The following is a 72,089-nucleotide window of genomic DNA, read 5'->3' on the forward strand; positions in this document are numbered from 1 at the left end:
GAAATACATCAAGTATAGTTGTGAAACGTTCAAGGTGAGTGTCGAACGTTGGTGAGAAGACGATGACGTCGTCGAGGTAGCAGAGGCATGGGGACCATTTGAAACCTTGGAGCAAGGAGTCCATCATACGCTCAAACGTGGCAGGGGCGTTGCATAATCCAAACGGCATTACATTAAATTGGATAGGCCATCAGGTTTGATGAACGCGGTTTTTTCTCTGTCCATATCGTCAACAGCAATCTGCCAGTATCCCGAACGAAGTTCAATAGACGAGAAATAGCTGGAACCGTGCAGGCAGTCAAGGGCACCGTCTATACGTGGGAGCTGGTAGACGTCCTTCTTAGTAATGCTGTTCAGATGAATGTAGTCTACAAAGAAGCGCCACGTGCCGTCTTTCTTCTTAACCAACACCACAGGTGACGCCCAGGGACTCGAAGAAGGCTCAATGATGTTTTTATCTAGCATTTTGTTGACTTCATTGTGAATTACTCGGCGTTCCGACGCAGAAACTCGCTAGGGTCGTCTGTGAATAGGCGTAGCATTGCCAGTAAGAATCCGATGCTTGACCGCGGGCGTCTGGCCTAAAGGGCGATCGTCGATGTCGAAAATATCTCGGGGAGTGAGTGAATGAAGTAACTTTATTTGGGTCCAGAGAAGACGCAGGGCAGACCCCGCGCCACCCGGCTAGTCCCACGTAGGGACCGCCAAGCCGAGCTTGACGGCCCGATCGCGGGCACTCTGGACGGCCAGGGTTTGGTTGTTGAGTTCGGGGCTGCCCAAAAGCGCAGCCCATCTATCCTCTCTGAAGGAGGAGCCGGTGGCTTCACACTCCCACAACACATGGTCCAATGTTGCCCTTAGTCCACAGGCAGGGCAGTCCGCACTGGGATATCTTTGAGGGTATATGGCATGAAAATCCGCGAGGTGAGGGTATGCACGGGCTTGTAAATGTCGAAGGGTAACCGCCCGCGCCCTCCATAAGGCGGGGTGCGGGAGGGGGAATACCCGTCTTGACAGATAGTAGTGCATGGTGATTTCATTAAACGTAGGCAAGGGTTCCCCGTGGGGCTGGGGGACTGCTGAGGCGGCGCGGTGAGTGAGTCCTCGCGCGGCCTCGTGTGCGCCCTCGTTAGGGTTAGAGGGAGAACCCTCAATCGACCCCAAGTGAGCGGGACGATAATACGGTAGGACGATAATACTTGGCAAAGCTCTTCAGCCTGTGCAGAGGACAGGTCCGTCTCAACCATTTTCTTTATCTTAGGATCAGCACCCGAGGCTGGCGCGAGGGGCATGCTAAGCTCGCGAGAACCATCGGTCGATAACGCGGCCACGTGCTGGTCGCTGAGACAATCAACGGTGGCAAGGAAAGCACCTTGCGGTAGGATTTGCTTTGCCAATCCAAAGTTACAGTCAGGCATGCGAGTGCGGTTCCCAGGAATATTAAGTATGCTGTTAGGCACTGTAACGTCATACCTTATTGGAATGTCAGGCAGAGGAGTGACGAGGTACGCGCCATCAGGAACTGGTGGGAAAGACAACTGTTCAATGTAGGCTATGGACTTTGGGGGCAGGTGAAGAAAGCTGATGGAGCGTAAGCGGCAGTGGGGTGTGTCAGAACGTTCTGCGAGCATCGGCAACTCAAGGCGAAGGGTACTGGAAAAGCAGCCAATAAGAGCAGAATGTGCGGAGATAAAATCGAGGCCGAGAATGAGGTCGTGGGGGCAATGAGCAATTACGGTGAAGAGGACAGGAGTGTGGCGGCTGGCGATGCCGACACGTGCCGTACACATGCCGATGATAGGCACAGTACCGCCATCCGCAACGCGGACGACGCGTTCCGACGCTGGGGTGAGGAGCTTGTTCAGTCGTCGTCGGAAGGCAGCACTCATAACAGAAAGACGTGCTCCTGTATCGATGAGTGCCGTGACAGGATAGCCGTTAACGTCAACGTCAAGAAGGTTTCGGTTAGTAGGTAACGTGAGCAGAGGATTTGAGGGCAGGTTCGACAACGCAGCTTCACCTCCAGAATCTGCAGTGCCTAGTTTTCCGGCGGGGTCCGGGAGGCGATAGGCGGCGCAGAGAAGCGGCGGGGTTGGGGCGAACGAGACTGATGGCGTCGAGGTGAGGGCGAGCGGCTGTAGCGAAGGTTCGGAGCAGGAGCATCAGCGGCAGTGGATTCATGGCGGGTGGTATAGGAAAGGGAAGGTCCAAAGGCGCGTGAATAAGCGGCGGCGTATGTCCGAGGATGTGGTGGCCATCGGTTGCGGCAGTGACGAGCGACGTGGCCGATACGACAGCAGTGGAAGCAGATCGGCCGGTCGTCAGGGGTACGTCAATCTGATGGGTTTTGGCGAGATGTGGCGGAAAAGGAGTGCCGAGGAGGAGGAGGGCCGCTAGAGAACTAGGGAACGCTGGGTTGAGACGTGGAACACACGGAGTTCAGACCCATGTTCTCAAATTCCTATTGGACGACGGCCTGAATCATCGCAATGGTGGTTGGTGGCGGATCGGGAGGTGTCGTGGAGAAAGCTGGCGAACAGGCGGACTTGAGTTCGCGGCGAACAATGCGGGTGACGTCGTCACAGGTGGTGGTCTGGCGTGGTCGACCCTCACATGTCGACGTAGCAGCAGTGTTGGGTAGCCGCGTGATGTGGTGTGTGATACGGCGGCTCTTAGCTTGTTCAAAGCGACGGCATTCTTTGATGATGGCGTCGATAGTGGAGAGGTTGCCGAAAACAAGCAAATTGAAAGCGTCGTCGGTGATGCCTTTTAGACGATGTGACACTTTATCTACTTCGGACATAGCATTGTCAGCTTTGCGGTATAGAGCCAAGACGTCGAGGATGTAGGAAACGTACGGCTCCGTAGATGACTGAACACGAGACCCAAGAGCCTTTCTCGCGGCAGCCTTGCACCCAATCGGGTCGCCGAACAGTTTCCGTAGCTTCTCTTTGAAGCTGTCCCAACTGGTTATCTCGTCGTCATGCGTTTGGTGCCAGATGCGTGAAGTGCCGCCGAGATAAAAGATGACATTGGCGAGCATAATCGTTGGGTCCCACCTGTTATTGGCACTGGCGTGTTCATAGAGCTTGATCCAGTCGTCAACATCCTGTCCCTCCGGGCCAGAGAACACACCTGGGTCGCGATGTGGGGCGACCGTGACGATTGGAGCAGTGGGACAAGCCGAAGCCGTTGCAGAGGTGGGCGCGTCACCGGAAGGCATGGTGACAAGCTGGGTGTGCCGACCACTTCGAAGTTCCGTAGATAGGACGGGGATCGCTGACCTCAACCAGAATGTTCCGTGTGGAAAGACGCAACATTCTGGTGGAGGTCAGAACAGCTGGACAGAAGGTGGACAGAACAGGTGGCGAGAAGAGGCTATTTACAGGATATTTACACTGGAGCCAAGCAGCCAGGCCGACACTCGCTCGCGCCAAGCGCACCGACGAACTTCATCGTCGTTCTCGCGGCGGCTCGTCTCTTGAGCATCGCTCGATGATATCGTAATAATATGATCAGCAATCTTGGAGGTGCCCTAAAGCAGCGGAATAATTTTATACTGACTTGTACAGTACCCAGAGGAGCCCCGATACCTATATTCGAAGCAGCAATGAACAGGTGGCAGTGATTTCTATAACTAGCGATGAGGTTAGAAGGGCCTAGCATGACAAGAAGCGGGGAAAAGCGACAGAAGATAAAATAACAGTCGATTTAATCAAAGATGAAAGAGACATAATGCTTGAAAAACTGGGTGATCTTTATACGAAGTGTCTGTCGACTTCAAGGGTTTCAGAGAGCTGGAAGAATGCAAACATTATAATGATCCACAAAAAGGTAGACGTCAAATAATTGAAAAAATATAGGCTCATTAGCTTACTCCTAGTATTATATAAAATATTCACCCAATTATTTTCCAATAGAATAAGGACAACGCAATACTTTATTCAACCAAAGGAAGAGGCTGGCTTCAGGAAGGGGCACTCCATTATGGATCACATCCATGTCATTAATCAGGTAATCGAGAAATGCGCAGAGTACAAACAATCTCTCTATATGGCTTTCATAGTTTACGAAAAGGCATTTGATACAGCAGAGATATCATCAGTCATAGAGGCATTACGTAAGCAAGGAGTGCAGGACACTTACGTAAATATCTTGGAAAGTATCTGCAGAGATTCCACAGCTACCTTAATTCTCCACATGTAGGAAGATACCTATAATTTTTTTTGCGAAGATACGCTGAATGGGTTGCTAGATACCTAGAAGTTATCATTAATGCATCCTTGCAACAAAAACAGGTCCCAGACGACTGGCTTGTTGCGAAAGTTATCCCGATACACAAAACCGATGACAAGCAGAAAATTGAAAATTATCGACCAATTTCTTTAACCTGCGTCTGCTGCAAACTCCTCGAACATATAATATCGAAAGCAATATATAAGTACCTAGAAGATAAGAAAGCACTACATTCGAACAAACATGGCTTCTGGCAAAAACTGTCAACTATCACACAGCTGGTTGAAACCATCCACGACTTTTCAAAAGCAATAGATAACGGAAAACAGGTTGATGCAATATGCCTTGATTTCTCAGAAGCTTTTGACAGGGTCCCTCATAATGAATTAATTTTCAAATTGAAACAGCTTGGAATAAATAACAATATAGTGGAATGGGTCAGGTCATATTTATCAGGTAGGACGCAGTATGTGGACGTAAACGGCTACCAGTCCGATCGTTTATTTGTCACTTCAGGCGTTCCTCAAGGGTCTGTCCTTGGACCGATATTATTTCTCGCTTATATTAATGATATTTGTTCAGATATTAATGAAAACGTAACTGTGCGACTGTTCGCCGACGACTGTTTAATTTATCGAGAGATATGTAACCACAAGGATCAAAAAATGCTCAGCGAGGCACTGGCGTCTGTTGAAGAATGGTGTGAAACATGGAAAATGCAAGTAAATAAAGAAAAAACTGTTGTTTTACGTGTTACAAACAATGTTAAGCACGTCCTAAATTTTGATTATCAGCTAAGTTCCACTGTGCTAACTACCGTTAACAAATGTAAATACTTAGGAGTAACAATATCTGCAGACCTCAACTGGACTCAACATATCACTAATATTTGCTCGACCGCTGAAAAAAAGTTATGGTTCTTACGTCGCAAATTAAAACTCGCTCCAGCCCCCGTAAAGCTAACAGCGTATTTAACAATAGTAAGGCCTACACTGGAATATGCAAGCATCATATGGGACCCCTACCAAAAAGGATTAATTCATAAAATTGAGCAAGTGCAAAGAAGGGCGGCTAGATTTATTCTTTCACGGTACTCCTGTACTGATTCTGTGACAGAGATGTTGCAAGAACTAAATTTACCCCCCCCTCTTGGAACGCCGTCGCATAGCCAGACTTAAATTCTTGTTTTTGCTATCTCAAAAATTATTTAACTTTGATGCAGCGCAGTACCTAATTCCGCGACAAGTCCGGAGCCTACGAGGTGACCACCACAGCAACTTTCTAGTATGTCAATCTCGTGTGAATGAATACACATACTCTTTCTTCCCTAGAACCATAAGAGACTGGAATGATTTACCGAACGCCATATGTGATTCTCAAACTGTAGAACATCTTGAAACCGAAGTTACAAAATATTTTCTTAACGGATCCTCATGATCTAACATTTCTCGTGTAAGTTGTAGAATCTAAGATTGTTATATGTATAATGTTGCGATGTATGTGATGTAATATGTATCATGTAAGTTGAAGTATATAGTACGTGATGCATTTTTTGGCTACACATTGCTGCTTTGTTTCACATAACGGTTGTTAAGTCAGATTTTGTGTTATATTTATGTATAATGGCACGCTGTGATTAAGTATTAGCTATACAGTGCTGCTTTATGTAAGCCGTGATGCGTTTTGTGCCATATTTTTACCCCACCCCTGTAACGGCCCAATCGGCCAACAGTACCTGCAAATAAATAAATAAAAAAATAATTAAAGGGCTCAGACAAGGAGACACTATCTCTCCAATGCTTTTCACTGCGTGACGGGAAAAAGTATTCAAGCTACTAAACTGGGAAGGTTTTGAAGTAAGGATCAACGCTGGATATCTCAGGAGCCTTCGGTTTGTAGATAACTTTGTCCTATTCAGCAACACTGCAGACGAGCTACAACAAATGATTGAGGACCTTAAAAGAGAGAGTGTAAGAGTGTGATTGAAGATTATTGGGCGGATGACAAAGATAATGATGAATAGCAGGGTAAGAGAACAAGACTTCAGGATCGCAAGTGAGCCTGTATAGTCGGTGAAGGAATACATTTACCTAAGTTCACAGAGTACTCACAGAGAACTCTGATCATGAGAAGGAAATTCACAGAAGAATAAAAATGGGCTGGAGCGGCATACGACATTGTCAGCTCCTGACTGGAAGCTTAGCAGTATCATTGAAACGTAAGGTGTAAAATCAGTGCATTTTACCGGTGCTGACATATGGGGCAGAAACTTGGAGACTGACAAAGAAGCTTGGGAAGAAGTTAAGGACCACGCAAAGAGCGATGGAACGAAGATTGCTAGGCATAACGTTAAGAGACAGAAAGAGAGTGGTTTGGATCAGAGAACAAAGTGGTATAGACAATATTCTAATTGACATCAAGAGCAAAAATAGAACTGAGCAGGTCATGTAATGCGCCGGCTAGATAACCGTTGTATTATTAGGGTTGCAGAATGGGTACCAGGAGGAGGGAAACGTAGTCGAGGACGGCAGAAGACTAGGTGGAGCGATGAAATTAGGAAATTCGCGGGCGCTGGTTGGAATTGGCTGGCGCAGGACAGGTGTAATTAGTGGTAGCGGGGAGAGGCCTTCGCCCTGCAATGAACATAAAATAGGATGATAATGATAATAATAATAATAATATTTATTGCCACAAAATATACAAAACAACACCAGCAGGCCGGTCTAAGCCTCAGTTGGCTTGTAGGACCGTGCCTATGAATATGAGAGTCAAGGAAAAAAATATACATAAATTGATGAGACGTGTAGGTAAAAAATAAAAAGAAACGAATGGCGAAAAAATTGAAAAGATCAAGATAACATTTCGTTATCTACTTATAATAAAAGATGTTGAAGAGGTAAATATTGCGATGCAAGAATCTTCAAGACGTTAATTTTACCATAGCTGCTTTAAGAGGTGTTTGAGCGTGCTTTTTGATGTCGCGTTAAAAATTTCATCTGGTAATTTCTTAAATACGTCAGGCACATAAGCAAAACGTCTGGCCGCGCCATACCTTGTGGCTGAACGAGGAACTACATAACGGACATGTTTTCTAAGTTCTCTTGAGGCGTCACTTTTTTGTTTGAAAGGGGAATTTCAGAAATGTTTAACTGTTTCTATAAGTAATGAATGAAAATTGGGTAGACCAAGTTCATGGAAGATATTTGCAGATATTACTATTGGGGAATTGTATGCAACATTTTTAAGAATGCTTTTTTATAATCCGGTCTACTCTGCATCTCCAACGATCGGAACAGAAGCCAAAGACGTTAATGCCATATCTCAATGCACTGTAATCTAGTGCATATGCTACAATATTTTTTACAGACAAGGGTGCGATACTTTTGATATTAAACAACAGCCAAGCTACTGACCTCAGTATAGAACATGTAAGTGATAAGTGATGTTGCCACGATAAGCTACTATCGAAATAGATTCCGAGATATTTCACACAATCCACCTATGGAATAGGCGCACATTTACAATGAACACAGTCCGACTCATGTAAGTAGAGAGGCATGTTAATAGCAGTAGTCTTGAGTGCGGAGCGAAAACAATCAAGTTGTGTTTTTTGGGCATTAACAACAATTCAATTATTAGAGAACCAAAGCATTGCCTTGTACACGTCATTTTTCAACATTTCAGTGGACGTTTTATAAGAAAGGTGTTTCGCCGATAATACAGTGTCGTCAGCATACTGGAATACTGAACATTTTGAAATTGCCAAAGGGAAGTCGTTAACGAAGATATTAAACAACAATGGCGATGAAATGGACCCTTGTGGAACACCAGCTTTCACTGACAGCTCAGAACTAAAAACGCCCTTATCATCGGTAGCGACTACCTGAAATCTGTTGCTCAAATAATTTTCGAGAACTTTGTAAAAGTCCCACGAAATCCCAAGAAATGCAGTTTACTTAACAAGATTTGATGATTCAGGGTGTCAAACGCTTTCGCTCCATCTAAAAATAGCGCACATGTGAAAAGATTGTGATCGAATGCCGAGAACAGTTCATCTGCAAATTCCTCAAGCAGTGCCACAGTACCACGCCCTGAAACAAACGAAACAGTCGATTGGTCAGGATAGAAAATTTGATAAGAAAATAAAATATAATGTGAAAAAGAAATTTTTCTAAGACCTGAGCAATAACCGGCAATATAGAAATTCGCCGATAATTTTCAATACTATCTTTCTTCCCTGACTTGTTCAGTGGTACAACAACTGCAGTTTTTAAACATTCTGGAGTTTCGTCACCTTCCAAAAAACCATTCAGTATTGCACGATAATATCTGACAGCGCATTGAAATTCCTTCTGATGGTGTGTAAAGAAATTCCATCATATCCAGTGGGCTTGTTAGGACGGAAACTGAAAATGATTTCTTCCAAATCACCCTTCAAAATTCTCGGAAGAAAAGCCGACGCAGATACGGAATGCCCTAACGGCCGAGTGTTTGTGGATAGAGAGAGAGCCCTTCGGGACGCTTTAACAAAGTGCCTGTTGAAAGCATCAGCCACTTCTGTGGGAGGTTGCTGAAAAGCACCGAAAACAGACCGGTTACTGGAACTCACTCCTCTGAGATTACTTACCAAAGACCAAGTTTTGCTTACATTACTTGAAGATTGTTGGAATTTATTAAAAAAGTAACGGCGTTTAGCCCCACGCAGAAGAGCAACAACTCTATTTCTTGCCGACTTGTATTCTAATCGCAGTGCTAGGTTTCTGGGATTTCTTTTGTAGCGTTTCCACAAGTTGTCTCGATACGAAATGGAAGCAAAAATTTCCGTGTCCATCCAGCAGTGACTCTTTCTTATCGGCTTAGCTATCAGCCGTGTGCAACGTAATTCAAAATGTTTCATTTGCATACAGAACCTTTCATATACTTTGCCCGAAGAATCTTTGGTTAAGGATGCGCAGTCAAACGAAACGATAAGGTTATCAAGCTTGGATTGATTAACAGTAGGGACAAGGCATTTACGCTGTCCAGATCCAGTTTCCACCGATGACGTTCCAGACGCGTCTGGTAAAACAAGACGGCGTGCTACAAAATAATGGTCCGCCATCCGTCGTAGAATAGCACATGACCTAAATGAACAGCTGGGAGCTCTGACCGCTATGTGATCTAAACAAGATTGCACTAGGCTATTATTAACTAATTGCGCTCTAGTAGGAGCTGCAATTGTGCATTCCAGACCATAAGCGGACAACGTAGATAAACAATCACAAACTACGATGGTCACAAAGGATGATTACTATAATAATAATAATAATAATAATAATAATAATAATAATAATAAATAATAATAATAATAATAATAATAATAATAATAATAATAATAATAATAATAATATTTATTTATGCACCACAAGAAAAAAATACATAGTAAGCGGGCCTGTCGAAGCCTAAATGGCTTGTGTGACTAGGCCCGGCAGTGCCGGCAACAGCGATGAGGTCAGTATATGTACATACATGCGTAACCTTAGTGCCGACAAAATATTGTGCATAAATGAAAAAATAAATACATGTCAATACAATGTAGCGTGAACATATTTTCATGCTTATATAGATGAAAAACAGAAATTTTTGATACATGGTAGTCGAACATAGTGAACATTTTTTTTTATGCTTACATAGAACAAAAAACCAAAATTAAATACAAGTTATGGCAACGTAATGAACATTTTTGTAAGCTCATAAAGATATACAGGTTAATACAACCAAATTACTTCAAAAACATACCCATACATAAAAGAAAACTCAAATGGAAGATAACATCTTCTTTAAAACCTTTTTTGATTGAACCGAGAAAAATTCGTCAGGTAGATCATTAAAGATTTTGGGCACATAGACGCATCGCCGTGCCTCGCCATACCGAGTTGATGAACGAGGAACATTGAAACGAATGTTGTCCCTCAAAAGTCGAGGAGCTACATATTTTTCTCGGAATTGGTCGTTCCAGAAATGACGAAGAACAACAGTTTGCTTAAATAAGGACTGAAATTAAGGAAAACCTAACGCGGAAAATGAATTGAAAAATAATATTAATAATAATAATCTATCTATTATTATTATCTAATTTTTAACGCGACATCAAAAAGCACGCTCCAACACTTCTTAAAGCAGCTACAGTAAAATTAACCTCCTGTACATTTTTTTTTGCATCGCAATATTTACCTCTTCAACTTTTGTTATATGTAGATAACCAAATGTTATCTTGTTCTTTCCAATTTTTTGCCATTCGTTTTATTTTTTTATTTTTTTCATGTCTCATCAATTTATGTATATTTTTTTGCCTTGTCTATCATATTCATTGGCACGGTCCTACAAGCCAACTAAGGCTTAGACCGGCCTGCTTGTGTTGTTTTGTATATTGTTTGGCAATAAACATTATTATTATTATTATTATTATTATTATTATTATTATTATTATTATTATATTATTATTATTATATCATTATTATTATATTATTATTACTATATTATTATTATTAGGAATAACTGCCACCGCCAACATTAACATAGGGGTTGTTGAAATGAGGTACAAACTGAAGGTCGTACTGGTCTGGTCTACGCACCTACATCCAGTCATGATGACCAGCAAGTCGAAAGCTTCTATGAAGACGTGGAATCGGTGATGGGTAAAGTCAAAATGAAATACACTATACTGATGGGCGACTTCAATGCCACGGAAGGCAAGAAGCAGGCTGGAGATAAGTCAGTGGGGGAATATGGCATAGGTTCTAGGAATAGCAGGGGAGAGTAGTTTACAGAACGGAATAATTTGGGGATAATGAATACCTTCTTCCGCAAGGGGGACAACCGAAAGTGGGCGTGGAGGAGCACGAATGGCGAGACTAGAAATGAAATAGATTTTATACTTTGCGCTAACGCGGGCATCATACAAGATGTGGACGTGCACGGTCAGGTGCGCTGCAGTGACCCTAGGATGGTAAGATCTCAAGTTAGACTAGACCTGAGGAGGGAATAGAAGAAACTGGTACATAAGAAGCCGATCAATGAGTTAGCGGTAAGAGGGAAAATAGAGGAATTCCGGATCAAGCTACAGGACAGGTATTTGGCTTCGAATCAGGAAGAGGACCTTAGTGTTGAAGCAATGAACGACAATCTTATGGGCATCATTAAGGAGTGTGCAATAGAAGTGGGTGGTAACTTCGTTAGAGAGGATACCGGTCAGCTATCGCAGGAGACGAAAGATCTGTTTAAGAAACACCAATGTATGGAAGCCTCTAAGCCGACAGCTAAAATAGAGCTGGCAGAACTTTCCAAGATAATTGAACCAGCGCAAGATAGCTGACATAAGGAAGTATAATATGGTTATAATTGAGATTAAAGCACAGAAGAAGAAACTAGGAATAGGCAAGGATCAGAAGTATGCGTTAGGAGACAAAGCCGGCAATAGCATTGCAAATATGGATAAGATAGTTCAAGTGGCTGAGGAGTTCAATAGAGATTTATACAGTACCAGTAGCACCCACGAAAATAACGGAAGAGAGAATAGTCTAGAGGAATTCGACATCCCTCAAGTAACCCCAGAAGCAGTAAAGAATGCCTTCGGAGCTATGCAAAGGGGGAAGGCAGCTGGCGAGGATCAGGTAACAGCAGATCTGGGGAAGGATGGTGGGCAGATAATTCTAGAAAAACTGGCCACCCTGTATACGCAATGCCTCATGACCTCGAGCGTACTGGAATCTTGGAAGAACGCCAACATAATCTTAAACCATAAGTAAGGGGACCAATCAGCTTATTGTCCGTTGCCTACAAAGTATTTACTAAGGTAATGGCAAATAGAATCAGGAACACCTTAGACTTCGGTCAGCCGAAGGACCAGTCAGGATTTCGTAAAGGCTACTCAACAATAGACCATATTCATACTATCAATGAGGTGATAGAGAAATGTGCGGAATATAACTAACGCTTACATATAGCTTTTGTAGAAAAAGACGAATAAACGGGGCAGACGGGCACTGCAAGAGAGGAAGCAGTTGGAACAATGAGTAGCTCTTTGTCTCGTTTCTTCGTGTCTCGTTAGTTTTGTACATTTTGGTGCCGAAAGCCTCCGTGCGGACTCGTTACCTTCATCGCACGTCTCCAACGGCCTTGTACTCCACCGCTTCGCGCTGCGAGGGACGAGGAATGAATGAATGACGCATCTTTCATGATCGGCGTGGAGACCAGACATCTATCAAGAGCTAATCAGATGGATCGCCTCAAGACCAAGCGGTCGGCTCGACGAGCACAGAATACGAAGATTCTGCAGGAAGCACAGCTGCTACTTAGAGATCCTACCGTGGACCAGCCCAAGCTTTCAGGTATTTTTGACCGTCTATCTGCTAGCAACAACGGGCTCTCGAAGAGCCCATTGCCGACGATGAGCTCGAAGCAGAATACGTAACTGCTGCACAATATAAAGATCAAGCTATCAGCACGCTTGCCGAGATTCGGTGCAAGATCGACGCTCTGGGAAGCGTGGACAGTGCAGCGGAGTCTGCTCCTTAGAATGCAGCCCGACAGTTCCTGACGCTATGCCCGGAATTTGCCCAAGGCTACCGAATCTTGATATGCCGACATTTAAAGGCGACATTTATAAATGGGCACCTTTCTGGGAGCAGTTCGAGCAGACTGTTCATCTCAACAACGCTATATTGACAACAACGAAGTTTTTATATTTACGGCATTATCTTGCGGGGAAGCGTCTGTGGCCATTGCCGGTTTACCGACTTCTGAAGCTTGCTACTCAGATGCCATATAACTTCTCAAAGAACGTTTTGGTGATCGTAAAAGGATAGTGCAGTACCACCTGACAGCGCTTCGCCATGTACCTCATGTGAAGTCCGGAAGCAACGTACACGGCCTCAGGCAGCTGTATAATGCCGCGCAACTAAATATCCGCTGTCTGACTGCACTAAACATACCCACTATCAGTTTCTCTGCAATGCTGATAGCTATTCTACAGAAGGCATTGCCATACGAGATCATTGTTGCATATACGCGAGGAAAGCGGAGCCAGATTTTATGCCAACATGGGCCTGATACGAACCTCTTGGAGCCAGCACTGGCAGCTGCGACATCGGAAGCGGAGTTAAAAAGAGCTGCTCATGTTCATATGTGTTGAGTTAGAAAGCAGAGAGCAGTGCAACACATTGTCACAACGATCTGTCGATGATGGTGATGAGAGAACTCGAGGGAGCAGCACCGTTTCCATACTGCACAGTGCATCATACAGCGGGAGCGAGTGTTTTTTCTGCCGATCTAAGAAGCACGGTACACGCGCCTGCAACGCCAACCTATCTCTTAAAAAAAAAAGAAAAGCTAGCTAAGGATAACCGCTGTTATATATGTACATCACGAGGTCACCAGGCACGGTCTTGCCAAGTCAAACTCACGTGCTCAGCTTGTCACGGAAGACACGCCTCGAGTATGTGTGACCCAAAGTACAAAAAGAAAGATACTACAGCGGAAACTTCGAGACCAGCGGTGGCTTCAGGTAGCACAGCAGGGATAGTCTCGTCGCAATCAGTAATGCTTTGCGATAGATTCCACAAACACTTGCGCAATGACGGACAGAGAAGTGCACCTGCAGACTTTTCGCACATTTGTCATTAAAAATAACAGGTCCAGATACATCAGAGGGATTATGGATGGAGGTAGTCAGAGATAATTTATCACAGAAGATCTGGCTGTAAAACTACAACTGCAGGTACTGCGAGAAACAAGAATTTCATTCAACACGTTTGGCAACGCGTCCCCAAGTTCTGCTGAAATACAAAAGGTTGTTGAAGTACCATTACGTAGTCAGCGCTGTTCCGACATCCTCATTGTTCAAGCAATTAGAGTTCCAGTTATCTGTCACGACATTGCTGCACCGACAGCTGATAACAATTTCATTCGGAAGCTGCGATGTAAGGGCAAATTTCTTGCTGACAAGAATTTTCTTGAAGCAGATACTGAGAACGGCCTCAACTTGTTGATTGGAGCTGGCCATCTTTGGAAAATCATGGCGGGAAAAATTGCAAGGAGCATAGAAATTCCAGGACTGGTCGCAATCAACCCGGCATTCGGATGGACACTGCAAGGGCTGAGTCGGCAAAAAGCCTTTCTTGGACTGCGACGCGAACGTTATTGTCTGCGTTCTGCGAGTGGAAGCGATTACTGACGATGACACAACCTCGCAGATTCTACAGTCGTTCTAGCAGCTCGAAGAAATTGACATCACAGATTCTGGCGAACCTCCCTCTCCTGAGTCCATTGCATGGTTCCGAGGAACAATGCGCAAGAAAAATGGCAGATACACCGTGGCGCTGCCTTTGAAAGAAAATCAGAAACAGCTACTTGGGAGAAACCGTGATAACGCGCTCTCACGTCTACAAAAACTGGCAAAGAGACTATCAATGACTCAAGTATTACTGGAGCAATGCAACGCAGTCATCCGACAATACCTGGAGCTAGGACACGCAGAAGTGGTACCTAAGAGTGTTCCTATTGATCGGGCCACATCGGGAAGTTATACGAGAGGAATCGCTGACGACCAAGCGCCGGGTCGTGTTCGACGCATCGTCACAAGCTCAAGGCTTTCCATCACTCAACGACTGCCTGGATAAATGAGTGAACCTCAACCCAGAGTTACTACAAGTACTGCTCCGCTGTCGGTGGTTTCCGGTCGCCATCAACTCTGATATCGAGAAGGCATTCTTACAAATTGACACAAAGGAGACTGACCAATATGCATTCCGGTTCCTCTGGTTTGATGCCATTCCCGTCACCCAAAACAGTAACATTGTTGAATGGCGCATGACCCGGGTACCATTTGGATGAACATCAAGCCCTTCCTTGCTCATGGCGACTATTCATCACCACTTGGACAACGCTTGTGAAGACAAAGCGCTTGCTTCTATTTTGAAGAAGTCCTTTTAGGTAGACAATTTACTGGTGGGTGCAGAGACATTCGAAGATGGTCGGAGCATCTATGAGCGATCGAAGGCAACTATGCGAGATGCAGGCATGAGTCTCAGAAAATGGAAGACCAATAACCAGCAACTAGAGAATATTTTTGACAACCAGGAGAAGCAAGTGGAAGGTGCATCAAGGGAGTCAACTGCAGTTTTGGGAATGCAATGGGATGCCGAAACTGATTACATCAAATTTTCTTCCAAATCTATAGCCCAATACTTAGCCTCAGCTCAGCCGGAAACAAAACGTACACTTCTCAAGGCTGCTTCCCGAATTTTCGACCCTCTTGGTATTCTCTCTCTTTTCATCGTCACTGCAAAGCTTTTTGTTTCAACGCCTGTGGGTTTAGGCCACTCTTGGAATGACCAGTTACCAGAGGAGATCAAGACGACATGGACAGCATGGTGCGCAGACGTAATCCAGCTTGGCTTCATCAAGATTCCGCGCTGCGTGAGAGATGGGCTATATGGAGCGGTCGAGAAGGCAGAGCTGCATGTATTCGTCGACGCCAGCCTGAAGGCTTATGGAGCATGTGCTTAGTTGAGAATAGTTGATGACGGCGGAAATACAGCTATATCACAGATAGTAGCGAAGTCTAGAGTAGCACCTACCAAGATTTTAATACTGCCGAAGCTCGAGCTTATGCCTGTAGTAGTAGGAGCCAGATTATTAAAATACATCCGCTCATCGTGGGTTTCAACGTATTTTCCCTGCCTCATTTGGACAGACTCAATGATCATACTGAACTGGACCCTGTGTAACCGTAAGAAGTTGTGTCAGTTTGTAAAGCACAGAGTGACTGAAATCGCAGCATTAGCCGACTCACTGCTATGGCGTTACTGCCCAGGAGAAGGCAACCCGTCAGATATATTGACTAGGGGCGTATGTTTAAAGATTCTACGTAAATGTCGCAGCTGGTGGAGGGGACCTGGATGGTTATCCCAACCAAGATCAACCTTGCCTTCGGACTCGGACATGAGCACACCGACCTACGAAGAGTCAGAGTGTGACACGCAACATGTACTTCTTCAAGCGCCGAGAATAGTGGACACCATGATTGACTTAATGAAGTTTGGCAACCTACAGAAGCTCCTGCGCGTCACCACCTGGGTATTTCGATTTGTGCATTGGTGCCGTCGTATTGAAACGTCGCTCGGTGGAACTATTTTGACAGAGAAGCGAAACAAGGCTGAAATGTTCTGGATCTGTCGTGTCCAGTTCGAAGCATTCACGAATGACATTGAAGACCTTCGGCTTAGAGACACTGTCCAGAAACACTCCGTAGTGCGCGATCTCCACCCTTACCTTGATCACAGCGGGCAGATTCGACTTGGTGGCCGACTTGAAAGAATGAACGCTACGCATGACGAAAAGCACCCGGTTATTCTACCGCAAAGGCATCCCTTCACGGCCTTAGTGCTTACTGAGGCTCACTGTAGAGTTTTACGTGGTGGTGCGGCAAACACTACGATGCAGATTCGACAGTGTTACTAGGTTATAAGTGCTCGACAAGAAGTTAAACGGATCATCAATGCTTGCTTTCTCTGCAAAAAATACAAGGGCAACCCTGTAAAGGTGCAATTTACGCCAATGATTGAAGACAGGCTTCTCACATCACGGCCGTTTGAAGTCATGGCATTAGACTTTGCAGGCCCACTATATGTAAAGCAACATGAGACTGATGAAGTTGCGTACAAAGCTTATATTCTGTTGTTCACATGTGAGACCACGAGAGCTGTACACCTGGAATTGACGAGTGGAATCTCTAGAAGCTCCCTCTTACTAGCGTTCCGTAGGTTTTTGGCTCGTAGAGGAGTGCCCGCAACACTGTACTCCGATAATGCTCTCGCATTTAAGAGAACATCGCGAGACCTATGGAACATTTGGAACACCATGAGGAGCTCTCCTTTGCATCTTTGCTCTTGACGCAGCGCATAGAATGGAAATTTATTATGGCAGGTGTGCCTTGGTGGGGTGGCTGGTGGGAGAAACTTATCCGATCAATCAAGTCACCTTTATGCAAAATGCTGGGAAAGAGCAAGCTCAACGGCGAACAATTTGAGACTGTACTGTTGGAGGTAGAGGCGGTTATCAATTCGAGACCCCTAACTTGTACGTATACTGACGCTAAAGAGCCCTTTCCCCTATGTCCTGCTAATTTTCTGGTCGGGAGCTCATTTCTTGCCTCTCCAGAGCGAACCAACAGTGACGACGAAGCTCGAAGTGCACAGGCTACGCGACGTGACCTCAGCAAGAAGTTGCGATACCGCCAGAAGCTCGTGGACCACCTGTGGATCCGATGGAAGAAAGAATGCCTCCTCGAGCTACGGGCACTCAACCTCTACCCGTCGCCTCCTAGTAGCAGTCTACACGTAGATGATGTAGTACTCATCGAGGAACCTAACACGTCTAGAGGTATTTGGTCACTGGGACGAGTCGTGGCCGTCTTCCCTGGTCAAGATGGAATAATCTGAGCCTGCCGTGTGAAAGCTCAAGCTAGCAAGCTTATAAGAAGGCCAGTGCAGAAATTGTACAAGATTGAATTGGAGAACGCTACTGGTGGGCGGGAGTATGTAGAAAAAGACGAATAAACGGGGCAGGCGGGCCCTGCAAGAGAATAAGGAGTTGGAGCAATGAGTAGCTCTTTGTCTGGTTTCTTCGCGTCTCGTTAGTTTTATACAGCTTTCATTGATTACGAGAAAGCGTTTTATTCAGTCGCAACCTCAGCAGTCATGCAGGCATTACGGAATCAGGGCGTGGACGAGCCGCATGTAAAAATTCCGAGAGATATCTATAGTGGCTCCACAGCCACCGTAGTCCTCCATAATGAAAGCAACAAAATTCCAATAAAGAAGGGCGTCAGGCAGGGAGATACGATCTCTTCAATGCTATTCACAGGGTTGTTGCAGGAGGTATTCAGAGACCTGGTTTGGGAAGAACTGGAGATAAGGGTTAATGGAGAATACCTTAGTAACTTGCGATTCGCTGATGATATCGCCTTGCTTAGTAACTCAGGGGGACCAATTGCAATGCATGCTCACTGACCAGAACAGGCAAAGCAGAAAGGTGGTTCTAAGAATTAATCTGCAGAAAACTAAAGTAATGCTTAACAGTCTCGGAAGAGGACAGCAGTTTACTATTGGTAGCGAGGCACTGGAAATGGTAAGGGAATACAGCTACTTAGGGCAGGTAGTGACCACGGATCTGGATCACGAGACTGAAATAATCAGAAGAATAAGGATGGGTAGGGTGCGTTTGGCCGGCATTCTCAGATCATGAACAGCAGGTTGCCATTATCCCTCAAGAGAAAAGTGTATAACATCTGTGTCTTACCAGTACTCACGTACGGGGCAGAAACCTGCAGGCTTACGAAAAGGGTTCTACTTAAATTGAGGATGACGCAACGAGCTATGGAAAGAAGAATGACGGGTATAACGTTAAGAGATAAGAAGAGAGCAGATTGGGTGAGGGAACAAACTCGAGTTAATGACATCCTAGTTAAAATCATGAAAAAGGGATGGGCACGGGCAGGGCATGTAATGAAGAAGGAAGATAAGACATGGTCATTAAGGGCTAAGGACTGGATCCCAAGGGAAAGGAAGTGTAGCAGGGGGCGGCAGAAAGTTAGGTGGGCGGATGAGATCAAGAAGTTTACAGAAAGAACATGGCCACAAGTAGCACATGACCGCGGTAGCTGGAGAAGTACGGGAGAGCCCTTTGCCCTGCAGTAGGTGTAGGCAGGCTGATGACGGTTATGATGATGAGGATGACGATGATGTTGAAATTGCACACGATTTTATATGGTAAATTCTCCTTCCACCTAGGCAAAGCACAAAAGTAAAGCGTAGCCGAGGGGGTTGGTTTTCGTTAGTCATATTCATACAAAGCGGCAGATAATGAATCTAGAGAAAGCATAGGGGAAGTATGCCACATTGGAAGCTCCCACTAAAGCGAGGGCCTCAAACTTCGGAGCCTTGTTGCCATGATGTAATTAACGAGGGTTTATTGGCCAATTGCATGGTTCTGTGACCGCGGGATACGCGACACCTGCGAATAAAAAAACGTTACCTGTCCGCCGGCTAGACGTGAGCGACTCTGGCTCACACTTTCGCCGGCAGTCTTATACACAACTGCCAGATGAAGTGGTCAGGTGTATAGCGCGGCGGTCGCTTAACAGCTAAAGCACCGAACGCCTAATGCGAAGATAGTCGCTGCCGAGCTGCGGCAAAGTTATCATTTCGTTCGCATTCATTCTACTCTACCTCATTAATTCAGCATTTGAATCAAACGCAGGAATTAACTTGCCCGTGGGCTTTCTCTCGATTTATCATCTCGCGCTTCGTGTTATTGTGACTAGCAACTCGGGGCCGCTCGGTTGTTCCACTTCCTCTCGGGTCGACTTTCGGAGTGTTTCACATTGTTAAGCTTGTGTTACGTCAACGTAGCACTCAAACGAGCGCTTATCCCGAATGACTGTTTGTGATGACGCGACTGCTTGCTCTGCTTTGACCCCTGGAAAGGTGCCTCGTTCTCGCGCATCAGCGGTAGCCTGGCCGATTACGCGTATGCCTACGAGGGTTCGCTGCCGCTCAGCGTGTTCATCGGCTGCTGCAAGTACGACGAGCCACGCTTCCTCAAGGGCCACTTCGAGCAGACCCGTGGGCCCCTGCTCAAGCTTCTGCGAATGGCCGACAGGGGTAAGCAACTATAGAGGTCGGCCAAGGAGGTCTTCAATAATCATGGAATGGTAGCACCCGCTGATACCACGGGAGGTAGAGCCAGCGGTGTCCGCGATTTTACTCTTGAAATCTAACTGAACTAGATAGAGAGCATTCGCAGATTAAGTGCTCTTGCTGTGATATTATAAGCTGGAGACAAATTCAAAAATAAAAGCTGATTGTTCGGGGTCAAAATATTGCCATTCGCTGAAGAGTAATATCATGATTTTTCAGACGGGTTCACAAGATATTCAAATTTCTTCTGAAAACCACTGACAAAGACACATCCGGAAGCACGTATGAGGCCAAATGGGCTATGTGAAAAGCGATGGAATTGAGAATAAGGGACTTCCTGCCCTGCGCCACATGCTCATGTTAATCGATTCCACTAATAAGATGACGGCGCCTTGCTTCGCCTTGAGGACATCATCTCCATTAAAGTTTTCTTAAACCTCTTTGTGGGCGGCGGAACAAGCCAATGTTCACTCATACTCGCTCGCCAATATTTTCGCAAGCTATGTACCCACTCGCACTTGTCGGCACTGATTCCTGCTAGCGCCTAGTCACACCAACACTCATTCGCGTTCGCACTCACTGCCGCTCCCACTTACCTGCCACTCACGCACGCGTCCACTCATAATCCACGTCACTGACTTTCGTTCGTACTCACGTTCAGAAGGAAAGGTGACATGTGTGTTGGCCAACCTTCTGTAGTGAGAAAGAATAATAAATATCTTTCTAGAAATCTCAAAGCACCTAGTTTTCCCTTTGGATTTGTTGCTCTGGCCACAGCGATGATCCCTTCCTAACTTTCACTCATCTATTTTTCCATAATTTCATTGGTAAATACGCTAACGTTATTTTTTAAAATAAAAATTAGTTCAGAGTTCAGCGCATTCTTTTTTTGTACATAATTCAGTCCTCGTTTTAGTAGCGTGGCTGCAATGCAATACCACGTTACCCAGTTTCCTATTCTCATGAGGCGCTCACTACCGTTCAAACTCAAGTCTACTCCACGTCACCGATACTCACTCCCGTTCAGCTAACGTCCACTGACAGCCTTCATCATTAACAAAGGCTCCATCTCGCGTCTCTGAAATAAGTATGGCACGAGTGACTGTATTCGTCACAGAGCATGCCGTCCTATGAAAGCACATTATGGGGCGCTGCTGTGCTCGCGTGGCGTTTCTTTGTTGCCAACAGCTGATATCTCACTTTGATCAAGCTGGCTGAAACGGAGTATTTCCCGGCTGTTTCCCTTTTTAGCCTCATTAACTGTTCTAACGCTCGTCCACAGTTGCTGCTTACGGTATCAATAGATCAGCTTAGCATCTCCTTATCGCAGTGGTTGGTTATGCTATATCGATTACGGACAGAGTGAGGTGCTAACCCTTTTGCCCGTAACTACGTGATATGACCAGGTAAGTTCAAGCTGGGGAAATAACACACAAATCAACAAACACGAAACGTTAACCTTACTAAATTCTTTGTGTTAGGTGTCTAGTTTTATTTAAAAAAAAAAGAATAACTCAATACAATGAATTAGAAGCTGTGCAGGTGTTCCTACACAAATAAATAGACAAACGTTGATCATTCGACGCAATTTTTGGTAAGTATTCGGTGTATTTTCAATTACCTTTTGTCAGACGTAATTAGTAGAGATCTTTTTGTTCTGCTGTAACCACGTGCGCTTCAAAATGCGTGCGAAGGATGTTGTAAAATGTTTGTAAAAATAGTAAGAGGTGCTCGAAATGGTTCCTGTTGCGGCTGTTACAAACAGGAACTAAGGTCTGTAGCTGTAGCGGGGGCCTGGCGGTCTGGCACTCACCCACGAGAGAGAGGCCCAGGCAAACGCGCGAGACCGTTGATGTGACGCGTATCCAGAACGTTCGATTACATCGCTGCGGAGCGGCCAGCTCTACAAGCTTCGAGACAGAGAGTGACGCAAGCGCGCTAACGTTACGCAGATGGCTGAAGTACGTTGGTGGCGGTGACTATTATCGACCTTTTTCACGGCTGTCCCGTGGGCGCTGCCATGTTTGATCACGTGGTGACGCGTACATTGCTTGCCTCAGCTGCCTCCGTTGCCTCTGTGCTTACATTAAGTGTGCGTGACGCCGGCGCCACTCTGCAAACCACTGTTTCGGACGATATCGTAGGCGGTGACTTGGTAGACGACACGCGAAGCTTTGGCTACAGCTTCAAAGGACATGTAACTGCTTTAGTTGCTCATTACACTTTGTCCAGACGGTGCGAGCAGCGTATACGGTGATTGGAATAAAAGCGGTGCTACAAATATATTCCAAGCTATCTTAACTTCCGGCTTATTATTTGAGTCAGTATCAGTGTGTTTAGCTCTTTTTTCTTTATTTAGCAAATAATCTTAAGCAGCGCCTTGTCACGTTTCTCACTCAGTAAAGTTTCCCGGACCGTAACAATGCGAATGTTTATTTTCTGCTTGACCACTCGCGGGTATGCTCAGTTGCGATTGACTTGTTCTTGCTGGATGTAAAGCTTGTAACGCAGATGTTCCATACGTTGTAATAGCTTGTAGCAAATGCGTATTATCGCTAGTCATTCGCTTGCTGTGTCGACCGTTACGAAACGTTGAGCTTCGAACATTCGTGTGCTGTCGGTGCATTCTCCTTCACCCATGCTTCGGCGCACTGATTCAAGTATGCGTCCGTTAACTTATTTTTGATAAGTTGGCGATAGAATGAGCGTAAGGTTTCGTGCAAGCTGGGGTGGATGTGTGTAGGTAACATGCGATAAACTCAATATATGCCAACGAGCGGCGCTACTCCCTTCGTCACCGTATAACGAGCGGTATATGCTCGAGAAGACGTTCCAGGATTGAAGTCCTTTCCTTGGAGGTTAACGTGGGAGCACGGGCAAATCAGTGACTTTTTTATCCTCGAGGGAAGCCGTGCTTCGCGAAGAGCGCAAAACACAGGCAGTCCCTATGAAGAAGGGGTCCGTGAAATTTGACACACATATTAATCCATTCCTTAATATGCCACTCACAATTTTTGCAGGCAACTTCCGACTTCACTCCATCGTTCCATATTTTGCAGCATGAATGGAGCACAGTGCGTTGGCGAAAATCCAGTTGAATTTCCGACAGCTGATCGCACAGAAGCAGGCCAGAAGAGGTAAAGCTTAATTCGTGCGCTTTCACTGAGGCAACATGCGGTGCACCGCCGAAAGCGCCATCTCGTTTCTCTAAATAAAACTGCTTTGCGAAAAGGGTCAATAGGCTCTCGAGTACACCCTCGCCCAGGAGAAGGAGCTAGCGAGCGCTCCCCAGGCTTTCGGTTGCCGCTCGCTACATGGATGCCAGTTCAACGTATTTTCCAACCGTTACAGCGCAGAGAAAGACACTGACGTGCCCATAAACACACAGATACACCGCCGGTGTCCCCTGCGCCGAGGAGACGATGCGAATGTGCACACAAAGCTTAAACGTCTCACTTATTGAATGGACGTAGCACTGGTGCGCCACTGTCGGCGCGCTGCGGTCGGCATAATAAAAACAAAAAGAAAAGAAAAATGTTTGGGAGAGAAGGCGTCGCGCGGCTGCTGTTCCTGTTGCCATGACACCGTAAACAATCGTGTGCGCCACAATTTTGCTTCTGCATCACCCTGCTGTTAGGGCCGTAACTGAAGGGCACCTTGGCGCTAGCGTCGAAAGAGCGTCTGCTCGAAAACAGCCAATGGCAGACATGCGGAGATTCACCCCTATGTCTTCAGTGCGTAACAAGGAACACAAATCGAATGCGAGAGCAGACACACGTGCGGTCCCGTATTGCAGGTGTCCGAGGCACCATTACCAACCGACGTGGCGAGCCTGTGGCGGGTGCGCTGCTTGCTATCAACAACAGGACGGTAGGGTTCCGCAGCAACCAATTCGGCGAGTTCTGGAGGATGCTACTTCCTGGTTTCTATATGCTCCTGGTAAGTCGCTATAAGGGCGGGTTGGTACCCCTCATCGATCAAATGCCTAATTAAATTTAAGTAGGTCCACTTTATTTCCCAGATGGTCCTGGGTGGTTGCCGAAGCAAAAAAAAAAAAAAATCGCCAACGAGAACGATACTTCTTAATGCAAAATTTGAGCGCAGCTCTATATCTGCTTTACTTTCGCGATTTATTGGCTGGCGCGGACAATCTATCGCGTGCGGGACGTCGCAAACGCAGCGAAGTGTGGTGCGACTGCTTCGCTTATCGGGAGATCGCGAGAGGCAGCGTGTGGGTGACGCGCGGACGCGATTCACAGTGTCCGCCGCAGACAGACCTCTACTCATGCAGTGCTTTGTTTCCATATGTGGTATGGGTGGCCTCATCGGTGAACAAATCAAATCATATTTTTTCTTCAGCAAGTCGACGCGCAGCTACTTGGGCGCCATCTCGTAGCCATCGTCGCCGCAGAGTCCGTCTTGCGCAACATTACGATTTTCTTCTCACGCTTTCGCCATACCCGCCATTCCGCTTTCCGCCTCATGGTTCCAGTGCAGCCCCTGCTCCGCTTTGCTCCTCGCGCTCTCTTCGCTGTTGACGTATTGCATTCACCGACGCGCTCCGCGTTCGCTCTTTCATCCTTGGCTGTGCTTTTTCACGTGGTTAGGTCGAGGGACGCGGACACCCGCCAAAGGAACAAGTGCCTAAGAGTTACGCTTTAATAACTGTACAAACAGCTACCCGCTACAAAGCAGGATCAGCAAAGGAGCACGTCAGATGCAGAAGTCATACAAACATAAAGAAAATCTCAATAAAAAAGGGTCTATCAACCATCAGAAACATTAAAATAAATAAAATGGTCAGTTAAAACCTCCAAGAAGAAGAATAGCGACCTGCAGAATGTTTGTACGAAACTTAGCACCGGCAATGTAATTACCAGTGAACATTTTTGTAGCAATTACGTGCAATAAATAAACAAATAAAAATCAAGGAAGGAAGAACTGGTTATTTGTAAAAAAATTGTCTTTGTAGGTGAGATTTTCTTCAGTTGCATATGTTTCCATATTTGTTGCAAATTGAGGTCAGCTTCATTCTAATATCTGAACATTGCAAGCGGTGCGAAAATGATCCTGAAAAAAAAAAGACACTGAACTTCTCTGACGGGGCTCCTTTGGTAGTCGTAGCGAAACCAAGCCCTTTTTTCTGACATAGCACATTTATTTTGCTTATCTGAAGTAGCAATGTTCGTGGACGACATTTTATGGGGATCCGTAAAAATAGAAACGCAGAGTGGCTGTTATGCGCCGGGTTCGCTGAAGTACTTGGTGCAAGAAGACTGTGCAGTTAGCTGAATAACGATATGTAATCCAAGAGTGCTCCATACATATCTTCTTATAGATTACTGCTAACTTGCCCTCGATGTGAGAAAATACTGCTCAATAATGCTAAATCACTACAGAAACCAACAAAGCGTGTTGGACACGCTCTTCGAAGAGACGAGCAGAAAAGGAGTTTCTTTTCACAATACAGTAGATGAAGGCGCATAACAAAAGACTGCTAAAGATAGCCTGAAAACGCTTTATGACTGACAGTTTGTTTTTTAGATGCTTCTGTATCAAGTATAAAAATAAAATGTGTGGTGCCTGAGCTAGGCTTAGTAACAAGAACATAAGGAAATGAGCTTGTGTCTTATATTGTGCTTGACAAATCTCATCAAATACAAGTAACAATATTAAGGAGTATTGTTAGTATCATTTAATGTACAATACATGCTCCAAAATACGAAATTCCGAAATTATTGCAACTCCAGCTAGCACCATAACTCGAGGCTCACCAATTCAGACGTTATCTGTGGTACTGTAATAAAAGAATCTAGAATTTTTGATGTTGCCAAACTCTTACAGCCAACGGATAACATTTGAAAAGGCGTAGGTCGGCTGAGTAAACATAAGGCACTGAGACTAACTATGTACTATAAGTGCTCACCCCGATGTCGGCTTACTCAAAAATGGCCCGCTTCGATCGCAATGATCAGCGTACACCTAATGAAACTCAAGGCAGTATCATTCACACGAACGGATTCAGAGACTGATGTACTCACTCTGGCTCATTGAATTTTGCGATAAGATGAAGTAGTGTAATCCACTGCATCATTTTTGTATGAGGCAAACAAAGAAGACCCCGAAAAAGACAGACACAACAAAGGCTATTTTAATACTACTGTGGTGTATTTTGAAGCGATATTTAGAGGTAAGCGATCCTGCAAACTCGGAAGAACACGAAAACATCACAAAAAGAAAGCAAGAATCACAATCAATAAACATAATCCATCACTGTGTTAGATGCACATGCACTCAAAGTGCACTTCATTGTCAGCTTTGTTACACGATCGTCCTCGCGTACCATAAGGGCAGCTTCAGTGATAATGCGATTGCAGTTATCACTATGCTTGCTGGCCACAGAGGTGCGCTGAAATATTGGACCACACTCATGATCTTGGCAACGAAAGGATAAGAAACCTTCCTTCCCATTTCACATGTTGTTATAGCAATCGCGCAGTCGGTCGTTTACACACTCGCCGCTGTGCCCTACGTAGCAGGCACCGTAGGAAAGTGGTATTCGGTAAACGACTCCGCGCACGCAATCAGCATTGGGAGCACGACACTTAATTCTGCATTGGCGTTTTCCTGTTTTACAGGACAGCTCCCTTTTCCAACCCCGACAACTTTTGCGAAGCCAAAAAGGCGGCCTGTGCACAAAAACTTTGCATCGGCTATTTTTGGCGATGTGAGATGCGATGCACTTAGGGAATGTATCATAGCGCTCATTCTTGTGTCTTTAGGTTTTGTTGCGTTGATTAAACGTTCACACTTCACACAAAAATGGTAAGGCCAACTCACTGAAACTCACGAAACCATGGGCTCAGTCTGTGCAACCAATGCATAATGATCACAGACGCACAAAATTATGGGCATGATGGTGGTGGTGGTAACAACTTTATTGATAATCCGGCAAATTCGTGGCCTGGGCCTAGGCCACCCCCGAGGAGGTCCGGAAATCCTGTCTCCTCGCCACCTCACGGGCTTGCTGGATGGCCCATAATTGATTTTCGAGGTTTGAGCTGCGCAACGCGGCCGTCCATCGCGCCGCAGCTTCATCTGGGGAAATGCATTTTCTCTGCATATAACCTCACATTCCTAGAGAATGTGTCTAAGAGATGCATGAGCCCTGCCACATAGTTTGCAGTTATCGTCTGAGTAGATGTCCGGATATATCCTCATGAAATGGACAGGGTTGGGGAAGGTCTTTGTTTGTAACTGCATCCAGTCTACCGCTTGGGCCCTGTCGAGTTTGGGGTTAGGGGGCGGATAAACACGCCTGGAGTTTTGATAAAATTTAGTAATATCACAGTACCTGGTCATTCTGTCCCTCTCTGTCCATACCTCCGTTGGATTTCCAACACCAAAAGAGGATCCTTCTACGCGTGCGCGGAATTTGAGACCTCGCGCGACGCGATGGACCTCCTCGTTGAGGTTGGGTACGGGGGTGTCGGGGGACGTGTGAGCCGGGAACAATATAATGTGTCGTTCCTCCGTCTCCTCGGAGGTGACATAGTTCGCGTTGGCTTTGAGTATAGCCTCAGCTTTCGGCGAAATTCTGCCTTGTGCATAGTTTCTGACCGCAGTCTGCGAGTCACTGAGTATATATCTGCAACTGGGGTTAACGATGGCTAGGGCTATCGCCACCTCTTCCGCTACCTCGGGGTTTTTGCAACGTATACTACAAGAACTGACCAATTGTTTGCCCGTATTGAGGGCGGCCACTGCGAAAGCACGTCGATCCTCGTATTCTGCAGCGTCTACGAACAGAACTTCCTTGTCCCTACCGAAGGCTTGGAGTAAAGCCTTGGCTCTTCTCTCTATTCGACCCTGATTGAATTCGGGGCTCATGTTCTTGGGTATATTAGCCACCTGAAGCTTTTCCCTGATCGCGCTTGGAATAGATGTCTTGTCACCGTGCTGCTTGTGATAACTTATCCCGAGTTTGTCCAGGATGCTCCTGCCCGTTCATGTTTTCGCTTGTCTCTCGAGTTGCGAGATTTGGTGTGCCTCAATTAACTCTTCGAGCGTGTTGTGGACGCCCAGCTGTAGCAGAAGTTCCGTGCTTCTGCTCTCTGGAAGGCCCAGTGCCATCTTGTGTGTTCTTTTAATAAAGGTATTTGGCATATTATCAGTTTGGCATTTTCGGCCACGTACCAGTTGTGGTAGGCGGCCACATAGGTAATGTGGCTAATAACGAAAGAGTGTATGAGTCTGACGACGTTGGCCTCCCTCATACCCTGAGGTCTGTTGGTGATTCTTCTGATGAGCCTCATCGTGTTCGGGATCTTAGTTTCCAAATGCCTGACCGTTTCTCCATTGTTGCCGTTCGTATCTATGATGAGTCCGAGCACTTTAATCTGCTTCACCCTGGGTATTTCTTGTCCGTCTTTGGTGCCTATGCAAATTTCATCGTATGCAGCATGCTGGATGTAATCATTGGGGGTCTTTCCCTAAAAGTCGGGCGATAGAGGAGGAGTTACGATTTTTCTGGCGAGCAGACGAGACCGGTTCCGACAAGGTACTCTTCCACCACCTCGACCGCGGTCTGTAACCGCTGTTCGATTCTCCGTCGCTTCCCTCAGACACCCAGATCGTAATGTCGTCCGCGTATATTGTGTGATGCACTCCCTCGATGGCGTTGAGGCGCTCGGGGAGGCCGATCATAATCAGAATAAAGAGCATCGGCTAGATGACCGCGCCTTGCGGGGTTGCGACGCTGACTATGTTCCTGTCTTCGGATGCGACTTTGCCCAGCGTTAAGGAGACTTTCCTGTTTGTGAGGAAATCCTTAACATAGCTGTACGCTCGGTTTCCTAGATTGAGTGTGGCAATGCTGCGTAGTATGGCTCCGTGAGCTGCGTTGCCGAAGGCTTTCTTGAGGTCTAATCCTAGAATGGCCCTGGTACCTCTTGTCTTGTCGAGTATATGGTGCTTGATTTGCAACATTGCATGCTGCGTGGAGAGATGAGCTCGAAACCTGAGCATGGTGTCCGGATATGCTTCCACGTCGTCCAAGTGTGCGTTGATCCGGATGAGGAAGGCGTGCTCCATCAACTTGCCGACGTACGACGTAAGGGATATTGGCCGAAGGTTGGCCAGATCGGGAGGTTTCCCTGGTTTGGGGATTAGCACCATTTTTGCTCTTTTCCACTGGTCAGGGATGCATCCTCGGGTCCAGCAATCTATAATGTACTTGGTCTGTTCGGAGATGGTCTCGTTGTCCAAGTTACAAAGGGTCTTATTAGTTACGCTGTCCGGTCCCGGGGCCGACTTGCTGTTGAGCTTTTGCAAAGCAGCCCGGATTTCCGCCTCGCCAAAGTCTCTGTCCAGAGAGAAATTGGGTTTTCCCGTGTATTCCCCGTGTTGAATAGTCGGGCTATGTGGGGCGTATCTGTCGCAGACTTCGGAAAGGATTTCTTCCTCGTCCTTGACGTGTGTGTGTATTAGCTTGCGCATGGTTTCCGTATGTGTTGCGTTGGTCTTGGTCGGGTCTAGCAGGTGTCGGAGCAGGCGCCATGTCTGACTGGTGCCAATCCGTTCGTCCATCTAGTTGCAGATCTCATCCCATTGTTGTTTACTAAGAGTTCTGCAGTGTTCTTCTATTTGTTTGTTGTGTAACGCTATGCGCTTCCTCAACTTCCTGTTGTGTCTTTGTTTCTGCCACCTGGCTTGAAGCGATCGTTTGGCCTCCCACATGTGTAACAGGCGGCTGTAGATCTTCTCGATGGGGAGTTCTGACGTCACGGTCTTTGTTACTTTATTGACGTCCGCCATCACTTTTTCGGCCCATTGTTGAATGTCTGTGATGGGCGCGTCCGTCATTCCGGCTCGATTCTTGCGGAACTGGTGTAGGTCCGTCCATTTGAAGGTTTTGTTGGGGTCGATCTTTAAATTCTCCAATAATTTCATTTCGAGCATTCTGTGGGCACTACCAAGGTCTTCGAACGTGTTATTCCAACTCGCTCGTCTCGCGTTATTCACTAATGTTAGATCGGGCGTGGTGTCTCTTGTCAGCCCGGTTCCCATTCTGGTGGGGGAGCTGGAGTCGGTGATGAGGGTCAGGCCTGTCTCTTGTATATCCTGCCATAAAGCCTTGCGTTTGGCTCTCGTATAGGCGTAGCCCCACGCTCCGTGCGGGGCGTTAAAATCCCCCCCCCCCCCCGATTCGTAGGGGATGGCAGCCCGCAATGCCGGTGGCCCTCCTAAAAAGGGTTAGGAAGCGCTGTCGTATGTGCGCAGGGTAGCTGTATAGATTGAGGAAAAACGTGCTGCATTGGCTCTTGCTTTTGGGTATAATTTCTACGAATACTTGTTCAATCTTCACTACCTTAATGTCCTGATGAACGACCACTAAGCCTTTCCTGACCAAAGTAGTTACCGCTTGGTTCTCCCCCGATGGGGGGCCAATGGCTTGGTAACCAGGCAGTTTTGCTAATCCGTGTGTTTCTTGTAGCATTATTACAGCGGGTTTTGATTTGCTTTTAAGGTGTTGTTGCAGGACCGCTTTATTGCTGAATAACTCCTGGAATTCCACTGCCATATTGTCAGCGCGCATCTTTTACCGTATTTGCCTATTTTGGTCTGGTCGTGGGGTGGCGTTCTGAACGACCCCAGATGCTGCTGCGGTGTTTGCAGGGGTGTCGTGGAATTGATTAGATGCGACCCCAGTTATGGGGGCCCCTGCGTTGGTAGCTGGCTGTAGTTTGGCTACCCTAAGACTTAGGTTGGCCACATTGTTTTCAAATTGGTCAAGTCTCGACATTAAGGTCGAGACCGCCAGCGTGAGGTTGCCGACGGCTTCCGCTTGTTCTTTGAGTACGTTTTGCATTTCTGTTAATTTCTGCCCTAGGTCTATCAGTTGTGATCCGGTTTGGCTGCTAACGGCTGGAGCCTTTCCCTTAGGTGGCGGAGGGTTGTCGTTCTCCTCCATGCTATTATTAGGCGTTACCCCAGCTGCACGTGCACTACAAGTACTCAGACGGGGAGATATCTCCACCCTTCGACTATTCTTAAGATCCTGGATTTCTCTCATCAAGTGCGAGAATAATTCTCTCAATTGCGCATTTTCCCGTCTCATTGCTGCTATTTCTTTAGAAGCTGCAGTCTCCTCAGATCCGCCGCGGCGCGACGAGCCTTTGACCGCGTCCGCCCAGCTCACCTTGTTGCTGGCCTCTTCTACCGCCGGGCCGCCTCCGCTGCGGCGGGACCGCGAACGCGTACGGCTCCTGGATCTGGTTCGGGCCGGTCCGGGTGTGCGGCTCCGTGATCTGGATTTTCTGGTTCTCGAGCGGGCCCTCGAGCGTGAACGGGCCCTGGGCTACCGGGAAGGGCGTCCAACTGATTCTCTCGTAGCTTCCGATGCTAGGAATTCTTCTTCCTGTTGTCGTTGTCTTTCCCAACGTTGTCTCCTGACTATATATGGCGTCTTGAAGCGAGCCTTGCTATTCTTATCAGCCGTTAAGTGCTCACCCCGGCAAAGTTGGCAAAGGGGGTTGCACTGGTAGTCGAGACCTGGGTTGGCCGTGCCGCAGCCTCTACAGATGCGGTCCTGCAGACTGGGGCACACGTCGATGCGGTGGCCCAGTCTGCCGCATTGGAAGCACAGGTCGAGTTGTTTTCTGTACAACGCGCACCTGATGAGTGCGCCGTCGTAGCGGATGAAGGAGCGAACTTTCAGTCCGGAAAACAGCACGATAACCGTGGTGGTATTGCTGAGTCGTTTCGCAGCGATTGCCGTAGGATTCTTGGGGGTGACGACCTGGGCGGTGATGTCCCGGGGTGAATCTTCGAGAGGTATACCCCTGATGACTACTTTGGAAGTTGTGTCTGGTGCCGATTCGTATGCGTTGGTCTCATAGGCCTGGCCGTTCACCACAAGGCACTTTACTCTTTGGTATCGGTCTGCGTTGGCTTCACTGGGGGTACTCCCTACGATAATGTTCTGTTGTACGTTGAGGCACACGGTGTCGTCTTCCCTGTGCTCCCCGGGTATGCCAACAGCTTGGTACGCGCACGAGGCTACTCGGGCCCCTCCTAATCCGGCAATCTTGAGGCCTCCCTTTGGGCGGATGATAATCTTGAAATCACCCTTCGGTAGATATGGCATGCGACTGGCCTTGATTAACTGCTGTTTCAGCCTCTGCTCGCGCTTCTGCTTCCTTCCGCCGGTGGCGAAATGGGCACCTAAACTGGTCGTATTGGATCTCTCCACGGCTTGCTTTTTCGAGCCGACGGTACTCCAGCCCGTGCCGGGCTCGAATTCTTCTTGGGAAATGTTCTCCCCTTGCACGAGAACCTCCATTTCTTCCGTCTGCGAGTGATCGTGGGTGCGCGCCACGTGTACTCTTTTTCGCAGGTGCGCCTATAGGCCTAGGCTCGCGGCAGCCACCGCGGCGACTGCCGGTGTGGCACAGAGGGAAATTTGGCGTAGAAGTTCAAAAAATGGGATTCCCACTTTGAAGTTGGTATCGGCAGAATCTTGGTAACTTGCTGCGTGAGATGGTAGCAAAAACTCGGTGATTTTCGGTGACTGCCTGGCGAAATCATTGAACGAAGACGGAGCTGACCTGAAGTGGCGTTGATTCAGGCTTACATCATTTATACTTGCATCTTCGTAAGTCGCGTGGACTTGGAATTTGATCTATTCAGAGTCAGGTGTATGGGATGGCTTTCCAATGTGTAGATTGCGTAAGAGCGCAGGGCTGAGCACGTGCCCCTCGTGCCCTACTAGGCAAATGAGGTTACACTTTTGGAAGCACAGAGTCACAATCGCAGCCATAAAACACATGCACCAGGGCTTGCACACGCCGCAGGCGGGATAAGCAATCACGAGAGATAACAGTAGGAAGCATCATAAGTCGGCAAACTCACTGACTAGTCGACTCGCACAGACTAACTCAAACTAAGAGTGGCTCGTGAGCCTGAGTGATTTCGGCTGGATAGAATTTTTGAGGAGTCATAGTCCGGGTAGGTCTGGCTCTTTTAGTTTATAACTGCACAAAGTTATGCACAATGGTTTTAAATTTCACATGCTAGGCCCGCCAGTCGATCGCAGCGCCTGTCTGGTGACGTCATCGCAGAAGCGTCCCCGGTTCTCCCTTCGTTTTGCTGTGCGGATGACACGCTGCCCCATGCCAGTACACCATACATGTCACCTGGAACGTGAAGCTTAGTGTGCATTAAATCCTGGCATGACTTTTGCACTGCGTCCTCGTCTATATGCGCTACATTAGTGTTCGAAGATGCCACACCAACAAGCCCGCATTGCAGCACTGATTGCATTTATGATCCCACGAACTCTGGGAATCGATGTAGGCGAAGATTTCTGTACTGTTTGCTTTAATTGACGATAATTAACGGTTACGTTGATGGCGAATGTTTCTTTTGTGCAACCTTTAGTGCAACACGAGAGTGCCGAGTTGATGCTAAACGATACCTCGCGTGCACCACTGCTGTTTGTATGCGTGGTACATGGAAGGCACAGAGAGAGGTGCTTGTTGACGCGTTGTTGTGTGCCATATTTTACAACCTCTGAGAAAACTGAGCTTTGTGATTACCTCACATGGCTTATCGCATCGTGGCAGAAGTATTAAAAGATAATTGAATAATGGGGCTGTACTTGCCAAATACACAATCGGATTGTGACGCACGCCGTAGTGGCTGACTCCGGATTAATTTTGACACCATAGTGCCTTTTACTGTCTTCCTAAATCTAAGTTCATGAACGTTTTTATTTCGCCCCCGTTGAAATGTGGCTGCAGCAGTCGGGATCAAAATCGCGAGCTCGGAAGACGCAGAAGTGTAGATTTGACGCGCGAATGCTTCCGTGGCGTCGCCTAGACCCTGCTCTGTGCTTTAACTAAAGCGGCGGTTTTTCTGCATGCCCGGCGTAAGTTGCCCGCTTATCATATTTGCACGCTGTTTATTTTCAGAAATAGAAGAAACGAGCCGTACCGTACCTTGAACTTAAATTTGTCCCGTTTCCCCGCAACCGCTGTCAGGTCTATGTAGTAGCGTTTCGTTGCTTTCTCACGACACCTTTTCCCTATCCTCCTTCACTTCCCGCTGAATAGGAACGCGAGCGAAGAGTGACAAGGCCGTTATTCACTCGGTTAACGATTGCGTTTGTTCTATCTCTGCTTCCTCCCCCCTCTCCTCTCTACAATTCCACCTATTTAGCCTCTGGACTTGCACGTTAGTAGAAAGGTAAGCGCTGCAGTTTCTACAGTCCTCTTGCGGGGAGTCACGGATAATTGCAGATATTAAGAGGCTAAAATGGTGATGTCTAGGGAGCTGCAGAGGGTATTGTGCACATTGAAAGTGGTGCAAAGGTCCAAGCGAGTTTCCCGCGTTGCCTTTCGTCTCTACCGCACTCCTGTGTGGCGGTGGTTGCGGCAGTGGCAGCAGCGGCAGCGGGAACTGCTGCTGCTACTGCTTTTCCTCATTTGACCCCCTTATGAGATTATCAGTAAACGCTGGTCAGCATGAATGGACGTCATTATGAACATTCACCAGCACCTAAATAGGTGAGTGTGGCAGCGAGGGCGCGGCAGTTTGTCATGTTTGTGCACGTGAGTGTGACCATGACTTTGAAACTAACTCTGATCATCAATGATAATGATCATTTTAGTGGATAGATAATTGACATTAGCTATAGGCCAGCGAGTTCGAATACAATAAGTAAATTGGCGATTCCGTGAGATTTATTGGAGTCAGATCCCGCGATTCGGTTAATATGACGGTGTCCGTAATTATATCAACCCGAAAGAGGCCGAGTGAAGGTAGGTCCGAGAGTCTTTGGTGACTCGGTGTGCGATATACCCTGGCTTATTTATTTATTTGTTCTCGAAGCCCGTGGGCATATGTGCGGTTGGCAACCGCACATGTGAAGCGGTTACTAACCTTTTTGAGTTTGGTGGCGTCAAAGATGGTAGCAATGGAGTCGGGAAGGTAGTTCCAGTCATCGACAGTGCGTGCTATCAGTGAGCGAAAGTAAGATATGAAGTTGCATGCTGGTGCTTCAACTTTCATTTGGTGATCGATGCGAGTGTGAAATGTAGGATGGGAGAAGAAAGGACGAATCTTTAGAGGGCTCTTGAATCACCAGTCGGACTTGGTGAAAATACGCAGTCCGCGGATGAGATACGTTGCTCTGAACATTTCCGCCAAATTGTTGCAGTCATGCGCGGTCCTTGCGAGGCACGTAAAGATTGCTAGCGGAGCGCGAAGTCACCGTTTCTTAAACACTCTCTTTTCAACAGAAGCCTTCTCCTTACTCTTTTCTGGACGCTTTGTTTCGTAATATAGCAAATTCCCATAGGCGGTTTCTACTGGCCAATAGCTGACATCAGTCAGGAAAAGTGTTCGGATCAGTTCGCTTGTTCCTACTGTTGCTGTGTATGTATATTGATATATTGACGCAGATTAATAAACATGCTGAAGTTAGTGAAAATCTGTTTTCGAATTTCTATAATAATTAAGTACTTCCGGAAGAAGTCGGCTGTAGTCTGCTCACGCCCCGCCACAGCCGCTCGCGCTGCAATAAACTTTGGCCGCCCTGCTTATCGGTGTCATAGCCTTCATCATCATCATCAGCCTAATTTATGTCCAAAGCACTACGAAGGCCTCCCCCTGCGATCTCCATTAACCCCGCTCTTGCACCGACCGATTCCAACTAACGCCTGAAAATTTCTTAATTTCATTACCCCACCTAGTCTTCTGCCATCCTCGACTGCGTTTCCCTTCTCTTCGCACCCGTTCTGATACCTTAATGGTCCACCAGTTATCTAACCTACGCATTACATGACGTGCCCAGCTCCATTTTTTCTTTTAATATCAATTAGAATATCGGCTATCCTCGTTTGTTCTCTGATCCACACCACTCTCTTCCTGTCTCTTAATGTTGCGCCTAACATTCTTCGTTTCATCGCTCTTTGCGCGGTCCCTAACATTTTCGAGCTGCTTTGTCAGTCTCCAAGTTTTGCCTCATATGTTAGCACCAGTAGAATGCACTGGTTGTATACCTTCCTTCTTAATGATAATGGTAAACTTCCAGTTAGGATCGGACAATGTCTGCCGTATGCGCTCCAACCGATTTTTATTCTTCCGTGAATTTCCTTCTCATGATCAGCGTCTCCTGCGAGTAATTGACATAGGTAAACGTACTCCTTCACAGACTCTAGAGGCTTACTGGCGATCGTGAACTTTTGTTCCCTTGGCGGCTATCGGTCATTGTCTTTGTCTTCTGCTTATTAATCTTCAACGCCACTCTTACATTATCTCTGTTAAGGTGCTCAATCATTTGTTGTAACTCGTCCCCAGTGTTGTCCAACAGGACAATGTCATCTACTAATCGAACGTTGCTGACATATTAACAGTTGATCATCATTAGTGAGCTTTCCCAGTTTAACAGCTTGACTACTTCCAAGCACGCAGTGAACAGCATTGGAGATATAGTGTCTCCTTGTCTGTCCTCTTTCTTTATAGGCATCTCCCAATTCCCTAATTAAGTTAGCTACGGAATGTCTGTAGATATTTTCCAAGATATTTACCTTAGCGTCCTGTACTTCTTCATTTCAGAATGCTTCTATGACTTCTGGTACCCTTACTGAATCAAACGCCTTTTCGTAATCTATAAAAACCATAGGGGGGTGATTGTACTCTGCGGATTTATCGATTACCTGATTGATGACATTAATGTGATCCATTGTAGAGTATCCCTTCACGAAGCGAGCTGTTCGCTTAGTTGGCTGAAGTCCGGTGTTCCTATTATTCTATGGGATATTATCTAGATGAATACTTCATATAATACTGAAATCTAGGGTTTGACGAAAACTCGTCTGGCGAGGAAAGAACATGGCTGAATAAACGTACACTCGCCAACTGAAAAAATTCAAAACACAGATTGACGTTTCGGCGCCCAATACGGGTGCCTTGTTCACAATGAACGAATGCATGATGGTCTTTATTATATACGCGTCGGAAGACGTAATGCGCTTGCGTACAACTCAGGAGGGGTCCCCGGGTCCGGTTTATCCTGTTAGTAGTAGATTGTATGCAGAATAATACTGGAAGTAAGCCAATGGGCCTAAAATTTTTTCAATTCTTTAACGTCTCCGTTTTTGTGGATTAGTATAACGTTGGCATTCTTTCAGTTCTCCGGGACACTTGAAGTCGATAAACGGTTCGAATGAAGGGTCGCTAGTTTTTCCAGCATTATGTCTCCTCAATCATTAATTAAATCGACTGCTATTCCATCTTATTCTGCCGCTTTTCCCCGTTTCATATCTTGCAAGGCCCTTATAACTTCATCGCTAGTTATAGAAGGAGCCTCTGTAACCTGTTGATTACTACTTCGAAAGGAGGCATCGTGGCTACTTTGGGTACTGTACACGTCAGTATAGAATTATTCTGCTGATTTTACGATATCTTCGAGATTACCGATGATATTACCCTGTCTATCTTTCAGTGCATACACCTTAACTTGTCCGATGCCTAGTTTTCTTCTCACTGATTTCATGCTGCATCCAATTGATTTTTTATTCCTTCCTCAGTTTTTCGCACATTATAATTTTGGATATCCCGTATCTTCTTTTTGTTGATTAGTTTTGACAGTTTCGCGAAATTTGTCAGATCTCTGGAGTTGGACACTTTCACTCGTTGTCGTTTCTTTATTAGGTTCTTTGTTAGTTGGGAGAGCTTACCTACTGGTTGCCTTCGTGCCTCACCTCCCACTTCATCTGTTGCTTCTGAAGCCAGCCTAGTTCATTACTTCTATGTCATCTTCATGTCTCCGTTCTAAGACTCTATACTTATTTGCAAGTACAAGCGTGAATTGGCTTTATAACTTTACCGCGTCTAGGTTGGCCTGTTTCTTCTTGACCAATTTGAGTCTTTCTCTTCAAGTTGAGGAGAATTATAGACGTCACTGACCTATGATCACTGCACTTTGCCCTACCAACACTTCTGCATCCTGCGCTATGCTGGGATCAGCAGAAAGTATGAAATGTAATGTATTTGCTGTTCCACCATTAAGGGCTTTTCTAGGTCGTCTTTCTGCTGATACGCTTCCTGAAGAAGGTGTTCATTATTCGCAGCTTATCCCTTTCCGCGAATTTTACCAGCATCTCTCCTCTAGCGTATCTAGAATCGACGCTGTAGTTGCCAGTTGCTTGTTCACCAGTCTGCTTTTTCCCCACTTCTGCATTGAAGTCGCCGATTACTATAGTATACTATAGTACTATACTTTACTGTTACGTTTGACCGGCGGGGGCTAGCGATCTTCGGGGAAGCGACCGACGGAAAGGTGCCACCATGTCTTCTGCAACGACTCGCTTTGAAAGGACAATACGTCTGTGCCTAGCCTATCGCTGCCACGAGGGCTACGGCGACCACTCGTGTTGTAGGGAAGACAATGCGCCGCTTCCTCTGCCGTGAGGCGCCGAGATCGCTAAAGGCAGTCGGCGGAGCAAGTATTGTTCGTGGATTCACCGCCGCCGTCACGGTTCGTTTGAAGCGGTGGAACTGCTGGAAGAGGGGATTTTGCGGTGCTGTTTCACGCAGCTTAGAAGTTGTCGGTCAATGGACAGACGCGGCGGCCACTGACTGCAGGGTCAACTCTGGGATGAAGAGGCGCCTGCTCGGGTCAAGCACCGTGTCTGCGAGAACCCTCTCACCTTGGTGTGGTCGTGCAACCTGTGCGGAAGTGAGTGCGTAAACCCTCGCCCTCAAAGGCGGGTCGGCTACGATGAATTTTTAAGCTCCGTTTGGTCGAACGGGCGTTTTCCCTCACCTAGGGGTCTAGGGAGGACAGAGTGTACTTAAGGAGCTGTTTGCGGTTCCTCAGTGCATTCTCGTTCAGTCATGCTAGATTGATGAACTGTAACGTTCTCATATAGATACTGCAAATAAATCCCATATTCCTCGTTCTCAGTGAGGGCAGGTCTCTCCCTTCAACAACGTCCTCAGCGTGGATAAGTTGGACGATGGCCTCGGCCAGCTACCATCTATTTCATGCCCGACCGCAACCATTACAACTGGCTGACAGCGGTGAGACGGACCTTGCGACGTGGTGCTGTGTCTACGGGGAGTGCTTGGTTCTTGCTTTGACTCTCTAGGCTTCATTTTGTGGTTGTTCTGTTTGGAACAGTAGGGAAGCTAGATTGTTCATTGTTAGCTAGGTTGTGTTTCTTTAGGTAGGTTTAGCGAGCAGGACCAAGGAGTAAAGCAGCAATCATGGAGTTAAGGACACTGGTGAGAGACGAATTGTTGATTGTTGGTGATGAACTGGGCCTAGACGTACGCAAGGAAATGCTAAAAGCGGAATATTGGAGCTAATTTCCGAACAGGCCAGTGAGGAAGAAATTGAAATGGGGTTGGAACTTCTGAAAAAAAAGGGAGAAACAGGACAGAGAGAGAGAAGAACGGGAGAGAGAGAGAGAGGAACGCGATAAAGATCGCGAGAAAAATGCAACTTGAACTTGAAAGAAAACGTTCGGAGTTGTCTCAAGGAAGTGAAGGGGCTCTCGGACGATCAAGTGAGGCAGAATCATACCGCATGGACAAGGTATTAAAGCCATTTGAGGTCGGGACTGATCTAGGCTTGTTCCTAGGCAATTTTGAAAGGACTTGCGAGAAGATGAACTTTGGTCCGAGTACATGGCCACAGCGGTTGCTGTCTATGTTGCCGTGTGAGGCTGCAGAGGTAATCGCCAGACTCAGTGCGGAATATGCATATGATTATGCGAAAGCCAAGGCTAGTGTTATGAAGAAATACCGCCTTTCAGCGGAAGCTTTTCGGTAAAGGTTTAGAAGCACAGGCAAGAAGGATAACAAGGGGTATCCGGAGTTTGCATACGGCTTAAACGCCAACCTAGTCGAGTGGCTGAAAAGCGCGGAAGTGTACGAGAGCAGAGACATGATTATTGAATGCATGCATCTAGAGCAGTTTTACAGAAGCATCCCACAATCTGTGAAGCTTTGGGTGCAAGACAGAGGAAATGTAAACACTGTGGAAAGGGCCGCTGAATTAGCCGAAGAGTACACAACGCGTAGAAAGCTGAACGCCGAGGACGGAAATTGGGACGGTGGAAATGGACGGCGGAAACCATATACGTTCAAAAAGGGTTCGCAGACTAGACGACCAGAACCTGTAGACGTGGAGGAAAATCCTCCAGAAAAGAACTCCAACTCCAACGGGGAAACCGTTCAAAAAGAGCAGAAAAGAAAATTTGAATCTTTTAGACCGTTCCGCTGCTATAAGTGGCACAAACTGGGACATATCGCTGTAAACTGCCGGTAGCCTAGCGTAGTTTGCTCCTACGTGGATGAAAAAGACGAGAATATAGAACTTTTAAGCCCATATCTTCACGACCTGCAAGTTAATGGGAAACCATGCCGGGTGCTGCGAGAGAGTGCCGCCACTATGAAGATTGTCCATCCGTCTTACGGGACGGCATATAACTTCACGGGAGAAGTAGCATGGACCAAACAGGTTGTAGAAGAACACAGCATGTGTCTGCATGCCCATGGCCAAAGTCAAAATCAGTGGACCGTTCGGGGAGCTAGTGACCGAAGCTGCAGTCTCTAAATTTTTGTCGCTGCAGTACCCTTACATTTTTTCGAATCGATCAGATCAGTTACTGCGTGACAAAAGGCTTAACCTGGGCGAGGGCGTAGTACAGGCGTTGACGAGAGGCCAAGCTCGTAAAATTGCGTCGCTTGCGGCTGAAAATGCAAAAGCTGCTCCAGCGGAAGTAGCAAAAGAGGTAACTTCAGTAACCGAATCTGAGCTAGGCTCGAGGGAGGAAAAAACAGTTTAGGAAAGCCTGCCATCTGACCAGCTCAATGAGAGCGGATCACTATGGTGTCAAAGTTCACGTCTGCAGGAAGCGCCAGCTGATGCACTCGCAAGCGAGACAGGGCCGTTACTCGCATCAGCCTCAACGAACTTTGATCACCTCTTACGTGTGGATGGAGAGTCACAGGCAGCCGAGCAAAAGATTTCTGACAGCTTAGCTAAATTGCATCACACAGCTAAAGAAGGCACTGCTAGGCGCAAGTGACGATACAAGAAATAGCAGGATTGTTGTATCGGCACTACAGTGACCAAAAGGGCAGGATTAGTTAGTCGTACCTAATAGGTACAGGGAGGACCTTTTGAGTCTCTGTCACGGAAATGGGTGGTCTGGTCACCTAGGCATAAACAAAACGAAAGGAAAGATTGCCAATACAATGCTATAGGCCTGGCTATTAGACGTAAGATCATGCGACGCCTGCCAGCGCTCGGGTAAACCAAGGAAAACATGGAAAGCTCCACTAAAAGTAGTGCCCTTGACTTGAGAACCTTTCAGACGACTTGTGATAGACACGACAGGGCCTCTACCAAAGGCAAAGTCGTGTTACAGGTACTTGTTTACCATGCCGTGTCCGGCTACAAAGTTTCCAGAAGCAATCCCTCTGAAAGAGCTCAGCTCCACCGAAGTAGTAGACGCGCTTTTGACAGTATTCGCACGAGTTGGGTTTCCAGCCGAAATTCAGGCGGATCAAGTGTCAGTATGCACCAGCTCACTGACGTCCACATTCTTACAAAAGTGCGGGGTAAAGTTGATACAGACTTCCGTCTATCACCCTTTGTCAAATAGTGTAGAGAGGTGGCATTCATGTTTAAGCAAGTTTTGCCGGCGCTCTGTTACGAGCACTAGGAGGACTGGGAGAATTGCCTTCCGGCCACTTTGTTTGCTTTGCGAACGGTTCCTCGTGAGGTTACAGGGTTCTCGCCAGCAGAACTAGTGTATGGGCGGACACTCCGTTCTCCACTGAGAATGTTGAGAGAAATGTGGAAGGAAAGAGGAGAGAGTCCAACAGTGGTAGAGTACGTGCTAAATCAGCTGTAACGGCTAAGTGCAACCCAAGAACTAGCCGAGAAGAACATGGGAGTAGCTCAATAGAACACCAAGTTCCTTTACAAAAAGAATGCGAGGCTTCGTACGTTTGACGCTGGAGACCAGCTAATGATCCTGAAACCTTCAAGAAAGAACAAGCTAGATGTTCTCTGGGACGGGCCCGTTAAAGTGTTGCACAAACTTTCATATATTAGCAGTGTGTTCAATAGGGCTGGTTGGTTCATCTTTAGAATAAAAACAGGAACAGCGCAACACAGGACGAGCGATAAACAGGACAGAGCGCTGACTAGCAACCAAATGCTTTATTTGCAGAAGCAGCATATATATACATCATGAAGGTGACATAAAGAATATAAAAAGAAGGATAAGAAGGATAACCGTCTGCCAAAAAGATAATAAGTTTCTTTTGTTGAGAGCGTGAGGGACGCAGAGCTGACGCATGCGTCGCCGCTTTTTAATATGCAAAATGCTTCGAAAATTTCCCGCGCACGCTTTTCACTATATCTGCCAATTATTTCGCACTTCTTAAATATCGGACTGCAGCCACACGTGTTACAGTGGGCGGCTAGATGTCTGTAGGAGTTTTCTTTTAGTGAAGCGGCATGCTCACGCAGGCGATCTCGACAGATTCAGCGATCGGACAGGTAAAACCGAACTAATTACGCACGAAATAGAGCTGACATCAACCGAACCCGTAAAATCAAAGCCTTACAGGGTATCTCCACGACAGCGAGAAATTGTGGAGGCAGAGATACAGCACATGCTAGATTTGGGAGTTATTGAGCCCTCCGAGAGTGACTACACGCCATGGGTAATACTTGTAGAAACCCTTAATAAGGACCCTCGTCCGTGTGTTGACTACAGGAAGGTAAATGCCATCACTAGGGATCAGCTGGATCCGATACCGAACATTGGGGAACGAATTGAGAGTTAGCGCTACTAAATACGTTTCAACTATAGATCTCGCGCAGGGAGACGCAAGTTCCCCTTTCTGAAAGTGCCATCCACTATGCTGCATTTATCTCACCTGTAGGCACTTTTCGCCGTGTCGCTCTCAGCTTCGGGCTGAAAAACGCGCTGTTTAGCTTCTCTAAGTTATTGGATGTTGTCCTAAAATACTTGCAGGAGTTCGCCTTGCCATATCTTGATGTAGCAATTTTTCGGACAGCTGGGAACAGTGCGTATCGCACCTCAAACAGATGTTCGCACGGTTGAGGGAAGCCGGCTTAACGATGAAGGCGGAAAATTGTAGATTTGGCTGTTCGCAGGCTACTTATCTGGGCCATGTTGTCGGCCAGTGCACGAGACGGCCGGCCGAGCTGAATATAGCTACGATTGCAGATTTTTCACAGCCACGCACGAAAACAGACATTCGTTCATTTTTGGGACCTGTGGGGTACTATCAATGGTAGATTCCGAATTACTTGCAAATAGCTAGTCCTTTAAGTGACGCCCTCCGAAAGGGAGCACCAAATAGCGTGCACTGGGATAAGGACAAAGAGAACGCTTTCCAAAGTTTGAAAACGCTATTGGTTTCTCGTCCTGTGCTTCGCGCGCCAGACTACACAAAGCAATTCATAGTTAAGTGCGACGCTAGCGACAGAGGTATGGGCGTGGAGCTTACTCAGCTTAGTCAGGTCGGCGACGATAATGAGGAACATCCTATCCTGTATGCCAGCCATAACCTAACTGTAAAAGCGGAGCCCTACAGCGCTTCGGAGAAGGAATGTGCTTGTTTAGTTTCGGCAGCCCAGGAGTTGTCGTGTTACTTGTACGGAGCGAAGTCCGACCACTGTCCTCTGACGTGGCTCAATCAAACGTCACACAAAAATGGCCGCTCGCTCCGATGGAGCTTCATTTCCCAGAGTACAACTTCTCCGTTAGATATAAGGATGGAAAGTTGCATAGCAATACGGATGGTTTGAGCTGGCTAATTAGAATTCTGCGTTTAGGGATCCCGCCTAAATTCTGGGGTTGTTATTGCTAATTTGGTTAAGCTAAGAAGATCCCCTCTCATTTCGCAGGACTCCATCCATGATTGCTCAATTTGCCAGCACGAAATTCCGTTAAAAAAATTGGCGTACCGAAATGCAGCATTTGTTGTTTGTGCACTTATGCTTTCTTTGAAGCCTAGCGGGTCTAAAGTGAGATCCAAGGTAAGTAATCTCGGCGCAGAGCCATGTTGTGGGGTTCGCTTTGCAGTTGCCTATCCTTGCTGGATGTTTTGGGGTGGTGTCATCATTTCACAGTTGGTCGCTGCAAGCCAAGGCACATCCCCCTTGCCATCAGCCATTCTCTTCCTGCCCAGCGGTTATTATCACTGGCCAGTCGAGATTTTCCGGGCCATGGAGGAGCTGTTATGTTTGACCGGCGGGGGCTGGCGATCTTGGGGAAGCGACCAATGGAAAGGCGCCACCATGTATTCTGCGACGACTCGCTTTGAAAGGACAATACGTCAGTCCCCAGCTGATTAGCACCACCAGGGCTGCGGCGACGACTCATTTTGTAGGGAGGGCAATGCCGCTTCCCCTGCTGTGAGGCGCCGAGATGGCTAGACAGTCGGCGGAGCAAGTGTTGTTAACGGATTCGCCGCCACCGTCACGGTTCGTTTTAAGCGATGGAACTCCTGGAAGAAGGGGTTTTGTGGTGCCGTCTCACGCAGCTTAAAAGTCGTCGGTCAATGGACAGGCGCGGCGACCACTGACTGCAGTGTCCACGCTGGGATGAAGAGGCGCCCGCTCGGGTCAAGCACCCTGTCTGCGAGAACCCTCTCACCTTGGTGTGGTCAGTGCAATCTGTGCGGAAGTGAGTGCGTAAACCCTCGCCCTTAAAGGCGGGTAAGCTAACGATGACTTTGGAGGCTCCGTTTGGTCGAACGGGTGTTTACCTCACCTCGGGATCTAGGGAGGACAGGGTGTATTTAAGGAGCCCTTGGCCGCTCCTAAGTGCGCATTCTCGTTCACTCATGCTAGATTGAACTGTAACGTTCTGATGTAGATACCGTAAATAAATCCCATGTTCCTCCTTCTCGATGAGGACAAGTCTCTCCCTTCAACAACATCCTCATCTTGGATAAGTTGGATGACGGCATGGGCCAGCTACTATCTATTTCATGCCCGACCACAACCATTACAATACTGTATACTCTATATTGTATACTATGCTATACTACTACAGTGTGACGTGGTACTGATGTATAAAGATCACAGTAGCAATACTGTGGAAGACGAAACTAACTTTTATTGGGTGAAACTGTGCCCACAAAAACAGGCTACACTTAAACAACGGCGGCAGCGGCGAAGACAGTTGGCGATCCTAAAAATGTGTTCAGCGGGTCAAGCGCGTCGGCTTTTATACATGAGTGGTCGAATGATCTACAGTAACCGCTGGGACCCGTGTGTCCCCCACAAAGTTCTACACCATTCGCGCCGCGCATACATGCAATCAGATTGCAGAAGGTTCGGTGACGGATAGCGGATGGAACCATCAATAACATTCCAGAAATTTCTATATATGCAGGCGCGTCCTGCGTTGTGCGATAACATTTGTTATGCGGGGAAACGTAGTCACCCGATAAACATGTACATGTGTCAATAGTAAAACGCCAAACACTAGCCTTTGCTTGGAGTTGCTGACAAGTTTGACTTGACCCGGCCATCTGCTAGCTGCCTGGTTGGCTCAGATGGTAGAGCAGCTGTCTCGGAAACGCGGTAGTCCCGGGTTCAAGTACCGGACCAGGACGACTTTTCTTCAACTGTGAGGCTTTTCTTTCGAGGAACCCCTATCTGTTTCTTTTGTAGCAACTGCTCCGAATGGGTGGATGTCTCTCTTTCCTTTTAATAATTACTGCTCTCCACCTTGCGGGGTTCCGCAGAACTATTACGCCATATAGTACACTGAGTTTGAACTTTTCTCATCTCTAATTCAACTCTTCGTAAAACTGATTTCATTCATCATCATCATGACTGGAGGTTGGAGCGTAGGATCAAATTACCTTTAATCTATATCCCTTATCAAATCTTATTACGACTACTGCTACCGTCTCACTAATGTTGTACAATTCGTCAATGGTGCCTGCTGTGTCCTCATGAATTAGGAATCCTACTCCGTATTGCTTCTCATCTAAGAAGTCCTCTATAGCAGACGACGTGGCCATTTCTCAGCACTGTATAAGCCTCACGAGTTTTTCTAACCTCACCATGGCCAATGATATCCAAGTCAAATAAATGTCTGATAGCTCCTCAGAGTCCTGTTAAGCTGGCTTCACTCGAGAGAGTTAGGGTGTTAAATGTTCCCAGGGTCAGTTATGGAAATAGTCCTCGGGTCTTGCTAATTTTGACTAGCTTCAAACCAAGCGAAACACCAGGTGAGACCACGCGCACGCTTGCAAGCGCATGCTCACTACCGGCCGCTCCTGTCTGGATGCATTGGAAGAGTGCGCTTCGTATAGAGCTATTGACAGCGCTTCAAATTGCGCAAGTTGGATGCAGCTACTATCAGTAGTTGTCAAGCTGGTGTAGGACAAAGCCGGTCCCCACCACGTAACACGGCCAGGCAGGGACACGCGAGCGCGAGCACGCACTCAAGCCCTTTCGTAAACAAAGCAAACATATCGCACACCCACTACAGTTGCGTGTAGCTGCGGCTTGCTGCACAGCGTATGTACCTCGGCCGCTGCGGGGTGCCGCGACGAGTCGGTTCACTGAGCGCACTTCGTCTCGCTGAAAACCGCGTTTCGCACGTCGTAGATGCAAAAGTGGAATTAGTTGTGTCTTTGGGAACATCCACAATCACATTTGAGGTGCATGCCAGGGTCACTTCAGTAGACGGAGTGTTGTGAGCATGCCCCGCTCCGCTGTAGCCATGGCAGTGCAGGGCACTGAAGAAGGAGCGGGAGTGCTGCAAAGGGGATCATAGGCGAGCATTCGTTACCAATAACTCCGCTTCTGCTGAAAGCATTCAAGCCATTTCTTTGCGGGAAGGTTTTTCTAAAATAGTGTATGTTTACTAAAAATCAATTTCTCGACTTCGACAATAAGTGGTTCAGGACCCTTTAGGAACACTACAAGAGTAGTAAATTGTATGAAAAAGGTATAGCGCATAAACTTACGACGCAAGGCAAGGCCTGACAAACTGAGATTTACTTTCATTATTGATGCGTTTAGTTTGATCTCGGTGAGTCTCAGGGCGAGTGAGCTCGGCTGAGGAGAATTTGATGAGCTTGAGTAGAATATGATTAGTCAGAGTTAGCCAGGATGAGTAGAACATCGGTGCGGCTGATTCTGAGTCAACTGGGGAGAGTGCAATATTAGTAGGTCTGAGACTAGGGGGAAGTGACCAACCGTGGTTGCTGATTGGCTGCGGTATTGGGCTGCTAAGCACGAGCACGCGGGATTGAATCCCGTCAACGGCGGCCGCATTTTGTTGGGGCGAAATGCGAAAACACCCGTGTATATAGATTTAGGTGCACTTAAAGAACGCCAGGTGGTCCAAATTTCCGGAGTTCCCCACTGCGGCATGCGTCATAATCAGATCGTAGTTTTGACACGCGAAACCCCATAATTAAATTTTTTCTAGGGCGAAGTGATTGTTAAGCAAAAAACATGCAGAAATTCTCATAATTGTGTACTATAATGCATAAGCATTGCTCGCTCTCGTGGGACTTCGTTCTTGCTTAGTTTTGCTTACTTGCTTTTCCTAGCTTATGCGCGTCTACCGAAGACCTTTCCGATGGCAAAGAATGCTTATGCTTGAGTAGGCAATTGTCAGATTTTCTCGTCGCATCGGGCCTCTTCAATGCAATTGTACCAATTGTGCCGTAATGGCGGGCACGAGCTCGCCTTGACGGAGCAGGCGGTTGAAACGGAACACCAGCTACCGCAGTATCGCGTGAGGCGTTGCATGAGGGAAGATAGCATCTTTGCGACGCAACGTCACCCTCGCTGTCTCCCTCGCAAGCCTGTACTACGCGTGCGCTGCTTGTCCACGCAAGCTTTCGCCGACGTTCTGACTGCACCTCGGTAAGGCCCAATGAAAATGTGCCAATCATCCCAACGTACTCGCTTGCCCGCCAGGGGTTCATAACTCGAAAGACGCTCAGCAGCGTTGAACTGGACATTGGGCCACCCCAACATCTCAGTTTGGCCCACATCCAAATTTCAAGTTGGCCCACCCCCCAATTTCACTGCGTCCGCCTCGGAACGTCATGTTCGCCCAGCCCGAAATGGAAGTGTGCGCATCTCCGACTGTAAATTGGCCCAGCCCCTAATTTAACTTGACCCACCCTAGATTTGAACTTGGCCCCCCTAAAATTTAGGTTGGCCCAACCTTAAATTTCAAATTGACCCACCCTTAATTTACGTTGGCCCAACCCACATTTCAAGTTGACCCATCTCCAAATTTAAGTTCGCCCACACCCAACTTTCACTTTGCTTACCTCCAAATATTAAGAAGACTCACCCTGAAATTGCAGTTGGCCCACTCCTACTATAAGCTTCGTCATGCGTTTTCCAAGGAACCGTATGTATCTCTGGGTATTCTCTTATTTATTTTCTGCTTGAAATTTTTCCTTATCGCTCAAGGCTTCAAATCATTTACATTTACACTATGATAACAATTAAATGTCTTTGGAAATACGCATTTTATTGAGGTAACAATATATGGGCACTCCTGGCGCATTTCTCCCGTCGGCGTCGCCCTCGCCATGAGGTTCCGTACAGCCGAAGGGCGATAAAATCGTCGCCGCGCGCTGTATGCTGTAGGCGCGAGTGAAAGCTTGCGAGGGTGAGCCGGTTAACGCGGCGCAATCTCGCCTGCGTGAGCGAAGAAGGCGAGGCGGAAGCGCACCCTCTCGTCTTGCGCGCGAGGCACGCAGTTGAGGCTGCGAATGGGGAAGGGGCGTTCTTCACCGGCGGCTGCTAAAACCCCTTAAACTGTGTAAAGTAGTGCCACGCTTTAAAGAATGCCGCCTCCTCCTCGCGCGCTCTGGCCGAGGCCCCCGCCGCGTCGCTATTGGCCTAATACCATCACGTGGGCCTTCGCGTCTTCCTTCACCGCCATTTTTGCTCGGGAAGCGTCTCCGGAGTGGCGAGGCGATTGATTGAAACTTTTATTAGAAGGGATGGCCCGTGGCCTAAGATAGGCGTGGGGGTTAGGTGAAAGGAAGGATGCCTGCTTCCTTCGCAAAGGAGAGCAAAGCGTTGATTCTTCTGGTGGCATCTGCTTGAGGTGCGACCCAGTCTTCGTACGATGCCACCTTTAGAGGTCGGGTGTGCTTGTCCCTAAGGGTGGCTGTGGCAGAACAGGACCAGATCATATGTTTAAGATCGACGTTGATCGCAGGGCAGTTGGGGCATTCTACTTCTGTTCTTCTCCACTTGCTCAGGACATCTGGTGTAATAGATACCTTAGCTCTTGCTTTGTGGATGAGGACCTGGGCTGTTCTAGGAAGGCGAGTGGGATTGGGAGGAAGGATGCTAGGAATGGACTCCCGTAGTAGAGCCTTCCTCAGTCGGGTAGCCGTGATGGTATAGTGGTTAGTACCTTGCGTTGTGGCGAGGAGCGCATGTTGGCACCGTTGCTACGCTCGAGCAGTGTAGGTGGCGCCACAGTCGAGGAGGGAGCGTGAAAGAAAGGAGAAACGAGGAGGAGTGAAGGTGGAGGAGGAGAGTATCGATACTTTACGAACTTTAAGGGGCTTTAGCGGCTGCTGCTTACGGCGCGGCCGTGCGGGCGCCGTATCCTGCCACGTGACGAAAGTGTTCGCCCGCGCGGCTCTCATATTCAAATTGATCTGCGATGTTTGCAGAATGCCCGTTGTGCCGGTAGCTTCGCATGCGCTGTGCTTTCTAACGTTCGTTCGCGTTGAAGTTAGAGATGGGGGGGGGGGGCACGAAGTTCAATTAGCTCGCTGCTGCCCCAGTGATTCCTCACTCCAGCGTTATGACAGCGAGTTTCCGTGGTCATCGCCCGAGATGTATTCATGTTTACCTGTACACGCTTGACACCGTGCTTGTTAATTCCGCTAGTAAGCGAATGTTTACTAGTTTATACGGCCAATAAAACTACAATTGTTACTTCGTGTAGCCATCTACTAATTGCTATCGCAATCGGTGCTTCGCCTTTCTGTCGAAACTGCGACTTTTTGTTCCGATGTAAGGCATTCGACTTTTCGCATAACAGGGCTGGGGAGCTCATCAAAGAATGCATGCTTACGCATTAAAACAGTTTGTGTGTTTATTTACTTTGCCAACCTATGAGAAGCATGAGCACGACACCCGAAAGAATCGACAGCAAACTCGCAACTCGCAAAAAGAACGATTGAAAAAGACAAACGACCATTGGTTTCACGACTCCCGTTCATTGTTGGCCGTGCTTCGCACCCTGCTCCAAGCTACACGTGCTCCTAGGCATAATTTGCATGTTTTCACGCCTCCCGGGTGGATGTCGCTCAGTGCCTCCCGCAGCTACATGAGAACGCTGCATGCGGCGACGATGCTATATGGAGGCAGTTAATTCGCGGGCGAACAGTGAAAATGACGTTCCAGCAGCCACGGGTTCAGGACGTCGTGGCGTGCGTGGTTATATTCTTGCCACCGATCCCTCCTTCTCGGGTTTACTTTTTTTGTTCTCGTTACACACCGCCATTACGCGATACCACGAAAACCGATAAACATCACTTGAAAAGTCAGTTTTCTATTTTTTAGCCTTTACTTACGATACGCTTCCGCCTCCGCTTCATCTACTACCGAGAATATTTTAGGTACTCGGTATGAACAAAAGTAATCGATTACCTTTCTGAACTGTGCGAAACACATGGTTGTAATTGATCTTTCAGATAATTACAATTTTGCAGGAAGCAGTTTTAACTGTAATCTAATAATAATTACTTGACTGAAAGCCAATTTCCAGCTGTAAGCTTATCAGGGCAACCAGACAAATATATTACAGAACTAACCTTCTGGTTTTTGTTGTTGATTCCCGGAGGTCAGGCTCGCAGGTGAGGTACATATATTGTCACGGAACCTTCGAAGAGTCAGTCATGCAGAAATAGCCTACTGTACTAGACATTTTCGTTGTGCTTAGAGCGTAAGTTGTTTTTATGGGCGCTAGTTCGCCCAATCAACAGTTAGTTTCCTGACTTACAGTTCTTGCTACTGTTTGATTTTTTCGGAACAATATCTTCATCCAACTTAAAGAATGAATTCAAATCATCTTCCAATAAATACTACATTTTTGTAGGGTGTCTGCCACCGATATAGTTATTGTTCCTCTTTCTACCTGCAGGTGAGCGCCGACGGATACCTGCCGGCTGCCCTAGACTTTCATGTCAACAGCGGCCATGTCACAACACTAGAAGTCAAACTCTACACCGGCTACAAATATGAAGGTTGAGAATGGAAAGATTCACTTTTAGGTCACAGCACAAGAAACTGCAATTTTCTTTTTCTGGTTACATACTTTTATTGTGCCACGCTAATATATATTGCTTCGTGCTGCTCTTCCTTGAAGGGTATCCTTTCCTTGTTAGAAGACTGAAATATTTGAAGAGCTGTTTTTTTATGTTCATCTTTCCGCGTTAAATACAAATTCTGCAATGTGCGGCTGAAAATTTCGGTTTACGTATTATATTAGCAAGAGTACATCTACTACGTTCACTGCTCAGCTGATACTACAGTTGCTCCAACCACAACTTAGGCATTGGAGTTCCCAGCCCAGCTTAAAAGAGAAGATAACGGCCTTGCTTACGGTTAAGCTCACCAAAGAGACAGAATTTAAAGAAGCAGAATCTCTCTTCCAAATAGGCAGACAGAAATGTCGATAACGCAATCTAGTGTCATTTTTTTAATGGAAAGCCTCCGAAAGTTCGCGTGCAGTTGTTTCCATGCTTCTGCCCAAAATCTCAGTCTCGTGAAACAGATTGCCACAATTACGGGCAATGAAATGTGCAGTCAGATGCGTATTTCTTTGATTCCTATTGGAAAGTTCATGCTGCTTTGTTTTTCAAGACAAGGTGGCAACACCATTCAAACACCATTCTGCCACCAGACAAGGTGGCAGAGGCGATGCAGCATTCAGTTTTTATTTTTACTATAAGTGTACCAATTGAGGCGGCCGAGGAATATTTTTGGAGTTCTATCAAATTTTAGAGAGCAGCCGACTTACAACATAACGAAAAATATCACGCTTTAGCCATGGCTGGAGTAAACACTCGTAAAAGCGTGCAAAGCTATCCCCTATTGAAAAGGAGAAGGAAAAAAAAACTTCCTTCGTTGGAGGAAGCCTTTCCCGGGGGTGAAGTGTACAGAGCCAGCTAGCACCACCGTATTCATCTGAACTGTAGTGCATCTTTCTAAACTGCAGAATTTTCGAAAGCCGTGACACAAGACAAAGAGAGGAAGCAGGCGTTTCCCCCTCTCTTTCGGGGAAATGAAAGGCGCCGCCTTCTAAAAGGCTCGTGATACAGCGAAACACATCACCCTTGTTTCTAAATTGCACATTTGTAGCATAGGGGGAGTATAAACAGTACTAATAAAAATTACCTGACCAACAAAAAACAATATCTTAAGCTTGGCAACACGATCTCCCCAATAAAGTTTGCAAAAAAATTGTGCTCCTCAAGGTTTCATTGTGCGACCACAACTATTCGTTATTTAAATCAATGACGTGTAAGCATTTTAAATTCGCCTAGGCTGATTCGTTACGCTGACGATAACATCCTTTCTGCAAGTAGATCATCGGGCACCTTGGCCCTGAAGTGACTAGCTACAAAAACTTCAGAAATACCTCCATTAAAACAAGATCGTGCTTAGCTTACCTAAAAGTAAGTATATTACTTTCAAGCTTATCATTAGGCGATGCAGATGTTATGAACTTGATATTTAGAAATCAAAAGCTTCACCGTCTTCAAACATACAATAATGTTTGGCGTATGATAAAAAAAGTAATGTTGTGGCACTTTAACTTCGTTATAAGATCTGCAACACAGTGACTTCATTGTAAATTATGCGTCAGAAATTTCGAGCGTAAAGGCCCAACCACTGGAACGCGTCGGCAAGCTTTGGCAAGCGCCAATGTGTCAGACGCGTCGGTCGGGAACAGCGTGAAGCGTGGAGGCGCACAGAGATATTGTTGACTGCCGATGCTAGAAGTTCGGCGACACGTGACGATGATTCGCCAGCGTGCACCAATCAGAGGCTACGATGCGTCACCGGCGTCAACCAATCGGAGGCTGCGATGCCTCCAGCTGCGATGCCTTTGATGGCCTCCAATGCGAAGACGCCGATACCAACGATCGTCCGAGTTCTTTGGACGCACGAAGCGCGCGACAGTGTTCTTGAAAGACAGCGTTGTAATAGCAAGCCGACAACGACACGACCGACGACCGCGAATTGTGGTAGTGCGACGGGAATCCGAATCGACATTAAACGACGCCGAAAATCCAACCTACCCGCCGTGGTTGCTCAGTGGCTATGGTGTTGGGCTACTGAGCACGAGGTCGCGGGATCGTATCCCGGCCACGGCGGCCGCATTTCGATGGGGGCGAAATGCGAAAACACCCGTGTACTTAGATTTAGGTGCACGTTAAAGATCCCCGGGTGGTCTAAATTTCCGGAGTCCTCCACTACGGCGTGCCTCATAATCAGAAAATGGTTTTGGCACGTAAAACACCATATATTATTATTATCATTAAAATCCAACCTGCCCACTGGATTCCGCCGGTCTCAGTGCAGCCGAACGTAATCACGATTGCAGCACCGTCTGTCCATGGTTTATGCGTATTTTGTTGTGCTCGAAATGAATGGGAACATGCTTTCGAACTCCGAACTCTGGATAACCAGCACTCGCCTACCGCCGATCTTCTTTACGGTACGGGTAGGCCTAGCGCGTCCGTCAAGTTCGTAACTGGCGAGTGAACGAGCCCAGCTAAAAAACTGTCGAAGGAAATAAATGTTCAGTTCCGCTTGGTGCTCCAGCGATTTAAAATATGGTACTCCTCACTTCGTGTAGTGTGTGGTGAGGTGAATGAACCATGTGGAACTTTGGGTGGTGAACCGCGGCGTATGTCGTGTGGTCTCAGGCCACTCAAGCTTAACGGGCGAGCTTTGCGCTGTTTCCAGTGGCAAAGATAACTTTCGAAAGCGAAAGGCACTAGTAGCCGAAGAATGAGAAGTACGTACCTCATCATCCATGCGGTTCGTTTCAGCTGACAGTGTGCTATTCTATTCGCCATGTGAATCCAGTACATGTTAAGAGTACATGGTTCACCCTCTTTCTTCAAGTACATGCGTCTTATGGACTAGTAGTGAAATAAATCACTCGTGCAGCACTCAACAACGCTGACACACCGAAGGAAACATGACACAGCGCAGTCATGTTTGAGTCATTGTTTCCTTATACTTGAGCACGCCAAAAATAAGTGATCTGGGGTGCTATGCAGGATGCGCCGAGTTTGGCGAAACTCGGGATCTTCACGAGCTCTGGCGACACCCCAAGATGAAAGCACGAATGGTACCGAGACAGTTTATCTTTCGACAAGCCTCCAGTTTCATTGGTTTATCTAGATTCACTCTGGCTGGCTATCATTCCTTGGGCGTTGCCTTCTGGGCGGTCGAAAAACTGGGGCTCACGTGATCATACCGTCGGTGCATGGTCGTGCCTTCTTTCACTTGTTTGTCGTTCCACCGAGTGCATTACATGCACAAGCGAGTTATAAAACAAACGCATTTAGTACAATATTATTAGTTAGTTTAACGTGGTTTAGAAGCATTTTAAAGCTTACAACATGTACACTGAATGTGCATTAGACTAATTTGTTATTTAGTACGCTTCGCATTATACCACAAGGGAACGCTGTGGTGGCGCCATCACATCCATTCACCGGGCGAGCATGGCGGCTAAGCATCGGAGGCGCCCAGTGTAAACAAACTCGTACAACGAGCTTGCAGTGCGCGACGTAGTGATCAGGCTCGACGATGACCACTATTTCTTGGATAGTTCTGTTCCTCCGTGAGCAATCTTTCCGTGCACCCCGAAAGATTGCCAATAGCTTCGGCGATTTTACAGATCGCAACGCGCACCTACTGTTCACGGAGCAGTGCTGAAGAAACAACTTCTCCGGTGCTGCTTCTGCGAGTGCGCTGAGTTTCTCCACTCTGCGTGACTGCGAGCGTCACGAACATTACATAGTGTGGGCAAAAGGCAGACATCCTATATAGCTACGATGCGACAAGGAGGCGGTACCGACGATGGATCTCGCTACCAACACAGTGAAGGAGACATCGACAGACTGCAGATAAGTATATTTCTACTGTTTCATATTTAGCATAATAAGAGTGCACGGATTAAGACGCTTTCGTAGAAACGAACTGAATGTCCAGCAGTTTAAAGAAGGCAGTGAGAACCAATGAGTGTTCGTGCTTCTACATGCAAGTGGGCCCGCGAAAATATGGAAAAGATGAAGGTAACCTTCACTAACTTGGTGAGATAACAGAAATTCATGAGTGACATTAAGCCCGCAAAATTTATGGAAGAGTATCTTTATCCAGGTGAAATATCAATAGCAGGTACTGATATAAAGCAGGAAAGTTATACAAAAATTTCATGGGTTGAACAGCACATGGAAGGCATTACCGAATCGTGATCGCCACGTTACCGATATTTTTGAAAAAAGTTTAGAATCATTGCATTCTACCGGTTATGCAATATGGGACATAAACCTGGAGGCCAACAAAGAAACGAGATGTCAATGACTGTGCAGAAAGCGAAGTAACAAAAATTGTTGGAGATAGCATTAAGGCAGGAAGACAGTGGCGTAGTTAACCGTGGCAACTGATATGCTAGTTGACATTAAGAAAAAAAAAGGAATTGGCAGGTAGGCCATGCACGTAATCGATCACTTGTTGCCAATTCATAAAAGGTGATTACATAAGCGCGACAGAATGGATGTCAAGGAGAGAGAACTACAGCCAAGGATGGTAGAAAATTGCGTAATGGGACAAAAATATGATTTTGTAGGCATAGGATGCAATCAGCTCGTATAAGACGGGATTGTAGGGTGAGGCATTTGTTTTGCAGCGAACAAAAATAAGTTTGTGGTGCTGACAGTAGAGACTCGTGAAGGTGCGGGGCCACCTTAGCTGCTGGCACATTAATCAACATGACAATGGGCTCTGAAAAAGAAAACCCCAGTTATGAAAAATAAAGCAACGTTGTCGCAACGCATTGTTTAATTATGCATACTACACTAGAGGTTTCCACAGTTAAGGGCACTTAGTACTAATAGTGCAACGAGCATTTTTCTTTGTAAATTATGATTTGTACGCGGCTGATTCATTCCAATACACTTTTTTGCAGCAAAACATTCTGCTGCTGGAGACACTCAACCGCCTGGTGGCAGTAGGCGAGCGCCAGGCACGTGCTCTTGAAAGTGTGGCAGAGGTCCAGAGGGCTGCTCTGCAACAGTAGTATCGGTGCCCTCACTTCTCTCCTGTCGAGCCCACAGAAGGCACCTTATAAAGGAGCTTTCAGTTTAATATTTTGTTTATTATTCAAGAACATGAATAAAATTATTGCAGTAAACATTGTGCTGTGCATATTAGGAGACTTGTAACATGCATTGGTGTCCCTTCAAAATAGGCAAAAACGTAAGACAACCTGTGCCACTCTTGGACCATGTAAATAAAAAATACACTAATGCAGCATACACGTCATTGTGCTGTTTGTTCTTTCTATGTGCAAGAATACAGTGCGTGTTGATTAGCCACAAGATGAACGGTGTGTGTAATTCACAATGAAGACAGGAAACAGCAGGAGCTTAATAATGCTATCACCTTTAGACTGTGCATATGACTGCAACACACCCCGATTCAAATGTGCCATTACATGCATGCTCGATACCACATATTTTTAACATTGTCTTATAATTGCATGCACTATATTTCACACATCTTAAGCCCTTGCATAGCACACTTCTGATGTATTCATTTCATAGGCCAAATAATTGTACACTTTGTCCTTTTGTGTTGTATGAAAAGCAGCATCCTTTACAGTCGGATAAAACTTCAGAAGACAGGAGGGGCCCCACCCAGATGACCAAAACGTAGCAGCCGATTGCCTCCACGTCTAAAGAAATAGTCCCTCTCCAACGAGTCTGTCCGACGGCACGACGTCAGTCTAGAGTGTGTGCCCATTGGTGCGGGCTTGTGTTCACCTGCCTTAAAGTGCAGATTCCGCAGCCTCCTAAAGTTGTATCCGACTATAGAAACACGTAATTAATGCCTTGCACCAGTTGCATAGACTTCTGCAACTTGATAGCACACAATGATCAGGAGCAGAAATCTATAAAGGCATCCAAGCAAAGCTGGCTGGCCACACTTCCATTATGAGGGGCTGCAAAAGGTCTCCCCAAATATTCCCATGACGTCCTTGAAAAAGAGGTGGTGCTTGGCACTTCTTTAGAATCAAAAACAGATTACAGTGAATGTTGTGTAGCACGTCAAAACAAACTGAGCTTGGTTGTCTGCACAGCATGTAATGGGAGGTTGCGCTTCACATAGGAAACAAACTGCTCTGCCCAGTACAATTTTGAGGCCGGTATGGCACCTATTATGTCAACAGTGTCAATATACAAATTACACTTTTCACAGGCCATTGATTTCACCATTATTTTTGGATGATGGTTCTTTCAATCAGTGCTTGTATAACATGAGCAGGTGGATTTGAAAGCAAAGCTTTGTTTGCAAACCTTGCGACTTCCATAATTGTGTGGCAACGCACTGGCATGTTGTCGAATAGCTCACACTTCCTCGGTCCTGCACCAAGGAAGCCCAATTCTCTATTTGAAGTTGGATCGCACAACAATTCAACTGCACACAAAGAAGAGTAATACACACAGCAAAGCATTCTGCTGTGTGTATTTCTCTTCTTTGTGTCTCGTCAAATTGTTGTGCAATTAAACTTCAAGCTACTATACTAATACACCCAGTCTTCAACATCACCAATGCTCTAGTTATTAGGCCACAATGGTGCACATCTTTGAAATTTGCCAACACAAATTAACTCTCCAAAAAATCACAAATGTTAAATTTTGCAGCACAGGTGTATGTATGCACGTGCCATATTCTTTACCACTAAACTCACAGGAATCAAAGGGGCAAGCATTAACCAGCTTTGCTGCTGCCATTACCATTATCATCATGACACCAATGGAAAGACAGTGCCACGTTTCAGTAAAGGGAGTGTCGGAGGGAAAGGTGTGACAGCGAGGGCTTACAATAAAAATAACGGTTACGAGACATGTTCAATGCCAATATACGCTGCATGTCGCTCAGCCTACTTTGGCATTGCGGCAAGCGTTTACTCGTTTGAGCATATCACGTTTTGTGTAATCATTGCTCTAAAGCGGTACAAATGGTCTATTTGCTCTGCAATTTTTATTTTTATCATGGTGGGTTAAAGACCCACTTTTCATTGGCATCTGCACCCCATTTCTCCCGATATGTAATTTTGCCTTGGTGGTTCATGACATCTTCACGTACAGAGAGTTCTGCAGAGCACTGGATGTGCATTATTCTACTGCTTAAGAATTGGAGCCCCATTATGAGACGAAAATATACAATTTATCCATCCAGAATAACACCGCCCCCCTCAAAAAAAGAAGATACACTGAACCTCTGGCACATGCATCGACGGTGAACAGAGCAAACAATCCGAAGTATTTTCTTCATGCAAGCCAACACACTAAGATTCTAAATGCATTTTCATTTCGCCACAAACGCACAGGCACAACCGGCTTGGCGCAACATCCACATCTCACGCTGCAACAAATTGTGCAATGCCTCGCTGTTTCATAGTGCGGCCGATAGATTACGCATGACCAAAATTCAGCATTGTGCATACTAACTTCACCAATGAAGAACCCCAAGTTCTTTATGAGATTAGGATTCATAGGTTACTTCACACAATTTGTGATATCCATTTATCTATTTATACTTAATTAACCTCTTTCCCAAGAAAGTGAGCCATTTGGAAGGCACCCTGACAGACAAGTAGAACAATCGGGAAAATGTCATCAACCAGCGAAAAAATCAGTATCATAAGCAGCCGCATGTGAGATGTCGCTAACACAAAATTTAAGTCGGCTACACAGAAGTGACAAATTTGGCACTATGGCGTGTCTAAACATTGCTTCAATGTTAATCACAGTAACGCTGACATTGAAGGCGCCTTAATTCCTACGTACGTTCCGTCGACACACCCGACTACGTTCGTAATGTTCCCACGAAGAAGGAAGCATTCTTTTATATATGCCCGCTCAGCCGCAGTATTCGGGAAAGCTAGCCACCGCTTACGCACTGCCGCATCGATAAGCGCGTCAGACACATCTCTGACACAGTGGCTAACAGTAGTTTGATGGCGTCCAATGTAACGCTCGGCGCCGACGCTTCTCTGAAAACTCCCAGTCTCGTAGAAACGGAGCGCACAGATGACTTGCTCTACGACGGTGAGCGAATGAAGCCTGCCAGGCTTACTCCGCAGACGAGTCTTCGCCTAGCTCGTCACACAGCCAGCGCACTGATGTCTTCGACAGGCGAAAATGACGCTGAAAATCCCCGTCGGTCATGTAGATGAACGGGTCCGGACGGTCATACTGACGCTTGCTGCCGCTGGATGCAATGAAACAGGCTGCTGCTGCCGCCGCCATGTTTCCGAGTTGAACTCGGAGGGGGTTTCGCGATGTACGAGTTTAGCACGAGTTCGCCTCTCAATCAAAACCAGAGGTCACGCCCCGCGCGAGGCATGTAACTCTTGTGCGCGCACCCACTACAGTTGGGCCACGCCCAACTTATCTTCCAGCAACAGCGACGCGGTGTCGAGATGAGAGGCATCAACAATCTTGACCGCCGACATAAAACGCGCACAACGCACTGTCATCGGTGATGTACTGAGCACCACTATCAAAAACAAAGCGTTGACTGTCGCTGGCTTATGCATACATGTTTTCGGGCTGAGATGGCCGCACAACACGGTTTCATTGCCTGCATTGTGGCGCGTAGCGCACAGTAAATAATTATCGGCACGTCACTGTAGCTGCTCACAAGGCGTCGATGCGGCGAGGGGGACGACGATGCTGAGGAGTGCGTATTGCAGCAGTCGTTTGAGATGGCTGCTCTGTCATCGGTGATGAAACGGAGCCACAGCATCGTAAACACGATCAGCGTCCGAGAATCGCTCGCTCTTCTGGACCCAGTGCAATGGCATTTCTTCATCACAAGCACTGCGCACTCAACAGTTCCAACACCTCTCTCCGTTCGAAATCTGATTTCATAACTGCACACAAAAGCCCTCACCTGCCAAATGCGAGTGCTGCGGTGTCGTTACGATATCCATCTGCGATCGCTGCTGGCTCCAGCAGAGGTAATCCGCAAGCACCTTCGACTGCACAACACACTCATATACTGCGTACATGCGCTCAGAGGCACCTTCACTGGGCAAGCGATGACAAGCGATGAATTGTGTCGCTGGGGAAGCACGCACTTTTCGCAATGTATCGCAGAGGCTTCGCGCATAAAGATAAACTGGTACATTTTCACTGAACTGCGTCACTACGCACTCTAAAATAACATACCGCCATTTCGCAGCGACAGCCGTTGTGTGGTCTCTAGTCGATAAAGCGGGGGGCCTTAATGGCCTAGTGAAGCGCCTGCGATGAACAGCCGTACCCCGGCGCTGCGTTTCTATTCCCCTAACAGAGAAAGAGTGGCCATGACCCTCTATGGATCATGACCATAGAGTTACCATACTGACTCTAGAGGACAAGCTACCCATAGGGCCCATGCATTGAAATCAGAAGCGTTTCCCCGCAGGCTGGCTGTACCCGGTTTGGAGGCAAACCGGATGTGACGTGTGCCAGTGGCGTACTTCCTGCTCCCAGATAGCTACTTGTATGCCTAGGGAAAGACGGCGTGCGTCTATTTGTCGTACAAAAATCCCTCACGTGACCTGATCCTAGGTGCCTAGGGACAGCATCGTTTAGGGATTTTTGAGAAGGCGCGATGCTGGCGCCGAGCGACGCCGTGGCGTGTTCGTCCTCGGCGTGATCGTTCTCTGGACCGCGCGTTGTTCAACATTGCTCATGTGATTGTTACGTGCGTTGCTTGTGTGTTGGTTGTAGGTTCTGTGTTATTGGCGGAAAGCCGTGAGTAGTGGTGGTGCGGCAGTGCGGCTTTGGCCTCGGTGAGCTCTGGCAGTACAGAATCTGCCTTGTGTGACCCGTGCTTCCTTGAGAACCCGGCGGTGGTGACAATTGAAATAATTAAGTGGCCTAGCGCCTTGGCAGCGAACCGCGATGTGGCGTCGCCGTGTCCGACTTTGCCTAGCGGACATCGAGGGATGTGCTGCTCGCTGCAAGTCATATAAATGCAACTGCGTCGACCGCCCACTGTTCAGCGCTGAATGTGTGTTTGGTGTGCTGTGCTTGAAACGAGTGGTGCAGCCGTGCAGAGGGGGTGGCCGAGTAGCAGAGTGGCTTAGGGGCTCCGTTTGCGAATTCACAGACATGTGCTCCCGTCTTGGTCTCATTAGCTGCTGTCGCGGGATTGTGGTGTGCTAGCTCCTTGCCTAGTATGAAGTGATGTGATAGCACAATTTTTATTAAGTGGATAAGATGTTGCCGAGATGGTTGCAGCACAGCGTTTTTTTTCTTCCAGGCACTTTTTCTACTTGAAGCTTCCGTTGCAGTGTTTCGAGCCTCTTTGAACCAGCACGTAGTGTATATAAAAATTGGACACTGATTGGGAACATCACCTAAGTTCATTCCTATATATAGTAAAAGGATGTAGCACGACCAGACAAAATAAAAGAAGGGGGTGGGCTGCAGCAATACTAAGTGTTAAATGGTGCTTTATCCTTTCCCTAAGTTTTCTGTTTTTGTGCTTTTTATGGATCCTCCGCAGTAACCACGCGAGTGCCGAACTTGAGCTTATTGGTTTCAAGTCTCATGGTTGTTACTAACAGAACAGTGTGATAAACAAACAAGGGCTTCGAGGCATCTGTTCACCTTGCTTGCCTCATGGTGCTGCTTCATAAGCACCGTGAGCATCCAGGCCAACTAGGAAGGGAGGTTTGTTGCAGTCGCTTCTGAACTGTATTGCCACCAAACCAACAGTGCTCTCAATGACAGCTTTTGGACAGTAGAATGCTTGCACCCAGCAAAATAGTAAGAAGGAAGCATTCAGGATGTGCAAAGTGGGCTTTTGAAGCTGGCAGCATTACTGAAGGGGCTTTGCCCATCTGCCCTCTTTATGGATGCACAAAAATGATTTCCTCTTTAAGAGAGATTGTTTCAGAGGTCGTTACATGCAGCAGTGTTGGGTGTTTAGTAGCTTGTCTTTGCCCACTGTTAATAATCTGTTCCTTCTCCAGTGCCCCTGTGAAGTGCCTACTTTTTGGACACAATGTGCTCTCCATGCATGCATGCATGTTTAGCTTGTAAAGACGTCTATTACCCCTTGCTGATGTCACCCAAGAAGCCATTGGGGAGTATGGCAATGTACACTTACAAAACACTGTTGATACCAGTGAAACCAAATTAATGGAGCTGCTGTTCTTTTTTTGTCCACTCCATCCTTGTTAGTTACAATGAGCAATGTCCGAACAGAAGGCATATGTAGTTGGTCATGCATAGCCTGCGCACTAAGACTTGTTGGCATGTTATGGCCTTAGCACAGTATTTGGATGTAAAAACCGTCTGACGTGTTGATGACTTCCTTCTCTTTATCATACTTTACCTGATGGAGCCAGCAAGTGGGTCAACCTGATGTTCAAGAGGCTTCCCACTAGTTTTCCCAGAGTCTCCTTTACCAGGGTGCTGCTCATAGATATGTTTTCTTGACCTTGCACTGCACTTCAACCATGGCCACACCTGCTAAACCTGTAGCATGCAATCAAAAAAGTGCTATAAATCATGTTCCTCCAAACTCGTGACATGTGCTACAAGGCCTTGAGGAACACCCTCATCATACTGTACGAAGCTTCGCATGATAAGTGCGACCATTAACATCTGCTGGTTTTTCAGTGTTATTCCTGTCCAGCTTGCTGAAAGCTATCCTGAGTGTTTCAAAAGCAAACGACTGCTGCTGGACATGAAGTGCTTAAAACAAGGGTCGCTATAACCACATATGTCACACGATATGAAGAAGGCCACTGAGTATACAGGCGGTTTACTTCATATCCAACAAGCTTGGTTTTCCCTTTGCTAGTGAGTAAACTCAACTTGCCCCGAATACATGGCCTGTGACAAACTATGTGCCAGATGCTGTGTCCCCTGCAAAGCTGAAGATGTGTATGAGATCCTGACACCCTGCAGCGGCTTCTACACTGGGCAACCAGGCTACTATAAAAACGACTGTCTTTACTAATATGCTAATAACATGAAAACGGGCAGAAATTTTGCTATTAATTGGACCCAACTGCAGGTGCAAGCCACTCTTCCGCCAGATGTGCGTTGTTCACAGAAACTGGAGCTCTATAAATGCAGATAAAAATAATGATGTTTGAAAGTAGCAGAGTTGAACTATATTCTGCACAAGCAGTGTTACCTGCAGTGCTGGTACCTTATAGCCACAATTCATGGCTGCATCATCATGAAAAGGCACTATTCTTGAATTATTAACTTCTATTATATTTATGGTGGCCATATATAGCAATTACATATCATCCACATTGTGTGCAATATGGTTAAATGTCAATTATGATAGCCATTCCTAATCTGAAATGCAACAAAAGAGCAAATATAGGCAACAAATTGCAATTCAAAGAGAGAACCAGTGCACAGGATAAGTGACAGACTTCCTTTTATTGAAAAAGAAATGTCACATGAGTCATGCCACCAGCAGTGGGTAGCAATCTTTCAAGCTTGGGTGACAGAGGCAAAACTTAGCAAAATGCTACAATCACGCTGTAAAACGGCCTTGGACACAAAAAAACGACATCATATTGTACAGAATGAAAGGGCAAGACTCCATCTAAGAACAGTCTATGGCACCACATACTTGACATGGTGTAAAAAATGTTGACATGCCCTACCCATAAAGAAAAAGCAACAAGCACAGAAAACACGCCTTAAATGCAATGTGCAGAGTCTGAAACCAAGAATAAACAACCCGAAAAAGGCTTCGTTAAGGCTTTCAGCGATTAAAATTGTCAAACTGTCTCATCACTTCTTAATGAATCTGCACAGGTGAAAATGAAGGAAGGAAAGCCCAATAGCAGGGCTGCAGAAAATGTCACCGAATAAATATACTTTGCTTACCAATGATACCTGTGGTTTAGTTGTGGTCTGACTTTGCACAATAATTGTGTATAAACTTTTCTTGTTTAGAATATTTAGCGGATAGGGAAAAATGACCATAAAAGCACCAGGTGTATGCATAGTCTATGCGCGAAAAGCCACTGCTTTCTTACTTTTTTTTCCCTCTCTACTACTATGCATGAGTATTTAAGTGCCTTAATAGCACTGCTAACATCCTACTGCAAAACACAAAAGTGGGCAAGTTGTGGCATAAAGAAAATTGCAGTTTCACTCGTAATGTGAAACAATGATGCAGTAGCTGGTGAAATATGCGCAGGAAGCTTACTTCATGCAGCGTTTGTTGAACAATTGCCAATGCAAGTCGGTAATCTTCAAAAGTAAAATAAGTAAGAGTCGTATTTATTTGTGGGAGTTGTTCCTCCCAGTGTTGAAGCGGAAAGACTCGGCTTTTCTTCCTCCTCTTTCATATCCGGACTTGGCCACTGCTCTACACCGAAACAACCCTTTAGCTTCTTACTGCTGAATTCATTTTGGTGTTCTCAATTATATATTTGGGCTACCCATTGCTAGGTCTCGTGCTTAAAGAATGAATCAATGAAATGAATCATTTCTCAAAGAGCATGTGCAGTCCAGCCAAAAGCAGGGGCAAGAATCCGCATTGTGCTCCTGCATTGAAGGTGAATAACACGTACCATAATGGCGAATGTGCTTTAGTAAGCTTCCCTGCAATATTAATTTGTAGTGTACAAAGAATTGTCAATGAAGCTTACCACGAGCATAGATGCACTTGCAAATTATGTCACAACTGAAAATAATGAGCACAGTGTAAACCTATGTGCCCCTTCCACTCTTAGTATGCTTTACTGCATGATGCTTATTTACACCCCTGTACTGCGGAGTAGCAAGCTACAAAAGAAACGTTGCATAATTAGGCTTTCTACGATTATCTTTCTCGCAATACACTAATATTTCGCGGTGAAGCCTAAGCAATGTACTGCGGTGAAACATACTAAAAGTGAAAAGGGGCCACTGTCACTGGACATAATAAGAGTTCTGTAATTATACACTCGCGCACCCGCGGCCTCTGAGGTCGCCTAAGTGGACATACTATGCTGGCTGATAGCGGCCCCCTCCCACTTTTAGTATGCTTCACCGCGTAATTAAAATGTACTCCGGCGAAGAAGCCGTACATCTTTATTGAGTGAATAAACAAGTGGTTTTTACAACAGTACAGCAATAAAATCGCACCATGCATCAGTCTACCACACGGAAGAGCGTCGCAACATACAGTAGCTGATTCACACAGACACCTGTTTATGTTTACGTTCGAACTCCTTGCGTAATAAGACTTCCAGAACTTCCATAATAGAACGTAATTTACAACACACAAACGCAAAGAACACAGACATACGTCTCGTTTTCAACTCGGCCGTCATGCAAATGAAATATAGCGCGGAAAAACGTGAACATGCTGTGTGTTAGCGTCGTAAACTTCATACTAGGCAAGGAGCTAGCACACCACAATCCCGCGACAGCCGCTGAGACGAAGACGGGAGCACATGTCTGTGAACACGCAAACGGAGCCCCTAAACCACTCTGCTCCTCCACCACCCCCTCTGCACGGCTGCACCACTCGTTTCAAGCACAGCACACCAGACATGCATTCAGCGCTGAACAGTGGGCGGTCGACGCAGTTACATTAACATGACTTGCAGCGAGCAGCACATCCCTCTATGTCCGTTAAGCAAAGTCGGACACGGCGACGCCACATCGCGGTTCGCAGAACTTTGCTGCCGAAGCGCTAGGCCACTTCGATATTTCAATTGTCACCCCCGCCGGGTTCTCTAGAAAGCACGGGTCACACAACGCAGATTCTGTACTACCAGAGCTCACCGAGGCCAAAGCCGCACTGCCGCACCGCCACTACTCACGGCTTTCCCCCAAGTAACACAGAACCTACAACCAACACACAAGCAACGCACGTAAAATCAAATGAGCAATGTTGAACAACGCGCGGTCCAGAGAACGAACACGCCACGGCGTCGCTCGGCGCCAGCATCGCGCCTTCTCAAAAATCCCTAAACGATGCTTTCCCTAGGCACCTACGATCAGGTCACGTGAGGGATTTTTGTACGACAAATAGACGCACGCGGAAAGACGCTGCTAGGTGCTGCTGCTAAATCCCTGTGGTTTCTGCCAGCCACATGCGGCCATTGCCGGCTCACGTAGGTTCGTTCGCGTGGTCTTGTTACGCCTCGCTGGATCGTGTTCAGTCATGCCGTCCTTGCGCGGCGTGATTGTCGGTGAGTCAGGATAAATTCTTAAATAGGTCGCGCCTGCGCCTAATTGAGTCTATAAAAGCCTGCACATTCAGTTTTGCTAGCTACAATGCAGTGCGGCTGGCGTGAGCTGTCTCCACGATGCGCTTCGAGCGTGTCGATTTCGCCGTTCTTTATGTTGGCGTTAACGACCTTGAAAGCAACATGGATCCACAAGAAATGTGCGACAACATCAAGGTAAGTCTACTGAAATCACAAATTTGAAACAATAAGCGCTAATAGTTCATCATCATCATCATCATCATCAGCCTGGTTACGCCCACTGCAGGGCAAAGGCCTCTCCCATACTTCTCCAACAACCCCGGTCATGTACTAATGGCGGCCATGCTGTCCCTGCAAACTTCTTAATCTCATCAGCCCACCTAACTTTCTGCCGCCCCCTGCTACGCTTCCCTTCCCTTGGGATCCAGTCCGTAACCCTTAATGACCATCGGTTATCATCCCTCCTCATTACATGTCCTGCCCATGCCCATTTCTTTTTCTTGATTTCAACTAAGATGTCATTAACTCGCGTTTGTTCCCTCACCCAATCTGCTCTTTTCTTATCCCTTAACGTTACACCTATCATTCTTCTTTCCATAGCTCGTTGCGTCGTCCTCAATTTGAGTAGAACCCTTTTCGTAAGCCTCCAGGTTTCTGCCCCGTAGGTGAGTACTGGTAAGACACAGCAATTATACACTTTTCTCTTGAGGGATAATGGCAACCTGCTGTTCATGATCTGAGAATGCCTGCCAAACACACCCCAGCCCATTCTTATTCTTCTGATTATTTCCGTCTCATGATCCGGATCCGCCGTCACTACCTGCCCTAAGTAGATGTATTCCCTTACGACTTCCAGTGCCTCGCTGCCTATTGTAAATTGCTGTTCTCTTCCGAGACTGTTAAACATTACTTTAGTTTTCTGCAGATTAATTTTGAGACCCACTCTTCTGCTTTGCCTCTCCAGGTCAGTGAGCATGCATTGCAATTGGTCCCCTGAGTTACTAAGCAAGGCAATATCATCAGCGAATCGCAAGTTACTAAGGTATTCTCCATTAATTTTTATCCCCAATTCTTCCCAATCCAGGTCTCTGAATACCTCCTGTAAACACGCTGTGAATAGCATCGGAGAGATCGTATCTCCCTGCCTGACGCCTTTCTTTATTGGGATTTTGTTGCTTTCTTTATGGAGGACTACGGTGGCTGTGGAGCCGCTATAGATATCATTCAGTATTTTTACATATGGCTCGTCTACACCCTGATTCCGTAATGCCTCCATGACTGCTGAGGTTTCGACAGAATCAAACGCTTTCTCGTAATCAATGAAAGCTATATATAGGGGTTGGTTATATTCCGCACATTTCTCTATAACCTGATTGATAGTGTGAATATGATCTATTGTTGAGTAGCCTTTACGGAATCCTGCCTGGTCCTTTGCTTGACAGAAGTCTAAGGTGATCCTGATTCTATTTGCGATTACCTTAGTAAATATTTTGTAGGCAACGGACAGTAAGCTGATCGGTCTATAATTTTTCAAGTTTTTGGCGTCCCCTTTCTTATGGATTAGGATTATGTTAGCGTTCTTCCAAGATTCCGGTACGCTCGACGTCATGAGGCATTGCGTATACAGGGTGGCCAGTTTCTCTAGAACAATCTGCCCACCATCCTTCAACAAATCTGCTGTTACCTGATCCTCCCCAGCTGCCTTCCCCCTTTGCATATCTCCCAAGGCTTTCTTTACTTCTTCCGGTGTTACCTTTGGGACTTCGAATTCCTCTAGACTACTTTCTCTTCCATTATCGTCGTGGGTGCCACTGGCGCTATATAAATCTCTATAGAACTCCTCAGCCACTTGAACTATCTCATCCATATTAGTAATGATATTGCCGGCTTTGTCTCTTAACGCATACATCTGATTCTTGCCAATTCCTAGTTTCTTCTTCACTGTTTTTAGGCTTCCGCCGTTCCTGAGAGCATGTTCAATTCTATCCATATTATACTTCCTTATGTCAGCTGTCTTACGCTTGTTGATTAACTTCGAAAGTTCTGCCAGTTCTATTCTAGCTGTAGGTTTAGAGGCTTTCATAGATTGGCGTTTCTTGATCAGATCTTTCGTCTCCTGCGATAGTTTACTGGTATCCTGCCTAACCGAGTTACCACCGACTTCCATTGCACACTTCTTAATGATGCCCACAAGATTGTCGTTCATTGCTTCAACACTAAGGTTCTCTTCCTGAGTTAAAGCCGAATACCTGTTCTGTAGTTTGATCTGGAATTCCTCTATTTTCCCTCTTACCGCTAACTCATTGATCGGCTTCTTATGTACCAGTTTCTTCCGTTCCCTCCTCAGGTCTAGGCTAATTCGAGTTCTTACCATCCTGTGGTCACTGCAGCGCACCTTGCCGAGCACGTCCACATCTTGTATGATGCCAGGGCTCGCGCACAGTATAAAGTCGATTTCATTTCTAGTCTCGCCGTTCGGGCTCCTCCACGTCCACTTTCGGTTATCCCGCTTGCGGAAGAAAGTATTCATTATCCTCATATTATTCTGTTCCGCAAACTCTACTAATAACTCCCCCCTGCTATTCCTAGTGCCTATGCCATATTCCCCCACTGCCTTGTCTCCAGCCTGCTTCTTGCCTACCTTGGCATTAAAGTCGCCCATTAGTATAGTGTATTTAGTTTTCACTCTACCCATCGCCGATTCCACGTCTTCATAGAAGCTTTCGACTTCCTGGTCATTATGACTGGATGTAGGGGCGTAGACCTGTACAACCTTCATTTTGTACCTCTTATTAAGTTTCACAACAAGACCTGCCACCCTCTCGTTAATGCTATAGAATTCCTGTATGTTAGCAGCTATGTTCTTATTAATCAGGAATCCGACTCCCAGTTCTCGTCTCTCCGCTAAGCCCCGGTAGCAAAGCACGTGCCCGCTTTTTAGCACTGTATATGCCTCTTTTGGCCTCCTAACTTCACTGAGCCCTATTATATCCCATTTACTGCCCTCTAATTCCTCCAATAGCACTGCTAGACTCGCCTCACTAGATAACGTTCTAGCGTTAAACGTTGCCAGGTTCATATTCCAATGGCGGCCTGTCCGCTAATAGTTGTTTTCTTTTAAATTTTAGGCCTTGATTGTTCAACGAGACGGCCCCCGTCGTGCTGGTTTTCAAGGTGCTCCCTCGCTGCCTAGAAGATGCTGATGCGGAATAGAAAATGCAAAAACGTCGCTTGCTCAACCGCAAATTGACGGCTACGCTGAAGCGCATGCCGTGTCTGCGGAATTTGAACCCCGAGGTATGGACCCCCTTTTTCCAGCGGCATGCCGTTACATACCGTAAGGAACACGCTTGGCTTATTTCTGACTGGGTAAAAAATGTTTCACTTTTTCTCGCTTCTCGCTGCGGAAGAAATGCGGACCGTTTGTCGTAGTTGTGTCTCCATTACATGGTGGCATTACTGCGGTGAATAAAGCAAGTGTTGCCGTACATACTGTGCGCATTTCACCCTTTGTTGGGCGGTCGGAAAATATTGGTCCCACTTTTCAGGGCTACTTCGCTATTATGTAGCGGTGAAGTGTAATTTCTACCATTGAACATTCCTGTGTAGATGTGTTTCTGAATCACGTAAGCACATTTTTTCGTCCATTTCTTTGTCAAACAACGCGATAGAGCGATTGCGCAGATTGTTTACTTCCCTTTCTACAATGTTTAGTTTATTCTGTCGCCTTCCTTCAAACCACCACAGCGGCAAATGGACTTTTTTTATCGAAATTCCGCGTTTCCATAATAGCTGAATTTTGGTGCGGTTAGGTGTCTAAATTTCTCGTACCCACAGCTACCAAAACAGTTGATCAAATTATTAGCATCGCGACCAAATCGCATTCCTACATATGCGAGCTGCTACATATGAGCCCTCAAGAATTTTCAAGAAGCATCTTTTTTCTAAGACCCCTTGCGATATTGGAAAGCCCTGATTGAGGATTCTCATACAAAGCATGCTCAGTAAGTATAATGAAAACATGCACAAACAATGTATAATGTACTGGGTACTCTGGCTGCTTCTAATCACATTACAGGTGACCACGAGTAGGTAGAAACGGGCCTTGAGGCTGTATAGTGGGACGTAATATTCCCACTTTTCGCTATTACTGAATCGTAGTCAGCTTTGAGATTTTACGTTATGTAAAAAATGCTTCATAAAAAAAAGCACTTGTAATGTCTCGGACACAAAGCTGCCTGTTCTCTGCTTGCGTCTATGAAAGGGTTAAGATGCACACACTATTCAAAGGTCGCATTGAGAACTGAGTTGCAGGCGCTACTATGCTCCGCAAGCAGCAGGATACTAAAAGGAGAAATGAGGAACACCGTACTGCCTTCATTTCTTCAAACCCTTCAACAAAGCTTGAACAAGAAATGCACGCGAGGGTGTCACTACAGACAGCTGCGGCAACACTGACGCATGCGCGAGAATATAAAATGAGGTGCAGCTGTGCGGTGCACGCTGCCATGAAGTTCGAATTACAGTTTCCCCCTTGCGAAACTACCGGAAAGGACATATTGCATCCATCGGTGTTAATATATTTTCTAGCATATTTTCTTGTTTTCAGCCAACATACACATCCCCGTTAAATCAAATAGATCACTGCAGATGGCGGCCACAAGCATATTACAAGGACTGTGAATTGGAAGCTGTTAGCTACCTGTGGCACAAAGTCATGCAAGGGTACACGTAGTCTTTGTGTGCACATTGACTTCATGTTTTACCAATTTGACTGGCTCCTATTGCACTCCGGCTGAATAGCAATAACACACAGGCCACTTTACGTTCGAGCTACTCGAAAGCTTGCATTAGTGAAAAACATCTTAACTTTTTCTGGTACAGCCGTGCGTTGTTCGAAGTGTCTCAATGCATTGCAGTGATTGAACAGGTACATATTGGCTGTACCACTTGGATTTCAGCGTGCATGCGTTGGCTGGACAAAAAATTCTACCATATTTTACCTCCAACCTTTTGCTCACGATTGGAAAGCGCTGTTTCTGTTGTAAATAGATGTGGCTTGCAAACAAAGTATGTGCATGCTAAGTGTCTTGGTAAAGAAAAGTAAAGGTATGCTGCATGAACAGAAGGTGCTGCAGCCACATAACCTGACCTTTGATCTTCATTATGCTCACAGATTGAAGGGATGGAACTAAGTGCGTGTCATTTAGATGCTTGATTTCAGCCAGTTAAATTTGCCAACATGGGGATTCAAACCACTGGTGTCCATGTGCTGTTGGGCTGAACTCTCAATTTAGTGAGACTACTAACTACTGCGTTCATTGGTGCTGACAGATATCAAGTCCGTTGTAGCTCGGCATTACTGTATTCTGTCACCAAAATGCTAGAGAACCACTTGAGATCCTTCGATGTCAGCATCCTCATAACCAGTGGGCACCCCATAAGAAAAATAGGTCAACTTTGGCTGGTATCCTTGCAAGTGTGAGAAGGCTAGGCCACAGAAACTCGTCTTTCTGATTTGTGCACTATTCAGCCA

General features: G+C 46.5%; 2 long non-coding RNA genes across 2 annotated transcripts in view; both read left to right on the plus strand.

The window, feature by feature from the left end:
• Positions 1 to 23,626: 23,626 nt before the first annotated feature.
• On the plus strand, positions 23,627 to 51,520 carry LOC129383611 (uncharacterized). The gene is made up of 2 exons (XR_011896227.1): positions 23,627 to 23,915; positions 51,206 to 51,520. It is a non-coding gene; the product is annotated as an uncharacterized lncRNA (long non-coding RNA).
• Positions 51,521 to 69,655: 18,135 nt separating this feature from the next.
• The window catches only part of LOC126528451 (uncharacterized), a 4,763-nt gene continuing 2,329 nt past the window's right edge, over positions 69,656 to 72,089 (plus strand). The window contains exon 1 of the long non-coding RNA XR_011896228.1: positions 69,656 to 69,850. This is a non-coding gene — a long non-coding RNA (uncharacterized lncRNA). The remainder of the gene's footprint in view (positions 69,851 to 72,089) is intronic.

Source organism: Dermacentor andersoni, chromosome 8 (assembly GCF_023375885.2).
Source record: "Dermacentor andersoni chromosome 8, qqDerAnde1_hic_scaffold, whole genome shotgun sequence".
Taxonomy (NCBI): Eukaryota; Metazoa; Arthropoda; class Arachnida; order Ixodida; family Ixodidae; genus Dermacentor; species Dermacentor andersoni.